This window comes from Lolium perenne, chromosome 4 (assembly GCF_019359855.2).
Source record: "Lolium perenne isolate Kyuss_39 chromosome 4, Kyuss_2.0, whole genome shotgun sequence".
Taxonomy (NCBI): domain Eukaryota; kingdom Viridiplantae; phylum Streptophyta; class Magnoliopsida; order Poales; family Poaceae; genus Lolium; species Lolium perenne.
The window spans coordinates 250558585-250630673 of NC_067247.2; the positions used below are offsets into that span (position 1 = coordinate 250558585).

A 72089-nucleotide genomic window follows, 5' to 3' on the forward strand; every position below is an offset into this window, starting at 1 on the left:
GAGGTGCCGTCGACTGAGGCGGTGATGCAGGCAGGGGAGGCGGCCGAGTCGCGCCATCCACCGCCTTCTACCTTGACCTTCACTGAGCTCCACACGGCGCTTGGTGAAGCACATGTGGTGAGTATCTTTGTATTCGCAGTCCAGTCACCCCCAGTCCCCGAGGGTCGACTTGGTCTGAAAGGGCGAGTCGAGTCTCCTTTTTCCTGTCTGGACTTTTTTATCGACCTTGGCATTGTTTTTGATTTTGTGCAGGCGGAGGTTAAGCGATTGACCGCACTCGTGGAGGAGGCGGCGCAAAAGAACCAGAAGCTTATTGCTCTGGGCAGTAAGTCATGCCCGCTCATCTTCCTCTCTCAGTAGTGCTGGCCTTGAAAGTACTTCTGTTCTCACCGCCCTCTTTTTTTGTAGCAGAGGCGCAGGGGAAGGCCCTTGCCGAGGCGCGGGAGGGTTTTGTCAAGGAATCCTTCTACCGCGAAGCCGAGTTCCGGGCGCAGCAGGCCGAAGAGGCCCGGAAAAGGGCGAAAGCGGAGGTGGCGGAATTGACGAAGGTCCTGGAGCAGAAGGGCCGGGAACTGGAAGACGTCATCGCCGAGTACAAAGTAAAGCTGGAGGCCGCAACTGATGCGCGGGACTCCGCGCGTGGGGCCGCCGCGTCTCTGCGGGAAGAGGTTGCGGCCTTGAAGCAGCAGCACGCCAAGGAGTTGGCTGCGGAAAAGGAGGCGTCCGAAGGCATCGTCCTGGCGGTGCAGGCCGAGAAGACCAACTTCGAGGCTTTCGTCCGTGAGATGTCGCGGCAGCTTCTTGGTAAGTTCTTGTCTTTTCGCTTGCTGTTTGATTGTCGGGGCTTCGAGTCCCCGAGCATGGCGAATCGGCTCCGGGGGCCAGTCCCCGGGCATGGCGAGTCGGCTTTGGGGGCCAGTCCCCGAGCATGGCGAGTCGGCTTCGGGGGCCAGTCCCCGAGCATGGCGAGTCGGCTTCGGGGGCCAGTCCCCGAGCATGGCGAGTCGGCGTTGGGGGCTAGTCCCCAAGCCAGGCGAGTCGACTTCGGGGGCCAACCCGAGCATGGCGAAGCGGCTTCGGGGGTCAGTCCCCGAGTATGGCGAGTCGATGTCGAGGGCGAGTTCTTATTTTCTTTTCCTTGTGTTATTGGTTGTAGGTACGAGCGACTTCACGGAGACGGCGACTCCGCGGGAATGCCTGTCGACTGCGACCGCGCATATCATTGCCTGTGCGGGGGAGATACTAGCTGCGCTCCAGTACCTGAGTCCGCGGGAGGTGATTCCGCGGGACACGCCGTCCGTCTTCAGGGCCGTGTCCAACATTCCGGCCGTCGTTGACTGGCTTCGCCGCTCCTCCTGCCGTGTTGGCATTACCATGGCTCTGAGCATGGTGCTGGCGCACTACTCCGAGGGGTTCGACGTGGAGGAGGTCACCGCTGGCTTCCCCTCGGAGACTGGCGAGTTCGACGTTGCCGAAGTGCTGCGCTTGATGGATGCGGTGCGCCCCTTTGCCGACCGGGTACTGGCGACTGCGGACTTGGAGACTCACATCTCCAGCCAAGCGGCGCCTGGGGACGCGGAGAAGGAGCCAGGCCCGGTGGACTACCCCGCGGAGCGCCTCTTCCATGCCGCGGCCACCGGCTCCTTGTCTACGTACCCGGTCGTTCTGTACACGCCGAAATTTCGTCACGGCGATGATGGCGCCGAACCTGTCGTAGAAGGGGCTCCGGGGCCGTCCTCGTAGGTTTCTAAGTCCCTGTGTAAGAAGTAACTTGAATTCCCGCGAGCGGGTGTCAGTTGTAAATAAAGTGGCAATTTTTTGCTTAACTATAATTCGATGGTTGCTTTTGAATTTATGTTATTGTAGCGGCGATGCTTTGGAGTTGGTTCCGACTCTCCATGGCCTTCAGGCCAGTCGCCTTGCGACCCCGATGAAGGCTATCGACTTGACTGTTTTCCTTGTCGAGCTGGGCGTCCCCAGTCGCAGTACGTAGTCCTTATAGTGCGAATAGCAGCCTCATGGGTGGAGTAGCGGTAAGTTTGTAGTTGCGCTGTTTATATGTAGCGCGCCACTCGTCGTGGCTCGGTGAGCCAGTCGCTAGGCGACTCCAAAGGGGGTCATTGCGGGCGTTTTTTCCTTGGCGAGCCGCGGGTCCGTTTTGCAGGGTCCCTAGTCGAAGTACTTAGCCGTGCAATTCGCCAGCCTAAGGTAGAGGAGGGCATTGGTGTGCTGTATAGCGTAGCACGAGACGGTCGCCGTGGCCCGTGGGGCTGGCCGAGCATGCGGCCCTGCTGTGGGTTCCAGTCGCCGTTTTCACCCGACGGCGTAAGGGGTGGTGGGTGACCGGACCTGGTGTTGCGTCCAGTCACGCCGCCATGCCCTTGTTAGCCCGGCTACTTGGCCGATCGTGGACTTCACTCTTCCAGCAGCGGCGACCGAAGGTCTCTCAGTACCGAGTCGCTTGTCGCGGCGACTGGGCCGGTATGTACCGGGATGAGAGATGGAGTTATTTAGCGGGTGAAGGAGAGGCAGTCGGAGTTGGAGATCAATGCGGTCGGCGATTTTTATTAACCTCTGAATTTGCGGGCTACATTCTGTCTTTAGGTGTAAAACCGCCGGAGGAGGTTCACGTTCCAGGGGCGCTCCACCTCTCCGGTGAGCGGTTCACCTTTGTCGTCCTTGCGGACGTCTGTGAGGTAGTAGGAGTCGTTGCCGAGTACGCGGCTGACGGCGAATGGTCCTTCCCAGGGCGGGGACAGCTTGTGCATGCCTTTCTTGTCTTGGATTAGCCGGAGTACGAGGTCTCCGACTTGGAAGGAGCGACTCCGAACGCGACGACTGTGGTAGCGTCGGAGATCCTGCTGGTAGATGGCGGTCCTGGAGAGTGCGAGGTCTCTGGCCTCGTCAAGGAGGTCGATGTCGTCTTGGCGAGCTCGCTCGTTGTCTTCTTCGGCGTAGTCGGCGACCCGAGGCGAGTCGTAGGCGATGTCCGTGGGCATAACGGCCTCGGCGCCATACACCAGGAAGAAAGGCGTGAAGCCAGTTGACCTGTTTGGTGTTGTGCGGATGCCCCACAGTACTGAAGAGAGCTCTTCTGCCCAGCAACCGGCTGCGCGCTCCAGGGGCACAACCAGGCGCGGCTTGAGTCCGTGTAGGATGCTCTGGTTTGCTCTTTCTGCTTGGCTGTTCGACTCGGGGAGCGCGACTGACGCGAGGTCAAGTCGGATGCCCTTCTCTTCGCAGAAGTCGGCCATCTCCCCTTTGGCGAAGTTGGTGCCATTGTCGGTTATGATGCTGTGAGGGTAGCCGTATCGATAGATAAGCTCGCGTAGGAACTTTGTGGCTGTCTTCCCGTCGCACTTCTTTATGGGTTTTGCTTCTACCCATTTGGTGAACTTGTCCACCGCAACCAGGAGGTGAGTGTATCCGCCGGGGGCCGTTTTGAATTTCCCTACCATGTCCATGCCCCAGACGGCGAAGGGCCAGGTAAGGGGAATGGTCTTCAATGCTGATCCTGGCATGTGCGACTGGCTTGCGTACTTTTGGCACCCGGCGCACGAACGGACGAGCGCGACTGCGTCCTCGTGGGCTGTTGGCCAATAGAAGCCGTGACGGAAGGCTTTGGCGACGATTGAACGCGCGCCTGCGTGGTGGCCGCAGTCCCCTGCGTGGATGTCGCGCAGAATGTTGCGCCCTTCTGCGGTAGCGACGCATCGTTGGAACACTCCCGAGACACTGCGCTTGTATAGTTCATTGTTGATGATGGTGAAGGACTTGCACCTGCGTACGATGGCCCGTGCTTTGGCTTCGTCCATTGGCAGTGTCTGGCGCTCGAGGTAGCTTATGTACGGCTCGGTCCAATCGATGATGTTGGCGGCGAGTGCGACTAGGGTGGAGTCGGGAGCAGGTGGCTCGGCAATGTCCAGCTCGCGGGGTGCGCGCACCGAGGGGTGGCTGAGGATATCCAGGACGACGCCCGGAGGAGGTTGGAGTCGCTTGGACCCGATTCTGGCTAGTGCATCGGCTTCTTCATTCTTGCGCCTGTCGACCCATTCGACGACGTGGCCGGCGAAGCTAGCGCCGGCTTGGTCGACGGCGCGCTTGTATGCGATCATGTTGGCGTCGGTGGCGTCGCAGGTGCCGGAAGTCTGGCTGGCGACCAGGTCGGAATCGCCGAGGCAGCGCAGCCGCGTTGCGCCCATCTCTTTTGCAACTCGCATACCGTGTAGAAGCGCCTCGTACTCGGCCATGTTGTTGGTGCAGGGCTCGAATCTGAGTTGCAGGACGTACTTCACTGTGTCGCCCTTTGGTGATGTGAGGACGACTCCCGCGCCTGCCCCCTCGAGGTTCTTAGAACCGTCGAAGTGCAGTGTCCAGTGTTTAAGGTCCGCGGGGGAGCTTGGCTGCTGGGCCTCTTCCCAGTCGGCGAGGAAGTCGGCGAGTGCCTGAGATTTGATGGCGTGGCGCGACTCGTAGGTGATGTTGTGGACGCCGAGCTCGACTGCCCACTTGGCGATCCGGCCAGTTGCGTCGCGGTTACGGATGATGTCGGCGAGTGGTGTTGAGGCGACTACCTTGATGGGGTGCTCGTGGAAGTAAGGGGCCAGTCGCCTCTGGGCCCTGAGGACTGCGTACACCAGCTTTTGGTAATGCGGGTACCGCTGCTTGGATTCGATTAGAGCTTCGCTGATGTAGTAGACCGGGCGTTGTACCAGTTGCTCCCTTCCCTCTTCCTTCCGTTCGACGACCATGACCGCGCTTATAGCGCGGTTCGACGCGGCGACGTATAGGAGCATAGTCTCTTTTGGCAGCGGGGCCGCGAGGATAGGGCGTTCGAAAGGGCGTGCTGGAGTTCTTCCAGGGCCCGCTGCGCCTCATCTGTCCACCTGAACGATTCCGACTTCTTGAGCAAGCGGTAGAGTGGCATGGCCTTGTCGCCGAGCCGGGGTATGAAGCGACTGAGGGCGGCGACTCGGCCGGCGAGTTTCTGCGCGTCGACTAGGCAGGTCGGCTGCTTGGTGCGCATGACCGCCAGTGTCTTCTCCGGGTTGGGCTCGATGCCTCGTTTGGAGACAACGTAGCCTAGCAGTTGTCCAGAAGGAACCCCGAAGGTGCACTTTAGAGGATTGAGCTTGATCTTGTATCGCCGTAAGTTGGCGAATGTTTCGGCGAGGTCATTGATGAGGTCGGTCTGGTGAGTCGACTTGACCACCACGTCGTCGATGTAGACGTGCACATTGCGGCCGATTTGGCTTTCCAGGCAGCTGTTCATGCACCGTTGGTACGTTGCTCCGGCGTTCTTGAGGCCGAAGGTCATGGACGTGTAGTAGTAGGCGCCCAGGGGCGTGATGAATGCTGTCTTCTCTTGGTCTTCCTTGGCCATCTTTATTTGATTGTATCCGGAGTACGCATCAAGGAAGCATAGCGACTCGGACCCGGCGACCGCATCGATAATTTGGTCGATTCGCGGCAGGACGAATGGGTCCTTGGGGCATGCGCTGTTGAGGCTTGTGTAATCGATACACATTCGCCATGTCTTGTTCTTCTTTAGCACCAGGACTGGGTTTGCCAGCCATTTGGGGTGTTTGATTTCGATGATGAAGCCGGCGGCGAGTAGCCGGTTTACTTCTTCGGCGATTGCGCGTCGCCGTTCTTCTCCTACAGGGCGCATTGCCTGCCTAACGGGTCGCGCGGAGGGATCGACGTGTAATTTGTGCTCAGCAAGTTCTCTCGGGACACCTGGCATGTCAGACGGTTTCCATGCAAAGATATCTCGATTCTCACGGAGGAACTTGATGAGCGCGCTTTCCTATTGGGCGGACAGGCCCGTCCTAATGGTAACTTGCTTACTTGGATCGTTTTCTACAAGATCTACTTGGCGAGTGCCTGTTGCAGGCTTGAAGGTTGCTGCGGACGAGTCGAGCTCGGTTGGCTTCTCCAGGATGGCGGGGTCGTTGCGATCTACTGGGTATTTGGCGAGCTCGGCGGAGTTGTCTTGTTCGTCGGCGATGACGGCGTCGGCGAGCTTGGCGCTGACGTCCTCGCATTCCAGTGCCATCTCCGGGTCACCGTGGACGGTGATGACGCCTCGAGGCCCTGGCATTTTCATCATGTTGTATGCGTAGTGGGGTGTCGCCATGAAGCGGGCGAATGCCTGTCGGCCGAGCACGCAGTGGTAGGAGCTGCGGAAGTTCACCACCTCGAACGTTATCCGCTCGGTACGGTAATTCAGGGGCGTACCGAAGGTGACTGGCAGTGTAACCTTGCCGATCGGGAAGGCCTTCCGCCCAGGGACGATGCCGTGGAACGTAACCTTGGTGTTCTTGAGGCGTGAGTCTGGTAAACCGAGTCGCTGGAAGGTTTCGTAGTACATAATGTTGATGGAGCTTCCCCCGTCCATCAGGGTTTTTGGTAGCCAGTAGTCGGCGACCTTGGGCCTGACGACTAGTGCCACTCGGCCGGGGTACTCGATGCGGGGAGCGTGGTCTTCGCGGCTCCAGGTAATGCTTTGCTCGGACCAGTTAAGCCACCGGGGCACGTCAGAAAGGATGACTGCGTGTACCGCCACTGCCCTTGCGAGGACCTTCCTGTCCCGCCGGTCGCCGACCCCGGTGAAGGTGTGGAGCGAGCCGGCGCTGCGACCGAAGCCTTCTCCCTTGTGCTGGTCTTGGTCTTTGGCGCGGTCTTTGTGCTGATTACCGCCGTCGTTTTCCTTGGCGCGGCGGGCCCTTTCTATCTGCTTCAGGGAGTAGCATTTTCCCGTCGTGTGATTGGCGGGTTTGCCCTCCTTGCTGTGATAGATGCATGGTGCATCTAGGAGGCTGCGGGCGTCGAAGCGCTTGGGCTGAGGCCGATCCTCCCGTGGTGCGCGAGTGTCGCGCCGGAACGATTTTGGCTCGCGCTGCTCATAGTCGGTGGTGGCGACCAGCTCGTTGTGTCCTCCCTCTCCGCGGCGCTTGCCGTTGTTAGACCGGCCGGCGAATCGGTAGTCGCCACGCCGGGGCTCCGTGTGCGCGGGGCGGCGATTGCGTCACTGGCCGTACTCGTCGTCCGAGTCGACTGTAGGGTCTTCGTCGGCATAGCGGGTGGCGATGTCGAAGAGCTCGGAGATTGAGATGTTGTCCCTGCTGACGCGACGGAGCTTGGCGCTTAGCGGTTCGTACCGGCAGCAGCGTCGGAAGCAATAGATTGCCGTGTCCGTGCTGATGCCGCTGGAGGTCGTCCACATGTCCTGCCAGCGCTGCACCCGCCGGCGGGTCGACTCGCGCGGGCCTTGGACGCAGCGATCCAGGTCTTCTATGGTTGTAGCACGAGTGTACGCGCTGGCGAAGTGCTGGATAAATGCGGCGCGGGCCTCTTCCCAAGAGTCAATGCTGTTGACGGTGAGGGTGTTGAACCAGTGGCGATTGACGCCGTCCATCATGAGAGGCAGGTAACGTGCTGCGAGTAACTCGGAGTGGCCTTGGATCCCCATTGCCATGGCGTACGAGTCGATCCAGACCGTAGGGTCGATATGTGTGCCGTACTTCTCAATGTCACGTGGTCCTTTGAACCCAACGGGGTACGGCTCGCCTCTGATCATTGGCCCGAAGCAAGCAGGGCCGATCCGAGTGAACGCGCTCTGGCGCGGGGCTTCATCGGCGTGGCGGTCGTTCAGCCGATTTCGCGCCCGCCATTCTTGGTCGTTGACGATGTGGGTCCGTGCGTCGACTGGCTGTCCATTGGCGGCGACCATCACCCGCGCGGGGCGCGGCTCGATTCGGTTGTTAGACGAGTGGGCCGCGCGTGGTGCTGGCGGCGGGCCGTTGTTGGCGTTGATGATTGCGCGGTTTGCCGCGTCCGACGACGCCGCGCGACTGGCGGATGTGCGCGAATAGAGTCGCCCTTGCGAGTCGGCTGCGGCGTGCTGTTGCTCCAATGCCTTGGCTACCAAAGCCTTGGCGTGCTGGACAAGGATTGCACCGTCTCCCGTTTCGGGGATTCTTGCGAGGACGGCCTGTGCAGCTGCAACGTTGTCGGCTGGAGATGAGTGCAATGGTAGGCCGTTGGCGTCAACTTCCGCCCGAGGAACTTCGGGTGGTGGCGGTGGGGGTGGCGGAGGTGCTCCGTGCGCCGCTCTATCGGCAGCAGCCCGACTTCCTTCCGGGATGTCAGGGTTCTGGATTCGGGCGACCCAGATTTCTCCATCTGGGTCGTCGAAGTTAAGGCGCGCGCTGGGGAAGTCATTTGCGCGGGCGCGCTCCATGCGCCGGCGGTTTCGCTGCTGACGATAATGAGATACGGCTCTCACTTCATCTTGCTCGAGTCGAAATTTCTGCCTTTCGGCGAGCTCCTTTTTCCTCTGCTCTTCGAGGGCCGCCCGGTGCGCCTCGATCTCGGTTGCGGTGGCGGTTGCAGGGAGGGGGGTGGTGAAGGCGTCGACCGGAAGCTCTTCCTCGCCCCCTTCCATGAAGACTGCGGTCGGGTAGCGGTAGCGTGGGGCCTCGACAGAGTCCAGGTCGGAGTCGCTGCCGAAGAGGGAGAGGATGGAGTCGTCCTCGAAGCCATCTTCGAAGTCGCTTGGGTGAGAGACCAAGGAGATAGAGTCCTTGGCCGACGCCGTGGCGACAGAGCGGGCAGTCGGGGACGCAGCGGTGGACCCGGCAACCGATGTTATAGCGATGATGTCGGTGAAGTCGGCGTCGATCGCGGCGATAACGGAGTCGATGGCTGGGACGGTGTCGGCGGAGTCGGCGGCTGTCGAGGCAACGATGGAGTTGGCGGTCGGCGCCACGACCGCCGAATCGGCATCGTCTTCCAGGGCCGTCTCAGCCTCTGCGTATACCTCGCCGGTGACCGGGCGAGTAGCAGTGAGGAGCTGTCCCGGCGCGAAGGGGTCGTGCGACCGACCGGGGCGAGGCTCGGCGGGGTCGCTGACGCCGGCGAGCCCAACGAAGAGGTTGATGGAGCCGATCGGCACCATCCAGGCGTGCTTGAGAGGTGACGAGGCGGGCCGGTAGGTGCTTGGCTGGATGTGGAAGAAATTGCCGGTGGCGATCATCCTGCCGGAAGCGACCGGCCGCCGCACTGGCGAATAGGGCCTCGCCGTAGCTCGGAGGCTTGATGTCCCATGCCCCACGGTGGGCGCCACTGTCGTGGATGTGACCACGGCAGATGCTACAGGGGGTAACACTTCGTTGATGCGAGGGGAAGGGAACATCGCCATCTACGGGTCGAGGTGCAAGAGACGCAAGGGTTTTACCCAGGTTCAGCCCCTCCGGAGAGTAAAAGGCCTACGTCCTGCTAGATCTTTATTGCTCAGTGGAGAATTACAATGGGGGGGGGCTCAGTCGGCGAGAAGCCAAGAGCTTACAATGGGGAGATTGGATCTCAGACCATGTGTCCTTCTAGGGTTTAGCCCGGGGGTTTATATATCCACCCCCGGCCTAGGGTTATAGAGGGATAACTCCGAATCATCTCAGTTACTACAAATCCGGGATACCGCACCCTTCCTCAAGTAATCTCTATCTCGAACCGTGCAAATCACCTCTTCAAGACTTCGGCCCAGTCGCCTTCGGGCCCAGTCGGTTAGGCGACTGACGATCCTTCTTGGGCCTTCGTCCTCGTGGCGAGTGGGACTGGCGACCCACCCCCTATGGGCATATCCCCATCAATTACCTATGTGTTGTTTATGATCTTGCATGCTCTCCGTTATTAGTAGAGGCTCTGGCCAAGTTTTTACTCTTAACTCCAAGAGGGAGTATTTATGCTCGATAGTGGGTTCATGCCTCCATTAAATCTGGGACAGTGACAGAAAGTTCTAAGGTTGTGGATGTGCTGTTGCCACTAGGGATAAAACATTGATGCTATGTCCGAGGATGTAGTTATTAATTACATTACGCACCATACTTAATGCAATTGTCTGTTGTTTGCAACTTAATACTGGAAGGGGTTCGGATGATAACCTGAAGGTGGACTTTTTAGGCATAGATGCATGCTGGATAGCGGTCTATGTACTTTGTCGTAATGCCCAATTAAATCTCACTATACTCATCATATCATGTATGTGCATGGTCATGCCCTCTCTATTTGTCAATTTCCCAACTGTAATTTGTTCACCCAACATGCTATTTATCTTATGGGAGAGACACCTCTAGTGAACTGTGGACCCCGGTCCTATTCTTTTACATCGAATACAATCTACTGCAATACTTGTTCTACTGTTTTCTGCAAACAATCATCATCCACACTATACATCTAATCCTTTGTTATAGCAAGCCGGTGAGATTGACAACCTCACTGTTACGTTGGGGCAAAGTACTTTGGTTGTGTTGTGCAGGTTCCACGTTGGCGCCGGAATCCCTGGTGTTGCGTCGCACTACATCCCGCCGCCATCAACCTTCGACGTGCTTCTTGGCTCCTCCAGGTTCGATAAACCTTGGTTTCTTTCTGAGGGAAAACTTGCTACTGTACGCATCACACCTTCCTCTTGGGGTTCCCAACGGACGTGTCGACTGCACACATCAAGCTACTTTTCTGGCGCCGTTGCCGGGGAGATCAAGACACGCTGCAAGGGGAGTCTCCACAATCCAATCTCTTTACTTTGTTTTTGTCTTGCTTTATTTTATTTACTACTTTGTTTGCTGCATTATATCAAAACACAAAAAAATTAGTTGCTAGCTTTACTTTATTTACTGTCTTGCACTCTATATCAAAAATACAAAAAAAATTAGTTACTTGCATTTACTTTATTTAGTTTGCTTTATTTACTACTGTTAAAATGGGTACTCCTGAAAATACTAAGTTGTGTGACTTCACAACCACAAATAATAATGATTTCTTATGCACACCTATTGCTCCACCTGCTACTACAGCAGAATTCTTTGAAATTAAACCTGCTTTACTGAATCTTGTTATGCGAGAGCAATTTTCTGGTGTTAGTTCTGATGATGCTGCTGCCCATCTCAATAATTTTGTTGAATTGTGTGAAATGCAAAAATATAAAGATGTAGATGGTGACATTATAAAATTAAAATTGTTTCCTTTCTCATTAAGAGGAAGAGCTAAAGATTGGTTGCTATCTCTGCCTAGAAATAGTATTGATTCTTGGACTAAATGCAAGGATGCTTTTATTGGTAGATACTATCCCCCTGCTAAAATTATATCTTTGAGGAGTAGTATAATGAACTTTAAACAATTGGATAATGAGCATGTTGCACAAGCTTGGGAAAGAATGAAATCTTTGGTTAAAAATTGCCCAACCCATGGACTGACTACTTGGATGATCATCCAAACCTTTTATGCAGGACTGAACTTTTCTTCGCGGAACCTATTGGATTCAGCTGCTGGAGGTACCTTTATGTCCATCACTCTTGGTGAAGCAACAAAGCTTCTCGATAATATGATGATTAATTACTCTGAATGGCACACGGAAAGAGCTCCACAAGGTAAGAAGGTAAATTCTGTCGAAGAAACCTCTTCCTTGAGTGATAAGATTGATGCTATTATGTCTATGCTTGTGAATGATAGGACTAATGTTGATCCTAATAATGTTCCGTTAGCTTCATTGGTTGCCCAAGAAGAACATGTTGATGTAAACTTCATTAAAAATAATAATTTCAACAACAATGCTTATCGGAACAATTCTAGTAACAACTATAGGCCATATCCTTATAATAATGGTAATAGTTATGGTAATTCTTATGGGAATTCTTACAACAATAATAGGAACACACCCCCTGGACTTGAAGCTATGCTTAAAGAATTTATTAGTACACAAACTGCTTTTAACAAATCTGCTGAAGAAAAGCTTGGGAAAATTGATATACTTGCTTCTAAAGTCGATAGTCTTGCTGCTGATGTTGATCTTTTGAAATCGAAAGTTATGCCTAATGAAAATCATAATAATAAAATTGTTACTACAGCAAATGCCATCCAAGTTCGAATTAATGAGAATATTAGATTGATGGCCGAATTGCATGCTAGGTGGGAAAGAGAAGAAAATGAAAAACTAGCTAAAGAGAATAATGTAGCTAAAGTTTGGACTATTACCACCACTAGTAATACTAATGCTCCACATGTTGCTGCACCTCCTACTAATAATGGTAAAAGAATTGGTGTTGGCAATGTTTCCACTTCTAATGCAAAGCCTGCAAAACTGCCGGAACTGCTAAAACTGCTGAAATTGCCTGTGATAAAACTGCTGAAATTTTTTCCAACATTGGGGATGATGATCCCATTGCTTTAGATTATAATGGTTTGGATTTTGATGATTTCCACATCTCTGAAGTTATAAAGTTCTTACAAAAACTTGCTAAGAGTCCTAATGCTAGTGCTATAAACTTGGCTTTCACAAAACATATTACAAATGCTCTCATAAAAGCTAGAGAAGAGAAACTAGAACATGAAGCTTCTATTCCTAGGAAGCTAGAGGATGGTTGGGAGCCCATCATTAAGATGAAGGCCAATGACTTTGATTGTACTGCTTTATGTGATCTTGGTGCAAGTATTTCCGTTATGCCTAAGAAAATTTATGATATGCTTGACTTGCCACCATTGAAGAATTGTTATTTGGATGTTAATCTTGTTGATAATGCTACAAAGAAACCTTTGGGGAGAGTTGATAATGTTCGCATTACCGTTAACAATAACCTTGTCCCCGTTGATTTTGTTGTCTTGGATATTGAATGCAATGCATCTTGTCCCATTATATTGGGAAGACCTTTTCTTCGAACTGTTGAAGCTATCATTGATATGAAGGAAGGTAATATTAAATATCAATTTCCTCTCAAGAAAGGTATGGAACACTTCCCTAGAAAGAGAATGAAGTTACCTTTTGATTCTATTATTAGAACAAATTATGATGTTGATACTTCGTCTCTTGATAACACTTGATACACACTTTCTGCGCCTAGCTGAAAGGCGTTAAAGAAAAGCGCTTATGGGAGACAACCCATGTTTTTACTACAGTACTTTTATTTTATATTTGAGTCTTGGAAGTTGTTACTACTGTAGCAACCTCTCCTTATCTTAGTTTTGTGCATTGTTGTGCCAAGTAAAGTCGTTGATAGTAAGGTTCATACTAGATTTGGATTACTGCGCAGAAACAGATTTCTTTGCTGTCACTAATCTGGGCCTAATTCTCTGTAGGTAGCTCAGAAAATTATGTCAATTTACGTGAGTGATCCTAAGATATGTACGCAACTTTCATTCAATTTGAGCATTTTCATCTGAGCAAGTCTGGTGCCTCAATAAAATTCGTCTTTACGAACTGTTCTGTTTTGACAGATTCTGCCTTTTATTTCGCATTGCCTGTTTTGCTATGCTTGATGGATTTTTCTATTCCATTGACTTTCAGTAGCTTTGTGCAATGTCCAGAAGTGTTAAGAATGATTATGTCACCCCTGAACATGTAAATTTTGATTGTGCACTAACCCTCTAATGAGTTGTTTTGAGTTTGGTGTGGAGGAAGTTTTCAAGGATCAAGAGAGGGAGATGATACAATATGATCAAGGAGAGTGAAAGCTCTAAGCTTGGGGATGCCCCGGTGGTTCACCCCTGCATATTTTAAGAAGAATCAAGCGTCTAAGCTTGGGGATGCCCAAGGCATCCCCTTCTTCATCGACAACATTATCAAGTTCCTCCCCTGAAACTATATTTTTATTCCATCACATCTTATGTGCTTTGCTTGGAGCGTCGGTTTGTTTTTGTTTTTTGTTTTGTTTGAATAAAATGGATCCTAGCATTCATTGTGTGGGAGAGAGACACGCTCCGCTGTTGCATATGGACAAATATGTCCTTAGGCTTTACTCATAGTATTCATGGCGAAGATTGAATCTTCTTCGTTAAATTGTTATGTGGTTGGAATCGGAAATGCTACATGTAGTAATTCTAAAATGTCTTGAATAATTTGATACTTGGCAATTGTTGTGCTCATGTTTAAGCTCTTGCATCCTATACTTTGCACCCATTAATGAAGAAATACATAGAGCTTGCTAAAATTTGGTTTGCATAATTGGTCTCTCTAAAGTCTAGATAATTTCTAGTATTGAGTTTGAACAACAAGGAAGACGGTGTAGAGTCTTATAATGTTTAGAATGTGTCTTTTATGTGAGTTTTGCTGCACCGGTTCATCCTTGTGTTTGTTTCAAATAACCTTGCTAGCCTAAACCTTGTATCGAGAGGGAATACTTCTCATGCATCCAAAATCCTTGAGCCAACCACTATGCCATTTGTGTCCACCATACCTACCTACTACATGGTACTTCTCCGCCATTCCAAAGTAAATTGCTTGAGTGCTACCTTTAAAATTTCCATTCTTTACCTCTGCAATATATACCTCATGGGACAAATAGCCTAAAAACTATTGTGGTATTGAATATGTACTTATGCACTTTATCTCTTATTGAGTTGCTTGTTGTGCGATAACCATGTTCCTGGGGACGCCATCAACTACTCTTTGTTGAATATCATGTGAGTTGCTATGCATGTCCGTCTTGTCTGAAGTAAGGGAGATTTACCACTCGTTTAATGGTTAGAGCATGCATAATGTTAGAGAAGAACATTGGGCCGCTAACTAAAGCCATGATCCATGGTGGAAGTTTCAGTTTTGGACATATATCCTCAATCTCATATGAGAACATTAATTGTTGCTACATGCTTATGCATTAAAGAGGAGTCCATTATCTGTTGTCTATGTTGTCCCGGTATGGATGTCTAAGTTGAGAATAATCAAAAGCGAGAAATCCAATGCGGGCTTTCTCCTTAGACCTTTGTACAGGCGGCATAGAGGTACCCCTTTGTGACACTTGGTTAAAACATGTGTATTGCGATGATAATCCCGGTAATCCGAGCTAATTAGGACAAGGTGCGGGCACTATTAGTATACTATGCATGAGGCTTGCAACTTGTAAGATATAATTTACATAACACATGTGCTTTATTACTACCGTTGACAAAATTGTTTCTTGTTTTCAAAACCAAAGCTCTAGCACAAATATGGCAATCAATGCTTCCCTCTGCGAAGGGCCTTTCTTTTACTTTTATGTTGAGTCAGTTCACCTATTTCTCTCCACCTCAAGAAGCAAACACTTGTGTGAACTGTGCATTGATTCCTACATACTTGCATATTGCACTTGTTATATTACTTTACATTGACAATATCCATGAGATATACATGTTATAAGTTGAAAGCAACCGCTGAAACTTAATCTTCCTTTGTGTTGCTTCAATACCTTTACTTTGATTTATTGCTTTATGAGTTAACTCTTATGCAAGACTTATTGATGTTTGTCTTGAAAGTACTATTCATGAAAAGTCTTTGCTTTATGATTCATTTGTTTACTCATGTCATTACCATTGTTTTGATCGCTGCATTCATTACATATGCTTACAATAGTATGATCAAGGTTATGATGGCATGTCACTTCAGAAATTATCTTTGTTATCGTTTACCTGCTCGGGACGAGCAGGAACTAAGCTTGGGGATGCTGATACGTCTCCGACGTATCGATAATTTCTTATGTTCCATGCCACACTATTGATGACATCTACATGTTTTATGCATACTTTATGTCATATTTATGCATTTTCCGGCACTAACCTATTAACGAGATGCCGAAGAGCCAGTTGCTGTTTTCTGCTGTTTTTGGTTTCAGAAGTCCTAGTAAAGAAATATTCTCGGAATTGGACGAAATCAACGCCCAGGGGCCTATTTTTCCACGAAGCTTCCAGAAGACCGGAGGACTTACGAAGTGGGGCCACGAGGTGGCGCCACACTAGGGCGGCGCGGCCTGGGCCTTGGCCGCGCCGGCCTGTTGTGTGGGGCCCTCGTGTGGCCCCCTGACTTGCCCTTCCGCCTACATATAGTCTTCGTCGCGAAACCCCCAGTACCGAGAGCCACGATGCGGAAAACCTTCCAGAGGCGCCGCCGCCGCCAATCCCATCTCGGGGGATTCAGGAGATCGCCTCCGGCACCCTGCCGGAGAGGGGAATCATCTCCCGGAGGACTCTTCACCGCCATGGTCGCCTCCGGAGTGATGAGTGAGTAGTTCACCCCTGGACTATGGGTCCATAGCAGTAGCTAGATGGTCGTCTTCTCCTTATGTGCTTCATTGTCGGATCTTGTGAGCTGCCTAACATGATCAAGATCATCTATCTGTAATGCTATATGTTGTGTTTGTTGGGATCCGATGGATAGAGAATATTATGTTATGTTGATTATCAATATATTACCTATGTGTTGTTTATGATCTTGCATGCTCTCCGTTATTAGTAGAGGCTCTGGCCAAGTTTTTACTCTTAACTCCAAGAGGGAGTATTTATGCTCGATAGTGGGTTCATGCCTCCATTAAATCTGGGACAGTGATAGAAAGTTCTAAGGTTGTGGATGTGCTGTTGCCACTAGGGATAAAACATTGATGCTATGTCCGAGGATGTAGTTATTGATTACATTACGCATCATACTTAATGCAATTGTCTGTTGTTTGCAACTTAATACTGGAAGGGGTTCGGATGATAACCTGAAGGTGGACTTCTTAGGCATAGATGCATGCTGGATAGCGGTCTATGTACTTTGTCGTAATGCCCAATTAAATCTCACTATACTCATCATATCATGTATGTGCATGGTCATGCCCTCTCTATTTGTCAATTGCCCAACTGTAATTTGTTCACCCAACATGCTATTTATCTTATGGGAGAGACACCTCTAGTGAACTATGGACCCCGGTCCTATTCTTTTACATCAAATACAATCTACTGCAATACTTGTTCTATTGTTTTCTGCAAACAATCATCATCCACACTATACATCTAATCCCTTGTTACAGCAAGCCGGTGAGATTGACAACCTCACTGTTACGTTGGGGCAAAGTACTTTGGTTGTGTTGTGCAGGTTCCACGTTGGCGCCAGAATCCCTGGTGTTGCGCCGCACTACATCCCGCCGCCATCAACCTTCGACGTGCTTCTTGGCTCCTCCTGGTTCGATAAACCTTGGTTTCTTTCTGAGGGAAAACTTGCTACTGTACGCATCACACCTTCCTCTTGGGGTTCCCAACGGACGTGTCGACTGCACACATCAATGACTCAGCTCGTCTGTTCTGAGATGGGAGAGGCCCTAGACGCTTGAAAACTGAAACTTCTCATGCGTCCTTCTTCTGTTGTCTACACTCCGGGCAGTTGTCGATTGTAGGCAATCGGCTCATTCCTGAATCCCAGCAGTGCTTAAAGAAAGGACAGTCCCAGTGTCTATCCATGTCCTCCTGCTCTCTTGATTTCCCTTTAGCGCGGTGCTCATATCCTTCGTCGTCTCTATCATACCAACGATATCTTCCATTGTCTACGTCAGACCGACGATATATTTCGTCTTCTCTGTCGTACCGCCGACGTCGGTCATACTGACGCTCATACTTGTTAAGGAGATGCGCGGAGAGTGGTCGTTGATATCGCACGCTTCTCACTTGTTCCTCGGTGAGGTACCGTCTGTCATCATATCGGGGCCGGTCGCGTGGGCTGGCCTCCTCCTTTTCCTTGCCACGGGAGTGACTGCTTTCTTCTTTATCCTTGCCATGGTGGTATACAGGCCCTGCCATGTTAACATGAAATGAGAAACCTGGCTGATGCCTCGTGGAGTGATTGATTCCCACCATGTTGACGCCATGGAACGGATGTGTGTCCACTTTCATGGCAAATTGGCCGAGGATCAAACGGCCTTGTTCTATCGCCGTTTGGATCTGTCGACGCAGCTCTTTGCAGTCATTGGTGATATGGGTGAACGAATGATGCCACTTGCAGTATGGTCTCCCGTTCATTTCTTGCACCGTAGGGATTTTATGGCCTTCGGGTAACTTCAGCTGTTTTTCCTTAAGCAATAAATCGAATATCTGCTCAGCCTTGCTCACATCGAAGTCAAACCCTTTTGCAGGCCCTTGTGGTTTCACCCATTTGCAGGACACGGGAACTGCCCCCCGAGTCATTCAGCCACGGCCACTTCCTGGTCTCCTGTAGAATCCTCAACTTCTTCTGTCTCGACCAGGCCTATCGGACGCTTGAACTTGTCTTGGTACAGTTCTGGGTGGCGCTGCTCATACAATGTTAATTTCTGGACCATGTGCGCCAACGAACTGTAATCTACCTGGAAAGCCAGATCCTTGATCGGTGCTGCGAGGCCCAATGCTGCCAGATCGACTACTTCTTTCTCAGTTAAACGAGCCGAATAATATCGGTTCCTGACAGTCCTGAAACGCTGAATGTACTCTGACACCATTTCTCCCCGTTTCTGCCGCACCTGTGCTAGATCGGCAATGCCAGCCTCGGTAGCTTCTGAGTGATATTGAACATGAAACTGCTCTTCCAGTTGCTTCCACGTCCGGACTGAGTTTGGTGGCAACGAGGTGTACCACCCAAAAGCTGATCCAGTGAGAGATTGCGCAAAAAAACCTTACACGTAACAGGTCTGATGCTGAAATCATGCCCAACTGTGCCAAATATCGGCTCACATGCTCAATTGAGCTAGACCCTTCTGATCCATTGAATTTTGAGAATTCAGGGAGCCGATACTTGGGTGGCAGCGGGATCAAATCATTCTCGTCAGGGTACGGCTTGGAATAGCCGATTGTTTTCCTATTCGGCAGGATGCCGAACTGGTCTCTCAAGATGGTACTGATTTGTTCCATGGTATGAGCTGCAGGGGCTGAGCTTTCATGACTAGTTCCGGTGGCATATTTAGCTAGCCACGCCTGTTTATCGGCATCCGCTCCAGAAATCCCTCCTGCTGCAATCTGGTTCGTGCGTGCCAGGCTATTGCAGTCCGGCACGTATGTGCACACGTATCCATGTGGGATTTCTTTAGGTGGCTCATACAGGAATTGGCAATCGCCAGGATCGCCTCCAACCTTGTAGACGACGTAGGCCGGTGAACCCTGCGGCTCTGGAGCTGCAAACGCGAATGGCAACGCCGGTCTGGTCTGGAACGGTATTTCTCCCTGGTGCGTCCCCAGGGCAGGCCCTGACGGAGAGTACTGATGCTTCATGATTTCCTGAACCACGCGAACCGCAATGCGCTCGAAATAGTTCACCAGGCTCTCAGAATGACGGTGTATAGAATGAGCCACCATGTAATTGACTTCCTAGCGCAGAGCTCTGGTGCGTTCCTCTGAAGGGGTAGATAGATCTACTTTGTCGAGAGCGCCTTCGGGTGAGAACCCTTTCCACCTAATGCCACGTGAGCGGGTCTTCGCGAAAGAGCCGATGAGATCGGATTCAAAGACGGCTTTAATCTCATCATATTTCTTCTTGTGCTCCTAAGGCAGATCTTCGTACGTGACTGGTTCGTCCGCCATCTCAGCTGCAGATTTTGACATAGTTGCTGTAGAAGGTCCCACCGGGCGTGCCAGAATGTGTTGCCGGCCAAAACCCACCGGCGAGCAGCGACGGGCAACACGGAGAGCCGGGAGGCTCCCAGGACTGCTGGTGGGCCCTGGTCCCTCGGGCGACGGCCCGCAATGCTCCGGCACACGTCCTGGCTAATGCAAGGGCATGCCACCTGACCTATACCTGGTCAGGAAGGTGATGGATTGCTTCAGTTAGTTTCCTGCATGTCAGACACGTAAACATTAAATACGAGCCCGATCGGCTCTCAGGTTACCCTGTGAATCGGCTCAAAGAGCCGATTACCCCATGGTTCACGTTGGATTTATGATAACATGGGGATCCTGCTTTATCAATATAAAGTTAAATCAATCTACGACAGTCTAGGGTTTTCACCGCATAACCGGAACATCCTACGCGTAGTTGAGCCTGGCAGATACGAAAGATAATAGAAAACTAGTCCTAAAGAGGCCTAAAAACCAACACAAAGTCGATTCCCGAAACAATCCCTCTAGGATCAGCAAACCATACCTTACGCACTACTGAATCGTTCAACCCGTTTGCAAGGTCTAACCATGCGGATATCAAACCAATCCTTGGAGAACAAGGAACAACTATAACAGATCAGATCTACTAAATAAAGAACAAGCAAGATGCTGCCCTTACACCCAAGATAGGTGCAAAGGCAGCTAGATATTGAGGGGTAGCATAGCCAAGCAAGCATATCATAAAAGTATCGACGTCAGCCCCAAAACATCTATGATAAGGGTGTTGCTCGCCATCAAAAAGGCTTCAGTACGAGCAACACCAACAACGAATAAACTGATACTGCCTAGATCGCAAGAGGCAGCATGTTGCTTACCCGGAAGAAACCCTCGAAACAAGGGGTGGCGATGCGCCTAGATTGGTTTGTTGTGAACGTGATCGTCCTCCTTTCTCAATAACCCTATGTACATATTTATAGTCCGTAGACTTTCTATCTTTGGAATAAACCTAGCTGTGTACGACTAAACTTTATCTCTTAATTCTAAACATAAAACGTAATCTACCATAAAATACAGATACACGGGCAATCTAGCCCAAACTCTCGCACAAGGCCGATTCAGAGACACTTTATATGCATGTCCTCTAATCCCATCTCAATCATGGCCCATCTCCTGCTCTGGCTAAATTCTGGTGATAACATATGGGGAGGGTATAGTTTTGCATGATCATTTTAAAATTTGAAAGGAGAGCACATACATTACCATATTACTCAGACTGTTGATAAGAACCAGCCTTCCACACCCATATGGGCCATATAGAGGAGCTTCCTCATACCGTATTATGCATACCTCCTCGTAGACAAGGTCTATGTGATCCTACAAAAGGGACAAACCAAAACTTAAAGTTCCAAAATACTTCCTTTTTGTTTCTATTTTCAGATGAATTCATTTCCAATTTTGGGTTCGCTCCTGACTACAATGGTACACACATATGGACATGGCATGAGAGTTCAAGATGCATTTTCTTCTACCACTTTTTTTTTGCGAATTTTTTTCTCTACCACTGGATGCCTAAGACCCCCAACTAGCTAGCTAGTCAGTCTGATTAGTCCCTCCCCTTGCATGTCGTGAGGAAACGTAAGTAAAGTAAGGCCGGTGAAAGCAAAGGCTAGCTCGAATTGGCAAAGATAAGTGACCAAGAAAATGTGCTTGTTTCGTTTGTTTCCCTCAACAAAATACTGGGACCCAGGCAACATTCAGAACCGTCGAAAAGGCGATAGACGGGTCACGATCATAGGCGCTCATAGCCTGTGACGAAGATTGACTCTTCACGACTTTGGTGCTAACTAACGTGTCCATCGTATAATTTGGGTGATCCGACAACGCGGAGATGTACGTCAACTTGATTTGTGGCCTCGCTGTCACAAAGACAACTGGGATATCCAAATCGATTAATTTGCTCCCTGTAACTACACAATGCAAGATAAATCTGACGGATTCAAGTCGATGAGGGGTGCACATGTGATGATGTGAAGCCTTGTTTTGGACAGCGTTGAAATGGCGCCGTGCCGCCGTGGACCGACACTGCCAAGGTGCATTAAAATCGGTAGTGGCCAGAGTGAAAACAGTGCATGCCCAATTGATCCTCGCTTCAAGATGAAGAGGGAAAAAAACAGCCACGTATATATGATCAGAGCCCTAGATCAATACGACACTAGTAGAAAAAAATCTACCGCTCGCGTGCAAATTTAGCCTGTTCGCGAAGTGGTATCATTTACTAGTCGCGTGTAGGCTCGGCACCCGACTGATAGCTAGGTAGAGTACTAGCATGGAAGGTAGAGTACTAGCATGGAAGGGAGTACAATTGATCATCTTATTTGATACAGAGGGAGTGTTACTTAAGTGCACATTCTAGAACATGGAAGGGTGAACCTGAAAGTCCGCAATTTAATTGCGCTAAGTGCCTAAGCGATACTTCCTCCGAGTGCATATTAGAATAATTATAGTATCATTTATGAGTCGCAAATCAGAATACTATATCGTTTAAAAACTTTTGTTTGGATGTCAATTCAATGTTATAAATTATGCGGCACATAAGCCACATTTTATTTTGGTCGAGCTGATGGCCAAACTTAAGTCTCGTAAAACATGTGCACCAACTTTGGAATAATTAGTTCAGCTGATCTATGAAGGGAATTGCAAACCCAAATAGTTAGAAGTTGTTCTAAAAGATAAATTGCCTAAAATTTTAAAACTCAAATATCGATACTCCATCCATATCGGTTTATTAGGTCTACTAGAATATGCTCTGCAGCCAAGGCAAGTGATGATAGGTGAAAGAATAGATCTAAATCCATCCTTTTTCTATCGTTAGTTGTGATGGTTCATTAGCAAAGGTCAAAGAGTTTGCGCGCAAACGCATATATAGATCCCTGATTTAATAAGAAGGAGGTGCTGATTTCTAGAAATTAATTCACCATATTAGATATCAAATTATGCTTAATTTTGAACTTTTTCTAAAACTAATTAGAGGCCGAATAAACTGGTATGAAATGAGTAACTTAAATATATAGATGCTGCCAACAATCTAGGCTGATCTGCCACTGCCACAATATTTATGCGGAATTGCTAGTTTTCTATAGACGGAGAATGAAGCTTGTGCTCAGTAGACACCTACACTTTCGGATTTGCATGTATTGCAATTTGGATTGCAATTGAGATTTTTTAGTTACACTACGAAAAACGCACCCAAACCAATAGATTTGCTTCGTGCTCTCTACTAAGTTAGTTCTCAATTAGTCCCAATTTAGGTCCTTCGCGTTGGTTTTTATAAGTACTCATACATCGGCACAAATAAATTGATTAATTCGCTGTCACGTTGATGGTTAACTTTGCACATGCATGCAGATATAGTATTCATACATCTCCCCGTTTTACACGGCTCAGAAGTACTATAGACATACTAGTACTACTGCAAGTAGAAAAGCGTTACTCTAGTTGATGACAGCTTGAGATTTCAGAAAGGATAATTACGGAGCAGACCCTCCCGTGCAGGCAGCTGCTCGGTGCTGTCGTCCAGCAGCAGCCACGACTCGATCGCCGACAGCGGCATCTCCACACCCTCCGCCGCGGCCTTGCTCTCCGGCCCGATCAGAGACGACCAGAGCGCCGGCGCGGCGGAGTAGGACACGCTGGAGCCGGAGCACTCGGTGAGTTCCGACGAGGACGCAGACGCGCTGTCGGTCGCACCCGGGTTGCTGATGCCGGCGCTGGCAGCCTTCACCGGTGCCCATCCGTCCAGCATCCTAGAGATGTTCTGTGTGCTCAGCGCGTAAGCTGTGGAATCGGTGAACACCGCAGGGCTGGTGCTCGTGGTGGTGCCGCTGTCGACGGTGAGTGCCTCGCGCAGGGCGCTCCTGGCGAGGTTGATGTCCGTCTGCAGCCTCCTCTCCCACTGCCCCTTGTAGGCCGACTCCGTCTGCGCGGCCGCCGGCGTCGTGGCGGTGCAGGTTGTGCGCAGCAGCTTCTTCTTGAGGTGCGTGTTCCAGTAGTTCTTGATGTCGTTGTCAGTCCTTTCCGGTAGGTAGGAGGCTATGGCGGCCCAGCGGTTGCCGAGGAGCGCCTGGAGGTGGACGATGAGCTTCTCCTCCCGGTCGGAGAAGTTGCCGCGCCTGATCCCCGGCCGGAGGTAGTTTGTCCACCGCAGCCGGCAGCTCTTACTGCACCGCATCAGACCTGCACCAAACTGATCGGTCAAGAAGCCACTCTCGCCCGGTAGCTCAATTACCAGAACTTGGTTAGCGTGTAGCCTACCTGTCTTGGCCGGGACGGCGCGCCAGTTGCCGGGGCCGTGGTCCTGGACGTAGGAGACGAGGATGATGTCCTCCTCCGGCGTCCACGGCCCCTTCTTCACGCCCTCCTTGTCGCAGCACGGCGGGCGCCCCATCGATCACGAACTGAACGGATCGAGAGCTAGCGGCCGGTAGCTAGGGGTAGGCGATCAGCAGCGTTGCGCTGTGTGAGATGAGATAGCTGTGTGAGCTGATGATGGCTAAAGGATGGATAAGATGAGCTAGGATCCAAGGGGTTTATTTATACACACACGGAGAGTACTCTACGTAGCGCTGACTGGCCTTTATTTAGGAGAGACCATGAGTCCACTCCATTGTAGGCGAGGCCAAGCTATACTAGTTGTAACAGTAGACAGCTAGCGCACACTAGATAGAGTCACTATGTCAACGTAACATTACTTCGTTACTGTCAGCATTCTTTTGACCTGTCATTTCCATAAGCTTGAGCATTCATGAAGCATAACGAGAAGACTATTTTTCGGGTTGAAATAGAATTAAGTTGATTCTGAATCAGATGATATCATCCAATTTCCTGTAGTATAATTTATGGCCATTTAGAAAATTTTGTTTGCAGTGGCATACTCATGTGCAATTTTGAGATGCACAAATCACGCTGCATATCCAACGATCCAATAGTTGATCACGTTCTAGCTAACGAGCCCTCCTTGAGTGCTCCCCTAACCAAAGTTGAGGGGTTATAGTCAGTTTTTTTTAGGTCCGCCGAAATCTATATCCAGCTCATGTATACCCGTCTATATATATATGATATCTATACGTTGTGTTAGAAAAAAAATAGGTCACGTGACTAGGTAATCATCCCAGTTGTCGTGCATGCTAGGTTTTGAAACCTGTCGGCTGCATTTTGTTGGGATCCGATGATAGCGTCGTCGAATGACGGAATCGCTACGCCGAAAGAGATCCTCCTAATCCAAATTAATTAGCTGGACGAGACGCACACGATCCTTTTATATGTCCTGCTTTTTGTACACATTATGTCACACGCGCACGTGACCGTAGTAGTACACCATACGTACAGAAATTACTCATACAAGATAATTCCGGTCATACGAACCACTACAGGATTGTAGATACATGTCAGATTTTTAAATTTTACGATCATATCCCCGCTTACGAAGGGGGTATGGAAAGATCTCCACCGTCCTTGTATTTTAGGTGGCCACAGTTTTGCTAGGGGGAGCACCGGAGCAGAAGTGCTAACTTAATTCTCGGTCGATCTCCACGAAAACAAAAACAAAGAAATGGTACGGTGAGATTATGAGAAGGCGACATTCTGAAGTGACACTTGCTAGCACGTTTAACATTCCGTTGGACTTTTTGCGAAACACAGTAGAAGCTAAAACAATACGTATATATACACACCTTATCAACACACACACGTACATCCTACCATTATGAACACTTTTGATAGACCGAGTTCAAAAAACTCCATCTTTATAATACACAAAATTGTTAAATCAGCGGTTTGATCCTTGGTGGCATGGTGGTACCGCTGGCCTCCTAACCTCCTCCAAGCATAGATTGGGAGATTGGCCGGTTCTCACATTATGTTGGACTCAACGATTATGTTATCCCACTTTACAAATCACCACAACTATAATTTGATCCACTTCTCACAAATGCAGGCCCAAAACACACATGATGTTTCTTATGAACAAAGGTCAACTACACTTATGACTTACATGCCGGAATATCAGCAAATTTATGAGTACTTATTTATACACCCACACTAATACGCACCTTGGTACTCTACACTCAATGTTCACGCAACCCCTACAGTACCCAGTACCCACACCCACCTAAACAAAACAATTGGGAAGGAACAGGCCCAGAAGGTCAACCTTAGGAATAAATGGAAGTGACAAAAGAGTCAACACTCTGGATCCACACTAGTACAGGGGTCAACTAGCACACCAAGGATATTGATAATTTTGCATTTCCAACTAATAAAAATAAGAAGATACCGGTGCACGCCAGCTACACTTTTTAATATTAATTCCAGAAATAATAGTCGTTTTTGGCAAATTTCAGAAATAATACACCGTCGGGGTCCGCTAACCCGAAATAGAGAAATCGGGTTTGTTGAAACCGAAGTGGAGGGAATCTGGTGGGGATGGCCAAAGTCGGGGTCAGTGCGCCCGAAGCGATGCTGTCGGCCACGCCTGGCCGTTGTCGGTCTGTCTCCTGCGCAGGAGCAGCCGGTGTCGGGGTGCGCCATCCCGAGGCGCAAGATTCGGCGCCCCTGACCCCGAGTCGGGTTGGCCGCGCCCGAAACGGTGGCGTTTTTAATTCGGCCGACGCGCGCTCCTGCTGGCCGACGCACCTCTCTTCTTCCTCCTGCTGCTCTCTCAGTTCATCTCAGCTCTCTCTCTCGTTTGCTCTCAGACCAGCAGCGTTTTCTCTCATTTCTGAGCGATTTATCCAGCCATTTGTTGTAGTTTGACCACCAAATGCTGTAGAATCAGCTGATCTATATATGGGTTAGTTTTTGAGGCGTTTTGGTGGTGGTGGAGGTGGTGGTGGTGGAGGTGGTGGTGGTGGTGGAGCTAGTGGTGGTGGTGCTGCTGCGTGGTGGTGGAGCTGCTGCGGGGTGGAGAAGCTGAGCTGCTGACAGAGGTGTTTGGCACGCTTCAAGGGTAAACCCTAATTCCTGGTATTACATGGTGTAATCATAATGCATGTTGCGTTCGTTAGCTTCGCACATTAGTTAGTGTAATATGTACCGGTAGATAGTATTTATTTAGGACTGCAGGTGCTAGATTTGTATTTATTTTAGAGTGTAGGTGCTAGATTTTTTTGACGAGTCTGTAATTTGTATAGGTGAGCAGATATGTCAGATAGAGTAAAATTCGTTGTTTACTTCGGTCATGGCACGGTCCGAACAACTCCGATGGGAGCTGATCTCAGCGAGTTTCAGTGTGAGGATTTGCATCTGACAAACCCAAAAATATGGCGAGTTAGTCAGTTGAAGGAGTGGTTGACCGTGAATTTCGGGCTTAATCCCGAAGCATACACTGTTGGTGTGCATGCTTTGTGGAGCAGCTCAAGTACCCAGATTTTCTGGCGGTTGAAGCCGATTGAGCGGACCTCTCAGTGGGTGCACTGGTTGGAAGCGTGCGAGCGCAGGGGAACTCACCCCATCGCCTTAATGCTTCCCGAGGCGAAGGTGGTGAATTCCCAGGAAGGCGAGGGTGAGTTCCATCCAGGGCAGAGCAGTCAAAGTTCTGATGCTGGCGGCAGCAGTTTCCAATCCGGGCAGAGTAGCCATGCAGCAGGTGGTCATGACGGTAGTGTCGAGCTTGAAAGTGAAGGAGATATGCCCTAGAGGCAATAATAAAGTGGTTATTATTTATATCTTTATGTTTATGATAAATGTTTATATATCATGCTAGAATTGTATTAACCGAAACATTAGTACATGTGTGATATGTAGACAAACAAGAAGTCCCTAGTATGCCTCTTAAACTAGCTTGTTGATTAATGGATGATTAGTTTCATAATCATGAACATTGGATGTTATTAATAACAAGGTTATGTCATTGTGTGAATGATGTAATGGACACACCCAATTAAGCGTAGCATAAGATCTCGTCATTAAGTTATTTGCTATAAGCTTTCGATACATAGTTACCTAGTCCTTATGACCATGAGATCATGTAAATCACTTATACCGGAAAGGTACTTTGATTACACCAAACACCACTGCGTAAATGGGTGGCTATAAAGGTGGGATTAAGTATCCGGAAAGTATGAGTTGAGGCATATGGATCAACAGTGGGATTTGTCCATCCCGATGACGGATAGATATACTCTGGGCCCTCTCGGTGGAATGTCGTCTAATGTCTTGCAAGCATATGAATGAGTTCATAAGAGACCACATACCACGGTACGAGTAAAGAGTACTTGTCAGGAGACGAGGTTGAACAAGGTATAGAGTGATACTGAAGATCAAACCTCGGACAAGTAAAATATCGCGAGACAAAGGGAATTGGTAATGTATGTGAATGGTTCATTCGATCACTAAAGTCATCGTTGAATATGTGGGAGCCATTATGGATCTCCAGATCCCGCTATTGGTTATTGGTCGGAGTGAGTACTCAACCATGTCCACATAGTTCTCGAACCGTAGGGTGACACACTTAAAGTTGGATGTTGAAATGGTAGTACTTGAATTATGGAATGGAGTTCGAATATTTGTTCGGAGTCCCGGATGAGATCCCGGACATCACGAGGAGTTCCGGAATGGTGGGAGAATAAGATTCATATATAGGATGTCATTTTATGTGAAATAAAATGTCGCGGAAGGTTCTATGGAAGGTTCTAGAAGGTTCTAGAAAAGTCCGGAAGAAACCACCAAGGAAGGTGGAGTCCACAAGGGACTCCACCTCCATGGCCGGCCAGCCCTAGTGGGGGTGGAGTCCCAAGTGGACTCCACCATAGGGGGCCGGCCACCCCCCACATGGGAGGTGGGAATCCCACCTTTGGGTGGGAGTCCCTAGTTGGGCTAGGTTTCCCCCTCCTATGGAAGGTTTTGGTTTCGGGTCTTATTCGAAGACTTGGACACCAACACTTGGGATCCACCTATATAATGAGGGGCCAAGGGAGGGGCCGGCCACCCCAAGACCATAGCTTGGCCGCCCCTTGAGTGGCGGCCACCCTCCCAAACCCTAGCTTTGCTCCTCCACTTCATATTTCCCGCGTAGCTTAGCGAAGCTCCGCCGGACTTCTACACCGCCACCGACACCACGCCGTCGTGCTGTCGGATTCAAGAGGAGCTACTACTTCCGCTGCCCGCTGGAACGGGGAGGTGGACGTCGTCTTCATCAACAACCGAACGTGTGACCGAGTACGGAGGTGCTGCCCGTTCGTGGCGCCGGAACCGATCGTGATCAAGATCTTCTTCGCGCTTTTGCAAGCGGCAAGTGATCGTCTACCGCAGCAACAAGAGCCTCATCTTGTAGGCTTTGGAATCTCTTCAAGGGTGAGACTCGATACCCCCTCGTTGCTACCGTCTTCTAGATTGCATCTTGGCTTGGATTGCGTGTTCGCCGTAGGAAAATTTTTGTTTTCTATGCAACGTTATCCTACAAAGTGGTATCGAGCCGTGTCTATGCATAGATGGTTGCACGAGTAGAACACAATGGTTTGTGGGCGTTGATGCTCTTGTTATCTTTAGTTTGAGTACTTTGCATCTTTATGGCATAGTGGGATGAAGCGGCTCGGACTAACTTTACATGACCGCGTTCATGAGACTTGTTCCTCGTTCGACATGCAACTTGTATTGCATAAGAGGCTTTGCGGGTGTCTGTCTCTCCTACTATAGTAAAGATTCAATTTACTCTTCTATTGAAAACATTAGTATCAACGTTGTGGTTCATGTTCGTAGGTAGATTAGATCTCTCTCGAAAACCCTAAACCACGTAAAATATGCAAACCAAATTAGAGACGTCTAACTTGTTTTTGCAGGGTTTGGTGATGTGATATGGCCATAATGTGATGATGAATATGTATGAGATGATCATTATTGTATTGTGGCAACTGCAGAGCCTTATGGTTGTCTTTAAATTTCATGTTGAGTAGTATTTCAAAGTAGTTGTAATAGTTGCTACATGGAGGACAATCATGAAGACGGCGCCTTGACGCTACGCCGACGATGATGGAGATCATGCCCGAAGATGATGGAGATCATATCCGTGCTTTGGAGATGAAGATCAAAGGCGCAAGAACAAAAGGGCCATATCATATCACATATGAACTGCATGTGATGTTAATCCTTTTTATGCATCTTATTTTGCTTAGATCGCGACGGTAGCATTATAAGATGATCCCTCACTAAAATCTCAAGATAATAAAGTGTTCATCCTTAGTAGCACCGTTGCCAAGTCTTGTCGTTTCGAAGCACCTCGTGATGATCGGGTGTGATAGATTCAATAAGTACATATGACGGGTGCAAGACAGTTTTGCACATGCAGATACTAAGGTGGCCTTGACGAGCCTAGCATGTACAGACATGGTCTCGGAACACGTGATACCGAAAGGTAGAGCATGAATCATATGGTTGATATGATGAACACTTTGAGTGTTCGCCATTGAAATCACACCTTTTCTCGTGATGATCGGGTTTAGGTGCGGTGGATTTGGTTCGTGTGATCACTAAGACAATGCGAGGGATATTGTTTTGAGTGGGAGTTCACTTAGGTTTTTAATTATGTTGAATTAAAATTTGAACTCAATTTGTCATAAACTTAGTCTAAACTATTGCAAATATATGTTGTAGAGATGGCGTCCCCAATCAATTTTAATCAGTTCCTAGAGAAAGAGAAACTTAAGAGCAACGGTAGCAACTTCACCGACTGGTTCCGTCATGTGAGGATCTTCCTCTCTGGCGGAAATCTGCAATTTGTGCTTGATGCACCGCTAGGTGACCCTCCTGCAGAAGATGAATCCGATGAAGTAAAAGCTGTTTACGCGACTCGGAAAACTCGGTACTCTCAAGTTCAGTGTGCCATCCCGTGCGATCTGGAATCCGATCTTCAAAAACGTTTTGAGCACCATGATCCTCATGAGTTGATGAATGAGCTGAAAGCTATATTCGAGACTCATGCGGCCGTGGAATGCTATGAAGCATCGAAACATTTCTTCAGCTGTATGATGGAAGAAGGCAGCTCCGTTAGTGAGCACATGCTCGCCATGACCGGGCATGCGAAGAAACTCGATGACTTGGGAATAGTGATTCCTAATGCATCGGGATTAATCGTGTCCTTCAATCACCGCCACCAAGTTACAAGAACTTTGTGATGAACTACACTATGCAGAACATGAACAAGGAGTTACCTGAACTTTTTGGCATGCTAAAAGCTGCTGAGATTGAGATCATGATAGAGCACGGAGTGTTGTTGGTCAACACGCCCACCAGTTCAAGAAACAGGGCAAGTCTAAGGGAAAATTCAAGAAGGGTGGCAAGAAAGCTGCCACGCCTCCTATGAAACCTAAGAACGGCCCTAAGCCTGATGCTGAGTGCTATTACTGCAAGGAGAAGGGACACTGGAAGCGTAATTGCTCCAAGTATCTGGCTGATCTGAAGAGCGGCCTTGTCAAGAAGAAGAAAGAAGGTATATTTGATATACATGTTATAGATGTTCATTTCTTGGTTCTCGTTCTAGTACCTGGTATTTGATACCGGTTAGGTTGCTCATATTTGTAACTCGAAACAGAACTAAAGAATAAACGACAACTGCTGAAAGATGAAGTGACGATGCGCGTTGGAAACGGATCCAAGGTCAATGTGATCGCGGTCGGCACACTTCCTCTACATCTACCTTCGGGATTAGTTTTAAGCCTAAATAATTGCTATTATGTACTGCGTTGAGCATGAACATTATATCTGGATCTTGCTTAATGCAAGACGGTGATTCATTCAACACCGAGAATAATGGTTGTTCGATTTTTATGAATAATAACTTTTAGGGTCGAGCACCACAAAAGAATGGCTTATTTCTCGTTAGATCTCGATAGTAGTGATACGCACATACATAACATTGATGCTAAGCGAATTAAACTTAATGATAATTCTACTTATATGTGGCACTGCTGCCTTGGTCATATTGGAGTGAAACGCATGAAGAAACTCCATCTTGATGGATTACTTGAATCACTTGACTTTGAGTCACTTGATAGATGCGAAGCATGTCTAATGGGAAAAATGACAAAGACTCCATTTTCTGGTATGATGGAGCGAGCTACTGACTTATTGGAAATCATACATACCGATGTATGTGGACCAATGAGCGTAGCATCGCGCGGTGGTTATCGTTATGTTCTAACCTTCACGATGATCTGAGTAGATATGGGTATATCTATTTCATGAAACATAAATCCGAAACTTTCGAGAAGTTTAAGGAATTTCAAAGTGAAGTAGAAAATCAACGTAACAAGAAGATCAAATTTCTACGATCTGATCGTGGAGGTGAATATCTGAGTTATGAGTTTGGCATGCATTTAAAGAAATGCGGAATACTTTCACAATTGACACCGCCGGGAACACCTCAACGAAACGGTGTGTCCGAACGTCGTAATCGAACTCTCTTAGATATGGTTCGTAGTATGATGTCTCTTACTGATTTGCCGTTATCATTTTGGAGTTATGCATTAGAGACAGCCGCATTCACTTTAAATAGAGCACCATCAAAATCCGTAGAAACGACACCGTATGAATTGTGGTTTAATAAGAAACCTAAGCTGTCGTTCCTGAAAGTTTGGGGTTGCGAAGCCTATGTAAAGAAGTTACAACCGGACAAGCTAGAACCCAAAGCGGAGAAATGCGTCTTCATAGGTTACCCTAAGGAAACTATAGGGTACACTTTCTATCACAGATCCGAAGGCAAAATCTTTGTTGCTAAGAACGGAACCTTTCTTGAGAAAGAATTTCTCACTAAAGACGTGATTGGAAGAAAAGTAGAACTCGATGAGATTGATGAATCTATACTTGTTGATCAGAGTAGCGCAAAGATCGGAAGTTGTACCTGTACCGCCTACACCGGCAACAAGAGGAAGCTAATGATAATGATCATGAAACTTCGAACGAGGAAACTATCGAACCTCGCAGATCGACAAGGGAACGTGCCACTCCTGATTGGTATGATCCTTGTCTAAATGTCATGATTGTAGATAACAATGATGAGGACCCTGCGACGTATGAAGAAGCGATGATGAGCCCAGATTCCAACAAATGGCAAGAAGCCATGAAATCCGAAATGGGATCCATGTATGATAACAAAGTATGGACTTTGGTAGACTTACCTGATAGCCGAAAGGCTGTCGAGAATAAATGGATCTTCAAGAGAAAACAGATGCCGATGGTAATATTTCTGTCTATAAAGCTCGACTTGTCGCAAAGGGTTTCCGACAAATTCAAGGAGTTGACTACGATGAGACTTTCTCACCGTAGCGAAGCTAAAATCTGTGAGGATTTTGTTAGCAATAGCTGCATTTTTCGATTATGAGATTTGGCAGATGGATGTCAAAACGGCGTTCCTTAATGGAGACATTGAGGAAGAGTTGTATATGGTACAACCCAAAGGTTTTGCCGATCCTAAAAATGCTGACAAAGTATGCAAACTTCAGCGTTCAATTTATGGACTGAAGCAAGCATCAAGAAGTTGGAACCGACGCTTTGATAAGGTGATCAAAGACTTCGGGTTTATACTGATGTCATGGAGAGGCCTGTATTTACAAGAAAGTGAGTGGGAGCTCGTAGCATTCCCGATATTATATGTAGATGACATATTATTGATCGGGAATGATATAGAACTATTAAGCAGTGTTAAGGGATATTTGAATAATAGTTTTTCAATGAAAGACCTTGGTGAAGCATCATATATATTAGGCATCAAGATTTATAGAGATAGATCAAGACGCCTAATAGGGCTATCACAGAGTACATATCTGGACAAGATTCTAAAGAAGTTTAGAATGGACGAAAGTAAGAAAGGGTTCTTACCTATGTTACCAGCAAGGTATTGAGTAAAACTCAAGGACCGGCTACGGCAGAAGAAAGAGAAAGGATGAGTAACATCCCCTATGCTTCGCAAAGTAGGCTCTATTATGTATGCCATGCTATGTACAAGACCGGATATAGCACATGCTGTTAGTTTGACTAGCAGATATCAAAGTGATCCAGGAATGGAACACTGGACAGCGGTCAAGAATATCCTGAAGTACTTGAAAAGAACTAAGGATATGTTTCTTTGTTATGGAGGTGACCAAGAGCTCGTTGTAACAAGTTACACCGATGCAAGTTGGAACACTGATCCTGATGACTCTAAGTCACAATCTAGGTACGTGTTTATATTGAATGGTGCTGCAGTAAGCTGGGCAAGCTCGAAGCAGTGCACGGTGGCGAAGTCTTCAACAGAATCAGAGTACATAGCGGCTTCAGAGGCTTCATAGAAGCGGTATGGATGAAGAGGTTCATTGTAGAGCTCGGTGTGGTTCCTAGTGCATTGGACCCATTAATCATTTACTGTGATAACATGGGTGCCATCGCCAATGCACAAGAGCCAAGGTCACACAAGAGGCTGAAGCATATCAAGCTGCGTTACCACTCGATTCGCGAGTACATCGAAGATGGAGAAGTAAAGATTTGCAAAGTACACACTGATCTGAATGTAGCAGATCCGTTGACTAAAGCTCTCCCTAGGGCAAAGCATGACCAACACCAAAATGCCATGGGTGTTAGGTATATTACAATGTAATCTAGATTATTGACTCTAGTGCAAGTGGGAGACTGAAGGAGATATGCCCTAGAGGCAATAATAAAGTGGTTATTATTTATATCTTTATGTTTATGATAAATGTTTATATATCATGCTAGAATTGTATTAACCGAAACATTAGTACATGTGTGATATGTAGACAAACAAGAAGTCCCTAGTATGCCTCTTAAACTAGCTTGTTGATTAATGGATGATTAGTTTCATAATCATGAACATTGGATGTTATTAATAACAAGGTTATGTCATTGTGTGAATGATGTAATGGACACACCCAATTAAGCGTAGCATAAGATCTCGTCATTAAGTTATTTGCTATAAGCTTTCGATACATAGTTACCTAGTCCTTATGACCATGAGATCATGTAAATCACTTATACCGGAAAGGTACTTTGATTACACCAAACACCACTGCGTAAATGGGTGGCTATAAAGGTGGGATTAAGTATCCGGAAAGTATGAGTTGAGGCATATGGATCAACAAAGGTGGGATTTGTCCATCCCGATGACAGATAGATATACTCCGGGGCCCTCTCGGTGGAATGTCGTCTAATGTCTTGCAAGCATATGAATGAGTTCATAAGAGACCACATACCACGGTACGAGTAAAGAGTACTTGTCGAGACGAGGTTGAACAAGGTATAGAGTGATACTTGAAGATCAAACCTCGGACAAGTAAAATATCGCGAGACCAAGGGAATTGGTAATGTATGTGAATGGTTCATTCGATCACGAAAGTCATCGTTGAAGATGTGGGAGCCATTATGGATCTCCGGATCCCGCTATTGGTTATTGGTCGGAGTGAGTACTCAACCATGTCCACATAGTTCTCGAACCGTAGGGTGACACACTTAAAGTTGGATGTTGAAATGGTAGTACTTGAATTATGGAATGGAGTTCGAATATTTGTTCGGAGTCCCGGATGAGATCCCGGACATCACGAGGAGTTCCGGAATGGTCCGGAGAATAAGATTCATATATAGGATGTCATTTTATGTGAAATAAAATGTCGCGGAAGGTTCTATGGAAGGTTCTAGAAGGTTCTAGAAAAGTCCGGAAGAAACCACCAAGGAAGGTGGAGTCCACAAGGGACTCCACCTCCATGGCCGGCCAGCCCTAGTGGGGGTGGAGTCCCAAGTGGACTCCACCATAGGGGGCCGGCCACCCCCCACATGGGAGGTGGGAATCCCACCTTTGGGTGGGAGTCCTAGTTGGGCTAGGTTTCCCCCTCCTATGGAAGGTTTTGGTTTCGGGTCTTATTCGAAGACTTGGACACCAACACTTGGGATCCACCTATATAATGAGGGGCCAAGGGAGGGGGCCGGCCACCCCAAGACCATAGCTTGGCCGCCCCCCTTGAGTGGCCGGCCACCCCCTCCCAAACCCTAGCTTTGCTCCTCCACTTCATATTTCCCGCGTAGCTTAGCGAAGCTCCGCCGGACTTCTACACCGCCACCGACACCACGCCGTCGTGCTGTCGGATTCAAGAGGAGCTACTACTTCCGCTGCCCGCTGGAACGGGGAGGTGGACGTCGTCTTCATCAACAACCGAACGTGTGACCGAGTACGGAGGTGCTGCCCGTTCGTGGCGCCGGAACCGATCGTGATCAAGATCTTCTTCGCGCTTTTGCAAGCGGCAAGTGATCGTCTACCGCAGCAACAAGAGCCTCATCTTGTAGGCTTTGGAATCTCTTCAAGGGTGAGACTCGATACCCCCTCGTTGCTACCGTCTTCTAGATTGCATCTTGGCTTGGATTGCGTGTTCGCCGTAGGAAAATTTTTGTTTTCTATGCAACGTTATCCTACAGAAAGCGAGGATGAAGAAGAAGAGCAGATGCAGAATATGATGGACGAGGAAGACGAGGATGGAGTGGACTATGATCTTGACTCAGATGAATCAAGTGGATCCGATACTTCAGATGATAACGAAGAGGAGGATCCGATCCCCTCTTCTTGAAACCATGATTTGTCGGATGCAATGATAGTCGATGATCGGCACGATTCTGCCTGGGAGTACAGCATGAACACCATCTCAGTTGGTGCTAAATATGCTGACAAGAGACATCTGCAGGAAGCAATCACCCAGTGGGCAATGAACACGCAAAGGGTATTCAGAACCACCGTTTCAAGTCAGAAATTCTTGACAGTGGTCTGCAGCGATGCTAGATGTCCAGCAAGGGTGCATGGGTACTGTCCGAAGTATGACACAACATGGGTGGTGAGCAACTGCGTGCCGCACACCTGTGTCCTTACGAGTATGCTGAAGGATCACCGAAACCTTACATCCACTCTGCTTGCTCGCCTGTTCTACAAGGAGATTGTAGAGAATACAGCGATGGGGGTTAAAGCAATCCAGAGAAGAGTTCACCTTCAATATAAGTATGAAATTGAATATGGCAAGGCATGGAGGGCTAAACAGACGGCACTGGAGAACAGATTCGGAACCTTCTTTGATGCTTATGACGGTGTCGTCCGTCTTTTGCAGACATTGAAGGACCGGAATCCGGGCACCCATGTGGACATACAAGACTTTGTGATACCTGAGTTCCCTAATGTCAGGGTTCTGCACAGGGTGTTTTTCGCATTCAGCATTTGCATCGAGGCTTTCATGCACTGTCGTCCGGTGATGTGTGTAGATGGAACTTTTCTGACTGGGAGGTACAAGGGACAGATTCTGACAGCAATTGGAGTGGATGGCAACAATCGAATTGTGCCTCTCGCATTTGCATTTGTTGAGAGCGAGAACACTGCTAGCTGGTTATGGTTCTTCAGGCAGTTAAAAAAATCGATAGTGAAAGATCACCCAAATGTGTGCGTGCTCCATGACAGGCATGCAGGTATACTTGCGGCTATCAAGACGCTGAAAGAAGCCGGACCTGATGAAGAGACGCCATGGCAGGATATGCAGAGTAGGTGGTGCATGCGCCACCTGGGGGCCAATTTCTTCTCGCAGTTTAGGAGCAAGAGTCTTATGAATCTGTTCAAGAAGTTGTGCAAGCAGAATCAAGAATGTAAGTACACTTTTCTCCGCGGCAAGCTAGATGAGTTCACTAAGGACCATGTGCGGCACAGGTTAGCCGCGCGAGCTGCATTAGCAGCAGCTCATGCAGCAGCTGTGGCACAGGGTACACAGGTTCCAGTAGCCCCCGAGCCAGATCCTATTGGGCTATGTGACCTGCCTGGATTTGACCCACCCAATACTAGAAGGAGGCCTGGACGACGGATTAAAAATTTTGCAGAGTGGATAGAGCACGAGCCATTAGAAAGGTGGTCTTTGCTGCATGACACACATGGAGCTAGGTATGGTGTGATGACTACCAACCTAGCTGAATCATACAACTTCGTGCTTAGGGGAAATAGGGCATTGCCTTTGACAGCCCTTGTGGAGGGTATTTTATATGGCACTATGAATTATTTCAAAGAGAGACGACAGTTGGCTGTGAGTCATATGCTGGAAAATCCAAACACTCCGTACTGTCAGGCCATTATGGAATATATGGATGTGAAGATGAAGAAGGGTATGTCACACACTGTTCTGGGCATCGGTAATCAGGAAAGGAGGTTCGAGGTGCGCTTACCAACCGACAAGTTTGGTTGTGTGAATGTGGTGAGAACACATGAGGTGAGAATTGGAAATGAACAATGGCCATCGTGTGAGTGCACATGCAACAAACCGAAGTTGCTTCACCTTCCATGCTCCCATGTGCTGGCAGCTACCAGACAACTAGGGATGGACTCAATTTCTTTCGTCTCTCCGTATTACATGAAAGAGGCTGTGATGAACACCTGGACCGGTGAGATGTTAGGATATAGAGTTGTGGGAAATTTTACTACGGTGATACCAAATGAAAGGCGGTACATCCCTGACCCAAGGTTATTGCGTACAAACAGAGGTCGACGGGAGACAAGGCGCATTAGAAATGATATGGACGAAGCAGAAGCGGGTGGTCCAACTAGGCAATGTTTTCTCTGCAACCAATTTGGACACAGGGACCCCCTATGTCCCACTTTCTACCCAGCGGCTGCAGCGGTGGCGGCTAACCGAGGAAGGCGAGGCAACCGAGGAAGGCGTGGGAGGGGAAGAACTAGAGGGAGACAGTAGAAAATTTGTAATATTTATAAACTATGCTTAAGTTGTAGTACGTGTGAACCATATTAGTCTGAACAATGGTACAATTTGTAATATTTCTGAACTATGTTTTAATTTGAATTTTTTATGAACTATGCTTTAATTTGTAAACTTTGTGATCAATGGTTTAATTTGTATCATCTTTGAACAATGCAACAATTTTTGATATCTTTCTGCAGATATGGCGGCCCGCCCGTTGCTCGATCCAGTGATTGATCAGAAACATCGTGCATCGCACTTGGAGTCCGACCCGCAGAGCATCGACCCACTGCAGACCCGTACTCCAAAGAAGAACTGGATGATACACCCTCAGTGGGAAGACAGGTAGGTGTTTTAGCTTTAATTTGAAATTTACCTTCGAATTGGACCTTGCTTTACCTTTTTCATCATTTGTTTTGCAGGTTGAAGTGGGCTGGACTACTACCTTTCGCTCGATTAGTCGAGGCCCGAGAGAACGTTTCGCGTCTGAACTACGATGCTGCTTTGATCACCTGCTTAGTGGATCGGTGGAGGCCCGAGACCCACACCTTCCACTTTCGCTGGGGTGAGATGGCTCCTACTCTAGAGGACGTGTCTATGTTGCTGGGCCTTCCGTTGGCTGGTGAGCCCATCGGCCCATTGGAGGAACCCGTGGGATGGATGCACAGCATGGATGCACGTTTCGTTGGTGTTCGCGAGGGCGTTGGGCCTATCTCTTTTGAGGCTCACGGCCCTCGTCAGGCGTGGCTTCACGAGTTCCAGGTTCGTAACAGTTTCATTTATTTTATCAAGCCTTAATTACCGCGTAATATGTAGTCCTAACATTGAATATTTCTTGACAGATCGAGCAGTTCGGATACCCCGATGTACCGATGACTGCGGCCCAGATCACTCGCAGCTTGGAGGCGTACCTCATGTGGCTACTCGGGAAGACGATGTTCACGGACAATCACGGGAACACGATCAGTGCGCGGTACAACCCTATAGCTCAGGAGATAGCAGAGGCCACAGAAGCAGAGCACATCACACAGAGGAGCTGGGGTTCTGCGGTCTTAGCCGCTACGTACCGAGGTATGTGTAAGGGTTGCCAGCTCACCTCGCATGGTTCTGGAATCGTTGGTTGCCCCCTCCTATTGCAGCTCTGGTCCTGGACGAGGTTTCCCGTCGGCCGCCCTGAGATTGGTGGTGGGTCTTGGCCGCCAGACGAGTTGTATGACGCGGATCGCATCGACATGCCGACGTTTGGTTCTATATGGACATCGCGGAAGGTATACACACCTTGTTTATATTGTTATATAAAATGCAACACTAACATACTTATGTTATGTTATGCAGAGACATTTTGGGCATAATCAGCTGCGGAATTGCTACCCAGCATTCACAGAGCAGTTTGACCTACTACTGGAGAGCGATGTTAGTTGGGAGCCATACAGTGAGGACCACCGCAACGCGGCATACCCAGGCGGTATATCGTTGATGTGTACCAGAGATTGGGCCTACTGGATGACGAAGGCGAAGATCATCTTCGATATCTTCGTGGAGGAGATGTCGCAGCAGAGGGTCATGAGACAGTTTGGAATGCGTCAGTTGATCGAGCCACCACCTCCCACAGTTCCACTACCACCACGCGTCCACGCGTGAGTACAATTTAATTTTACCATCAGTTATTACATCAATTGGACAATCATTGACGGATGGGTACAATTTAATTTTCAGGTACAACAGAAAAGGAGCGAACAAGACTGCTGTCGGATGGGTACAGCTCTTGGGTCCATACCTCGCTGGTTGGGCCAATGCGCCGGCCGTGTCATGGGCCACTAGGGAGCCGTTTGATCTTCAGGAATTTCAGCAGTACTTGCGAGCGTACATGCCTAGGACACGACTTCGGCTGAGCCAGGCGTGTGACCCAGTTGAGATGGCTCCCTCGACACAGTGGGACACCTACCCTCGCCACTCCACTTCAGGCACTCGGCATCACGCAGTAAGTCAACAATATTTTTTCTACATTATGCCAACACTTTACTAATTTGAGCTCACAATTGTAGGCCGTGTTGACGGCGGAGCTGCAAGATGACGCCGCCCAGTATGAACGGTCGCTCTCGGCCGGCCCACTTCTTGGACGGTATGAGCACCACGCCTCGTTCACACAGCGGCTTCAGGAGAAACTACGTCGTATCTACGCGACTATCACATGCACCCGATCTTCGGATGTTGTCGAGTACCGAGCAGCACAGCGGCCACCTCGTCCCTCCTTGCAGCTGCATCAGCCGCGGCACGGACCGCGCCCACGTATGGAGGTACCGCCGAGCCCGAGGCCACCATCTCCTAACCAGGCAGGAGGTTCTGGTTGGCAGAACCAGCAGCAGCAGGAGCCTACTTACGAGTACTGGCAGCGTGGCGGTTTCGGCATGGAGCAGCAAACTCCCATGCCTAACTTGGGGTGGCGTCCCCGTATGGATGAGCCAGAGGGTATGCAATTCATCACTATCCATATTAATTGTGCACCATTTGTGAATTTCCTCATGACTAACGTTTTTTTATCCAATCAAAGGTGATGCACATACGTCGTCTATGTCCGCATCACGATCCTTCTGGTCCAGTGCTCAGGATCAGGAAGAAACACAGCAGATGTACCAAGACTGGATGTCTAGTCAACATCACACTCCACCTCCAGATCCCACACAGCCCACGCAGTACAGTCAGCACGAGCAGGGGTATATGCTTCCTCCACGACAGCGGCAGCCACCTATCAGAGGGTACTCGCCCTCACCTTTTCAGGCTGGACCACCACTGAGGCGTCGAGGAAGGGGGCGTGGTCAGTGAGATGACACTCACTGAGTCATCTGTACGCATGAGACTTATTACTACTACTATTTCCTTCATCTAGTGTATGAGTACTATTTGTATGCACCATGTATGACTACTATTTGTATGGACCATGTATGAGTACTATTTCTGTTCAACAAACATTTCAAATTCAACAAACATTTCAAATTCAACATGAAGTGATAATTAAGATACAACTTACCACTACAACATACCTCTCTTCTAACAAATTAAACGGTACAACAACACTACAACATACTGCAAGATCCATGAGACTACTGATAACTAGAACACTAAGAACGCAGCACACCCTTTCCCTTGCCCTTCGATGATGCAGCTTTCATGGCCTTGGTGCTAGGCTCGAAGTCGTCGTCCGAGTCGACGACCGGCGGTGCAGCACTCTTGCCCTTCGAGGACTTGTCACTCTTGCCCTTCGACGATGCAGCCTTCTTCGCCTTCGTGCTAGGCTCGAAGTCGTCGTCCGAGTCGACGACCGGTGGTGCAGCACTCTTCCCCTTTGAGGACTTGGCACTCTTGCCCTTCGACGATGCAGCTTTCTTCGCCTTGCTGCTAGGCTCAAAGATATCATCGTCGTCCTCACTCTCAACCGTCCACAGCCATGGAAAGTTGAAATCTCTTTCCCTATCTCGTTCATTCTTCCAAGTTAGTGACTTCCACTTCTCATTCAACCTGATAAGCTCACACCTTATCTCCCGTGGGCTGCGAGCAGGCATCTTCTTCAATGGCCACCCATAAGAATATTTCTCAAACTCCCTACCCACCTTACGGAGCAAGGCGTCGCTACTGATGAACTCCTCAAATGTGTCTACCTTACTCTCCCTCATCACTTTGCGGGCCTCATCTAGAAGAGGTTTGGCCATGGATTCGGTGAAAAGATGGGGAGGATTCTTATATGGGGGATCCATCTTGCTGAGAGAATACACTGAAACAGAAGGAAACACTGGAGGGTTTTTATAGGCTAGAAGGGGTGACTTTCGGCGGGAAAAGGTGAGCGGGAAAAACTGGCGGGAGATTAGGGCGGGAGTAAAAGGCGGGAAAAAATTGAGCGGGAACAATTGGCGGGAGATTACGGCGGGGGTAAAAGGCGGGAAAAACTGAGCGGGAAAAATTAGGCGGGACACAATAATACTAAAACTGAAATGAAGATACATTGCAGCTCAAATAAAAATAGGGTTTATCACTACAACGGAATTTAAGATACAACGACACTACAACGAAATTTAAGATACAACTGAAATTAAGATACATAGCCAATACGACACATCACACTACTTTCCCTGCGTCCATCGTGGCCATTTTCCAGACTTGTCGCCACGTTCTTCCGCCGCTTGCGCTTCAGCAGCTCTTTCCCTTAGTCTCTTCCTCTCCGCTGCACGAGCCTCCCTGCGCACCTCTTTCTCTGCAAACCTACGTGCAGCCTCATCATCCATCCTCTTCTGATTCACCTCTCGATTACGAGCTTGTTCCGCCCTTAGTTTCTGTATCTGCCTCTCTCGCTCGGCTTTCTCATTAGCACGGACCTTTTCCCAACGCTCCTCCTCAAAGAACGTTGCCCACGCACGACGCTGTTTCTCCTCAACCTCCTCGCGTGCCCAATCCGGCTGCTCCGTGTCTATCCAGTGAAACCATTTGCATAGGGGCGGGGGAGACTACAACACAAACAGTAACATTAAATCAAATTCACAAACAAATTTAAGCCAACATAAAATTATGTCGAAACATACCGGCGGCCTGGTGGACGACGAAGCTGAACTACGGGGTGGATCATGCTCATAGCTCGCACACATGAAAAATTTCATGCCGAACTGGTCGGAGAAATCCTCCACCTGCTTAACCTTAGCAACACGGCCGCACCAACAACGCTCCGCAGTCACACCCGGGGGTAAACTTGCAGCCTTCGCCTTTACCGGCCTAAACTCCGGGTCAGAGCACGGCACACTCATGATGGCTAACAGTGAGCAAACAGCACAAAGATAGAGATACAAGAACTTGTGCAATCCAGAGTAGCGCTGCCTGCTTTTATAGGCTAAAATTCGACACCAGGGCGGGAGATGGTGGCGGGAAAAACTGGCGGGATAAAATTGGCGGGAGATGGTGGCGGCAACGATTGGCGGGAAGGGTGCCGGGAAGGAGTGGCGGCAAGGGTGGCGGCAAGGGCGGGCGGGAAACTGTGTGAACGCAAAAAGGCGGGAAAAATCGGTGCTCGGGTTGAACAATCCCGATTTATTGGAATCGGGTTCACCTGGCCCGATTAGCTAAAATCGGGTTTACCTACCCCGATTAATTGAAATCGGGTTCCACTACCCGAGTTATATTTTATTTTTCCGCCGCAGCAGAGCTATTCTAGAAATCGGGTTCCACTGCCCCGACTCTGCTATTTCGGGTTCGCCGACCCCGATTTTGTAAATTCGGGTTAGCGGACCCCGACGGTGTATTATTTCTGAAATTTGCCAAAAACGAATATTATTTCTGGAATTAATATTAAAAAGTGTATTATTTAAAAAAAATTCGCCAGTAGATCATCATCAATATGGAAGAGATGGAAAGAAAGAAGGAAGCTGCTCCTACGAGCCAAGTCAGAGGACGAGGAGGCGAGGAAGACGACCCGGTCAAGGCGACGAGCTCTCGCGGTCGACACGATTGAATGCGGTGTACCTGCGCAACGCCGCTGTTTGTCATCAACTTGGCCCGTTGCGCTGTGATCATCAATCAACACGACAGGCAAGCTGCTTCGCCGAAGTTTCATATACTACCGCTACTGTCCTCTAGTTAAGGCATTGCTCCGCAATAACGATCCTGCCTGCTTGTACTTTTACTGACCCTGAGAAAAATTAGGGTTCTGTACTTTCCCTACTTTCACATCCTAGTAACAAACTGTACCCAGATGTCCTGTGCCAGTATAGGCTCTTTTCCACCAACACTTCGTACGATTTAACCGATGTTGTATAGAATACGTAGAAAACAAACAATGTTTGTATAGAATACGTAGAAAACAAACAATGTGGTGTCAGGACATGTCCAGCTACGCGACCCATTTTATTATCCGCGCCCGCGCCCGTCCGTTTGTGTCGCGCCGCGGACGCTAAAATGACCGTTTTTGTTCGCGCGTCAGGGGTGGCTCCAGCGGGGCGACGCATTTTTTACTTGTTTTTTTTTCTCTTCTCCATTTAAACATAGTTTCAAATATTACATATTGGAATATTATTTTACACAAACTAATACATAGTTTTAAACATGGTTTACACAAAGTAATACATAGTTTGAACAATGGTTGACACAAATAAAAACATTTAAAAAAACCAGTTGTGTTGATTTCCGTATGTTCGCTGCCAAGAAAGAACATTCGAGGGCACACCCACTCACCCAACCTGGAAAATCCAGCTGGTGACGGTGGCCCTGTTGGTTCTTCCGAGGAAGGACAACTAGAAACCTTCACTACTGGCTTCAACTGGACGGTAGCCATATTCGCTGCAAAGAAAAGAACACTCTAAGTTCTAACTATCGGTGTTTAAGCCGGATTCACCGGTGTGGTAGTGTCTGCGACAGGCTGTGTCGTCGAACACCTTGACGATCATCTCGCCGTCCCCCTCGTAGAGGAAGGTGAGATGGAAGCCGGGCTCGAGTGCGAGGTCGCGGACGAACTTGTCCCACCCCGTGTGTAGGTACATCTTGCCCCGCTCGTCGAACAAGACCTCGACTGCCCACCGGCAGAAGTTGCAGCTGGCCTCCCGTAATTGCAAGTGTGCCGGCTCGACGCCATCGACGAACTCGGCGAACATGTCCGGGAGCCGCTTGATGCCGAGTGGATCATCGTCGATGTAGAGGAGGAACTCGAAACAGCTGTCGTCCTGCAAAGACGAGGAGGGCGCAGGCGACGGTGAGCGTGGGGCCGTAGCTGCTCCACCACGACGGCCCCTGACCGGCCCCGGGGGCGCCCAGGCCCGCTGCCTCGACCGCCTCGCCGGCCACCAGGATCCGCCATGGACTTCCTCGCGAGCCTGGCTGCATCGCAGGAAGAGCTAGACGGCGCTACGGTGGAGCTTGCGGCGGCTAGGGTTTGTTTGGAGGAGTGGATGAGGAAGAAGAACGCGCACCCTCTTTATATAGGCCGGAGGCAGGCAATGGCCGCGAGACGCGTGGCGTCGCCATTACCGTGGTTGGCGGAGGTTGGCGGCGGCCGCTCGGCAACCGAGACATCACCATTAACGTGGCGCAAACTGCCAAAGCGACGCAGCGGCGCCAATCGCTGGCGCGCATGAGAAGACGCATCGAGCAAGGTCGCTGCCAGGCGGGCGCGTCTGCGCAGCGTCCGTAGAGAGACGCATCCGAGGCGCATATTTGGGACAGGTTTGCGTCGCCGTGGACGGCCCGATCACTTTGCGTCGCCCCGCTAGAGGTGGTACCAGACGCATTTTCAGGCCCGGCAGACGCAAACGGTCGCTCAGCGTCCGTTTGCATCGCGCCGCTGGAGATGCCCTCAAGGAAAACCCGGCTCTTGACAAGTTATGGATTGGCAGACATGAAGGACTCCTTTGATTCATAGGGTAGGAAAATCATATAAATAAGAAAGTATAAGATTAAAATGTCATGGTTACTTAAATCCTACGATAAGATGAAGTGTGTTTGATTGTGGCAAAAAAAATCCATGAGATGCGACCTCATGTTTTTTTCTATAGGATTTACACTGCAAGATTTCTATAGGCTTTGTTCCTAAACGATATGTTCCTATAAATCAAACAACATATCTAGAAAAAAATTCTGTAGGATTTAAATTCTACATAAATCCTATGAAATTCATATGAATCAAAAGAGCTCGAATTGAGTGCTAAAATAGCAATCGGCGATAGCATATCCAACGGCGCGTCCAAATTTCAATAGACCTATAGATATATAGAGATGCTTGGCTAAAAAAAAGCTTCCAACGGTCGCTCCTAAAAATAACCGGCATATTTTGAAACTCAATAAAATAGCCGGCAATTCCACGTCAGCCCCAACCCGCAAGAGCCGGGCTGGGAGCGTCTACACTACAGCCTGCACAGGATTTCTCCGGCGGGACCTTAATGGAAGCCACACGCAGCCATTCTACACCCCCTCCACCCAGTGGCGAAGCTGTAACAAAAATTCTGGACGGGCCAGGCTGCAGGAAAATGCTTATTTTTTCCATAAACGTGATTAACGAAGGATGGACCAAATGCTGGGCAGGCCATGGCCCAGGACGGCCCCAACGTAGCTCCGCCCTTCCTCCACCCCTCCCGATCCACCACCCCACTAGTTTGTTATCGCCGCCGCCGTAGTCATACCGAAGAGTGTAGTGTGATATTTGAAACTGTGGCATGTGACCTCCGGATTTGTCACCCTTTTTTTTTGGCATGACAAGGACTTCATAATGATATCAACGCGTTGCAGCGTTATCCGATGTTTGCAGGACTAGCTAACGAACATGATCTTGCCGTCAACTACGAGATCAATGGTCGCACATACAATAAGGGGTATTATCTAGCCGATGATATCTATCCACCGTACGCTACATTTGTTAAGACAATCCCTGATCCTGCTACAGAGTAGACATCTTATTTTGCTCAATGCTAGGAGACATGTCAGAAGATGTTGAGCGGGCTTTTGGTGTGCTCAAGTAACGTTTTGCTACTATTGGGTACCCTGCTTTTACCTAGTTATAGTCTCGGATATGGGAGGTGCTGAATTGTTGTGTGATCATGCACAACATAATATTGCGAGTGAGTGTGAAGAACTGGTGGACGATGACAATCTGTTCAATCATCACGGACCTTTTGCCAAACTTGATCAGGTACTAGCTGAGTTTGTTGCTTCCTCGTACTACATCAATAAATCTCAGATACACAAGTTCATACTTGAATACAGAATGATCTAATTAAGTATTTGTTGGAGATGAGAATAAACACGCATAATGTTTGAACAAATTGAATTGCAATTTATTTGAATTCTTGTACTGTATGAATAATTCAATTTGTATGTTTGGATTATTGTGTGAAACTATTTGTGTGTTTGAACATTGTAATATTGTTTGAATTATTGTGTGAAACTATACAAAATATTATAATTTGATTTTTAAAAAAAAATCAAAAAATTAGGGGGCAGTTGTATTGGCTTCATCGGTGTGGGATGACCTTCTCTAGTGTCGACGCACCAACAACAATATACAGGCGTTGATGCCGGCGCCTATTTAGAACGGCGCCAGTGAGCAATTATATCCATCTCCTCTCCGTGGATACCGGCGGCTAGCCGGAGGAGGCCGAGTCGTACCGCTGCCGGCTTCTTAACCTGTCGAAGAGTACATCCCGTACATAGCTTGATTACAAGTGCGTACACGGCTCCCTTAATTTGTCAGTAATCCCCATCGACCACTAAATGCTCCTGCTATCGCAAGTACATACGGGACCATCTTCTGGAAGACTGTAGTAAAGAGCCTAGCTAGAGAGTGTACGATCTGGTGCAATTCGTCTAGGTACCGAAAGATTTGCTGTTTTCCCACATGTGTGATAGTGATACTGATGGGAGCTTCTGGCCAAGTGGCCGATGAGTCGAAACGTCGACCCTAGGTAGTACCTACATGTTTTGGACCGATATTTCGAGCGATCGCCAATCTAAAATCAGGGAACTGACAGGCAAAATAAACTCAGACCATCTACTACAGCGGAACCTTTATTTTCTTTGACAAAAAACTATAGCGGGACAATGTAAGCATTTAGAACAACTTTTGTGTTTGTTTCAATGTCCCAGCATGCTCTGTGATTAAAATCCATTCTTTAGTTGGCTTTCCTTGAATCAGATTCTGCTTTCTTCACTGGTTTTGCAGTATGCTCTACCTGTGCTTGGATATGTATCCAATATGTTCCAACGGACAGTGTATAATCGGCGAAGTTGATAAACTGAACTAGTAGAACAATCACCAGCCGGACAGTCAGAAAGAAACAGGACAACTCCGAGACAGGCAATGTGATTGTCAGCCAGTTAAGTCCACCGCACATATCAGCACATGCTTCAAACGAGCCCCGCCAAAGTGAACAGTCACCAATACTACTATATGCTTCAAACGAGCCACGCCAAAATGCACAATCGATTGGTTAAGTCTACCGCACATAGCAGCATGTGGTTCTCACATTAGTGCTGAGTGCACATCTAATGTAGAAAGCTCAATTCGATATGAGGAAAGCAATCTAAGCACTTGATTTAATCTACTATTTGACTGACGGGCAACGACAGAAGGTTAGGCTACTCTGGCTCGAACTGCATGGTGAAGCTCACAATTTTGTGAAAAATGATGCAACGACCAAGTAGTAGGTCAAACACAAACACACATACACAAAGTAAATTGACACAATGAGATGCAGAACTAGGGATGGTGCTCTTTCCCTTCATTAGATTGGATCTCAGTAGACTCACACGTGAACGGCAGAGGCCACCTCATCTATATATAGACGGCCTGCATGGATGTAGTTATGATCTTACAGATATTGACCACGTATAGGTTTCACATGGAATGCAAGGAAACTTGAGCACAGCTCTTGGGAAGTGCTTTCATGTAGTCAAAATGTTAGAAATTGGAATCAGAATATAGACACATAAGTCTACAGCACACAGGAAAAACTAATTAGGTTAGCAACTTGGCTTTATGCCAAAAGTAAGCTACCTTGCTGAAAAACTAATCAATACAATACAAAGTACCAAGTATATCCACAATTCACCAAAATTTCATCCTAACACCACAAAACTGAGCAAGACCAACAATCATGCAAAGCATAGAGGTATATACTGACAATATAATGAAGGCAGTGAGGGAAGAGGCAGCAAGTGTGTCAACTGATAGATTTACTAGACCAGTAAGGATATTTGCCTGTAAGAGATGTAGATGTCAGTTCCTTTGTACTGACTGTTTAAGTAAATTATATTTCCCCTAGAGATACATATTTTAGCTCCGCTAGTCGGACATTTCCATTATGGCATTACTAATAAGAAAAACAAAGAGATGATCTTACCAGAAGGAATGAACCAAGCATATTTTGATTAAACGCGTCTTCAAGAATCAAGTTCTTGTCATATGAGGTATATCCCGCTAGTGTGAGAATTGATATAACCTGATCATTAGTAGTATTCATCATTAATGTGGAACCTGAACCAGCTATATAAAACAACGTATACCTAGTAACACTACAATCATAGAGGTTAGCCATTGTCCTTAACACCTTAGGAAACATATCAATTAGTCCGAGTGTAATCATATAACGGGCATATGAGTTGTGAAATTGTGTATATTGCAAATTCCCCTGATTCTGATATCAGATTCCAATCATCATCAAATTATTAAAAGTAGCTGTCAAATCTAAAGGGTAAAACTGAATTTTTAACCCCGTTGTGGACGTTATTCTAAGTTAAAAAAATTATGTCATCCTCATCTGGGAAGATAACAAAAACTATCCTTGCCCTTTTGGGGGGCCATTAATAAATGATTTGAAGATAGTATATTATTTAAATTACAAATTATTCTTGTGTTCTTGACTCATGATATGACCGATCTATTAATCACTGATGCACATATAAAGAGTATCAACCGAATGGTATAGAAGAGCTAATTTGACTACTTTGGATATTCTAATCTGACAATGAATGCACATTATAAGTTCATAATGTTTTTTTAGGGGAATAAGTTCATAATGTAGAGAAAGGGAATAGCAATACCTGAAAATTCTGGCCAAACACAAGCATAACATAAGCGAAATTGCACTGAAAAATGAAATGGTCAAATCAGTGTTACTCTTGAAAGTAAAAGAGGGAAATTAAGTTCTTGGCTTTGTCAGTTTAGAGTGTAAAAACTGCATTAAGTACAGATTTCAGAAGCAGCATACAACAAGTTATCGGTATCTAATGAATCAAATCATGCATACAATGAGCGTGCTTCATTTGTGAACTTAGGACACGGAAGTACCTGTTGCAGCACAAGATCACAAAGAAAACCCTAAACTTCTCAAGAAGCATACATATCAGTGAAGCTAAGCTCTGTTTGCACACATTATATGAAGATAATTCTTGGAAGATAATTGTTTAAATTTCGTTCATGTTGGAAGAATCTGATTGCATGACTGGAATGTTTACATCTCAACACGCAACAAATGTTCTTACTTCAGATTTACCTACTCTGAACCTAAATGTTATTGATGTTTTATGCCATACTACTCCATTTAATCATTTAACGTGTTCCTTAACCAGCATAGCACGTCCATTAAGATATTACAAGCACACTAATGTGTTCCATATAACATACATCTGCTACTACATTGCGTAACTACCATAATCTTCTTCGAAGATGAATTTGCGTTTTTTTATGCCAGAGTATAAGATAAAGCCAAGCGCCTAGCTAATTAGTGCCCTACCATTCGTCGAGATATTCTTTCAACATAGCCGTCAAGAATGATCGTCAAAATCCTATGAACATGCCATGAGAGAAAATGTTAACAAACAGGAGACATTAGAACTCTTTAATCATAGATGCTTCTGTAACTGTCGTTTCCTACCAAAAAGATGCCGCAAGAACCCAGACTTTTACCACTTGAGTACTCCTACTCTTTAATTTTGGACTAGTGTCAAAGAATACATAGTAACCTAGAGAAACACCAATAAGGTACATACCCCAGTATCCTGTCAAAGGAGGAATCTGATTAGATTGTATAATGAGGTGCATGCAAATCTGTGATATTGAGAATTCAGATACAAAAAATTACTCAATAGCTCAGGTTATCAGCATACTAAGAATCAGAAAAGCAATAAAAAAGGATAGACTGATTGCCCAACTGGCATACTTTAGTGATATCATGCACCCAGGTGCTTCTTCTCCAGCACGTTTCCACGCTGTACTCTGCACCCACCGATTCGTCATGACCTCCACCACCACCCCCCTGTGGTGCCTTGCCACACCACTCACCCTAAGCTCTCTCTTCTGCTTCAACCCCACTGAACCTAAAAACTCTCCAATCCTCATGCCAGACCAGCCAGTGCCTGGATCGCCCTCTACAACCAGGATGGTGGGAAAGGTGGAGCAATCCGTAACCCAAGAACCCCTAACTTCTGTTGTCGCCAGAAGAGTGCTTGGGAACCGGTGAAGAAAAGCACAGGACAAGGATAGTGATGGGAGAGCCCCAGAAAATGGCGATGGGCAGAAGCCTGTTAAGTCTACTTGAATAAAGATGTGCAAGTAGGACATGTATGCAAAACATAGACAAGTGCCTGCATGTGCGTGCCAACAAGCTTGGAGACAAGAGCAAAAATTCAAGCAATTTTGATTTTTGATTTTTTTTCCCATTGAGGCGGTCAGATAAAATTAATAGCAATTTATGGTGTTTGTTGGGCTTTGTGGCTTAGCCACAGGGATTAGATCTCAAAAAACAAGCTAAGCTGGTCTCTTGCCCATGTATACTTCAAATTTATACCCTGTGTTCAGCACTGGAAGCAATTGGCAATGTGGGACAACAGAGAAGAACTGGATAGTGCTGTGCACTACCATTCTGCAGAATCTTCAAGCACAACATCTGGATATTGCAAGAAGTACAGGTGTGGGCTGATCGATATAGATGTATGTTTTGGTACTTAGCGGCAGTGTTATGTATGGATCTTTTTATCCTGGTTCTAAGTTGACTGTAATGTCATTTACACAGCGTCCATTGTTTGTGGCTTCTCACTCATGGCGTGATTAGTTTGGCTGTAATCATGAGCTGGTAACCCAGCATATCACCTGTATCGGCAATGGTCTATTGTCCAACAAACAAAAAACAAGCTTGGAAGGATCTATATTTCTCACAACCTTTAGCAAACAATTAACAAAGAAATCATCACATAAAAATATTTTTACCAAATATGCTATACACGCCTTCCTTATTCTGGCTGATGATATCACCACTTCTCTCATTGGAAATGAGGTATTCATTCAACCCAAAACTTAGCCATACTTGGTATCCTGTAAGAATAACTAAAGCAATTAACTTTTGAAAAGGAGAATCATAACACTTTTAAGCCCTTGCAACCAAACTATCAAACTAGAACTGTTACTACCTGCAAGAACAAGCAGACCAACAACCCCACAATATTTAGGATGAATCCTGATAATGGATGTAAGGATGGAAATTGCTGCTAGGGTAAAAAAGAAGTTCCAGTGGACACCGTATTCTCCTACATGAACCTACAAGGTAACAAAGAAGATGCATCTTCAGGAAGACAGCAGTGTAATATGGAAAAGCTGCTAAATAACTTTGCATTAAGCGCTGCAAACTGAAACCTAATCACTCCACTCCCATTATGAAATTTGGATTATGCCTACAGATTGAAATCAAATCACCCCACTTCCATGATTACACAGGGCTAAACATGCTATAGGTAATTGCTGTATCTGTCTGTTATGGTGCTGCTAGAGGGATGGCGCGAGAGGGCTGGCCGGGGGCCTTGCCCACGGCCGGTGGCAAGAGGGAAGGGATTTCCTTCTTAATTTTTGCTTGATTAAATTGATACGTCTCCTCTCCTTATATAGAGAGGTTTACTTGACCCCTAAGCAAGCGACCCTTATCTCTAATTAACCCTAAGACTAATGGGCGTACTCTAACACTGTCTATCTGAAAACAAGGAAATTCGGATACTATAATTGACAGGGACTGGAAAAGACAACAAAAAGTCAAGAACGTCACATAAATGGCATCATGTAACAATGTTTCATTGCACTGTAGATGAAATTAGGACCAATGCGTAATTCAGGTAAGAGAAGAAAAGTACCTGATAATCAACGCCTGATGTGGAGATAAGACGAGCAAAGCCAAGAAATACTAGAGGACTTATGGACCTCAGGGATGCCTTCCATCTCCTAAGAAACAGGTCTACCGTAAGATAAAGAATACTTCTGTGGTAGAATAGTGTCTATTACTAGATCTGAGAATCAGAAACTAGAACAATCTTCCAAACAAAAGTAAAAAATCAAACAGCAGGGTCTGTCATAATTGTGTACTTCCAGGTGATAATATTTGACAAACACGGGATATTTTGTTAGAACGTTAATAAGTAAGTTTCACCTATATGATAAATTATACTAAGTTTGAATTCTATTTGGAGAAAGGACAACCTAACAAGATGCGCTTAACAAAGGGGCAGGTGTTAGAGTACGTCATGGGCCTTGCTTAGGGGTCAAGTAAGCCTTGCTTGGGAGTCAAGTAAACCTCTCTATATATGGAGAGGAGATGTATCAATCTAATGAAGCAAGAATTAAGAAGGAAATCCCTTCCCTCTTGCCATCGGCCGTGGGCAAGGCCCCCGGCCGGCCCTCTCGCGCCCTCGCAGCCCTCTCTCTCCCTCCCGAACCCTAGCAGCCACATAACAGCAGGAGAGATGACATAGTCGTCTTATCTTGAATGTTATTGATTTTCTTCAGTTATCAATGAACCGAGAAAACAGATTTTGCATGCAGAATTGAAATGCTTTATCTCAGTTTGAATAAGAAAAAACTCAGCACGCCATACTAAAATGGGAGACTTACACATTTACCATTCATCCGAAGCCTAATTCAGCTTTTGCGACTACTTTTTCGATGTTACCGATAATCCACAGTGCTGATATGGAAAGAAGTGATAGGAAAGCTGAGCCAGGCTTTGGACTAATGGCAAAGGTGTAAATGACACTATTTAGGGAAATAAATAACTCTAAAGTAGTCAAGTTTAACCAGAGCTTCTAGGTTCCTGCAAGCCCCTCTATCCAGTGGACAGTCAAAATAAAGAAACGTTATCTATAGTGCACAACTTACGTGGTGATAATATTAGTTTTGTCATAAAGCCTGTACAGGACGATATTATCTAACCCTATGAATAATGTTTAGCATAAAAGTATACGATTCACTTCTGCAGAACACGGAATCTACTTTCTCGCACTGGGTTTGCCCTTTAGCTTCAGTATTCATGTGACTTACTATCATGGAAACCAAAAGACTGGAAACTGGAGGCAATATAAAGCAAGTATTTGATACTAGAATGGCAGAAGAATCAGATGTGTGGTGCGTCATGTTGAGTCCAAAGATCTATTTACTGAGTCATAAATAGTTTTTTGGTAAGTCAAATGATATCATTTAAGGACTTACGTCGCGGTTATGTTCCGTGCTTCTCTAGATACCAGTGCATTAGCCACTACAAAAGAACCTACTCCAAGATCCATCTGTTAGACCATGAGTCAACATATTAATCATTAAATTGAGAAGAGGCGCAGCTTTCAAAAATAATGCAGATGGTTAGTCAGAATAAATGGCAGACACATTCGAAATTACACGAAGGGAATACGGATTGACAACCTATCATTAATAAGTAATAAATAAAACCTTGGTTAATGAAAAAAAAAAGCAATATATGTAATCAAGAGGCTTGATTTAATTCCAGAAGAACAAAAATAAGCGATGATGAACAGTGCTGCAGGACCTAAACATACAGGGGAAAGGCACTGTCAACGGACTATATCTCCGTGACTGACTGTGGACTCATTTAAGCAATTGAGTGAAGCCATAAATCATTAGCAATAAAAATAAGGTAATATCTAAATGCTCATTTTGCAGCTGCTTCAGTTTTTGCACAGCCAATTAATGACTACGTGCAATACTTGATGATGATGATTATAAAACTAAGAATTAACCAAGAAAATTTCCAGAAGATACAACTTACAATGCCACTACCATATGTTTCAGCCTTGGCATACCGTCTAGGGAAGATTTTGAAATCCACCGCCAATATGGACAAGCATGTCATTAGAATCTACAAAGAGCATTCACCCTTAATACCTCAATAATATGCTACGTTTCTAATATTTATTATAACCAGTATTTATTTACATACCACTGACACCCGGTAAGAAGATATATCTGTCCTAAGTGAAGGCAGGTTATGTTGGGGAGCCTTGAGATGAAACTGGGATCTGAAATTGGAGATTACATAACTCCAGGTCAGTGTGGGTTATGTGTCACCAAAAGGAAATCACCAACTAAACAGGAGTATAATTACTAATACCAAATACCTTTTATAGATGGTGCAGATAGATATCACAATTACAAGAGAAAATGCACAAATATAGGCCCATTCAGCTAAGACCTGCAACAAACCAAAGGAATAACCATCGGTTGACTTTACTTTGAGTCAAAATTGTTGAAGCTCATCCACCGATTTGTAAAAAACAACTGAATAGTTCAGTTTCACTGATTTTGGCTGTTCAACAACTTCATCATGTAAGCATATGAAAATGCAGTGAAGAGGGTACTTGCCGTGAAAATCATAAGTATTGGCAATACAACCGTGAGATAGTCTGCAGCCAGCGATGAAAAGTAATGCACCCAATCTTCATGACCGCGAGGAGCATCATCATTTTTCTTCACTGAATCCCTCCTAATATTATCTAAAAAAATTGAAGATAAAAGTAAGTAAGTGGCAAGCTCTGCCAGACCTACTCCATACATTAAAACTAAAGGAGTTTGTGTTATGATGAATAAATTGAAATTTCCATCAGAGTACAGAAAAACATTGAAGAGCTGAAGAGGGTGCCATGGAATAGCTAGCATCAGATTGGCCAGCATAATTAGGAAGTAGATGACATGCTAGCTTGCAATGGTCAGGTAAAAACGTGTCTATGTAGATGCTGGTGCATGGAAGGATTTCCGCTAGATAGTTGGATCTCGCAACGGATCAATACTGTAAATGTGCGCACTAAGATTCTATACTTTGCACTAAAGGGTAAGGAAGGGTTAAGAAAAGAAAAAATAAAGTCTCCAATCAACTGACCTCCGCTGCTCCATTTCCTTAAAACCACCACTGCCTGCGCCCCAGAAAAAACCCAAATCAGATCACAATCATGTGCACAAATACATACATACCGATAGACATATTGGGGAAATCTAAGGAAGAGGAACTAAATGAGCCACCGGCACGATAGTGGAGAGAGCCGCGATCTCCAGCAGGGACGACCCCGTCAGGTTGCTGACGAATCTGCGTGATGAAGGAGGGGAATACCAAGTTAGTGAAGAACAAGTGTACGGGAGGGAGTAAGGTAGTGGCGGCAATCGCGAGCTGGATTTGGACTTTGGACTCACTGCTCCTTGAGGAGCTTGTTCGGGTTCAGGGGCTTGTCGAGCAGACCCTCCATTGTTGACTCCGAGAGACGGCTCCGGTTGCCCCGCACCGTCGTGCGTGGGGGGAGATGGAAGACGGCGAACCTCAACGACCGCAATTGCTTCTTCAGTGGCAGCGACTACTGATGATCCGAGGTAGGATCGAGCGGCGAGGCGGAGAAGTTGTCGGCGGCCGCAGTTGGTGGAAGGGGGATGCGGGAGGCAGCAGCGGAACCGTCTGGGGCTGGCAGGGGGCTCGCCTCGCCGTCGCCGGGCGTGGTCGGAGTACAGGGAGGCTGAGTGGGGGAGAGGAACGAAGGAGGAGCCGGCTCCTCCAACGGGCTGCCGTTCCTCCTTCGATTCTTCCAACAACGAGTTAGCGCAGTGGGCCGTGAGCCCGTGAAGCCTTCTCGCTCGAACCTTAACGTATTATTACAGTGCTTCTAAAAAAAACCTTACTTCACCCTCAATTTAAAAATGTAACAGCTACTATCCCGAAAAGTGCTATTGACACACGAGCAGCAGTGCTCCCGTCCATGTGGAGTTTCCTGCAGCGTCCATTTAACCTATCTGTCCATCCAGCTGGTTGCATTCTGACTGTACACGAACATTGTGTGTGATGTATATCTCAAGGGAACCACTAGCAGTCGGATCCCGATTGTTGCTTCCACTCTCCAACCTTTCCTCCCTAGCCCTACCTTTCTCACATGAAGAAATCACAAACTCCTTTTTCCAGATGAACTCTTTTGCTAGCCCTGGACCTGACGGTTTTGGCCCAAGCTTCTACAAAAAATACTGGCAATCTATTAAATCGGATGTCTTCTAGCTCTTCACTCATTTCCACAACCAGACTGCTGACCTGTCCAGTATAAACCGAGCCCTTGTTGTCTTATTACCAAAAAATGAGGCTGCCAACACACCTGATGCTTTTAGACCAATATCCCTTCAGAACTGCCCCATGAAAGCTATAGCCAAAGTGCTCACAAACCGACTACAACCTCTCATCCCAACAATTATACACGTTGATCAAACTGGTTTTGTTCGAGGACGATCCATAGCAGAAAATTTTAACTATGCAGCCGACCTCCTCAATTGTTGCCACAAGAGGAAAGCACCCACCATGCTCATCAAATTGGATTTCAGAAAAGCCTTCGATTCAGTGTCCTGGGCTGCTCTACTCTCTCTTCTAATCCATAGAGGCTTTCCACCCATATTCTGCTCCTGGATTCAAACTATCCTGCTCTCAGGCGGATCTGCAATTCTTCTCAATGGAGTTCCTGGCCCCTGGATTCAATGTAACAAAGGCCTTAGACAGGGAGACCCAATCTCCCCCTACCTTTTCATTATCTTCTCAGATATCCTCCAACAGCTCATCCTACAAGCATTCACACAAAATGACATGGTACACCCTATCAGAGATGACCTACCACATGCAACTATCCAATATGCTGATGACACACTCATACTAGCAAGAGCTTCCACACAAGCTGCACAAAAACTTAAATCTATCCTACAGCTTTTCCAAGAAGCAACTGACCTTCACATAAATTTTCAGAAAACCACCCTAATCACTCTAAACACCCAGCCATCTGAGGAGCAACACATTGCCAATGCCCTTGACACTACAATCAGCTCCTTCCCTCAAACGTACCTTGGATTGCCTCTATCACCTTCTAAACTCCCCCCTTCAGCATTTCAGCCACTGATTGATAGAGTGGACAAATACTTAGCAGGCTGGTGTGCCGCTCTCTTATCCAAAGGAGGAAGACTAACACTGCTGTCTGCTGTTTTGGACAGTCTACCAACCCATTTCATGGCTTCTTTGCTCATCCCTCTCCTCATCATTGAAAAAATTGACAAACGAAGAAGAGCTTTCTTCTGGGCAGGGGAGGATTCTGTTTCTGGTTCTCAATGTCTAGTTGCTTGGTCTAGAGCTTGTCTTCCCAAAAAATGGCTGGTATAGGCATCAAAAATCAACATTTGCAAAATGTTTGTCTACTTCTGAAGTTTTGTTTCAGAACTCTGCAAAAGGAAAACACTCCATGGAGAATATGGATTTCACAATTGTCACCCTACCCACTGACCCTTGGATCTAATAGCTCCTCCTTTGGTAGGATCATCCACAAAAATCTAGACACTCTCAGAGCCATCACACAATGCCAAGTTAACAGTGGACAAAACACCTTTTTTGGCTTGATAGATGGCTACTTCCCGAACCCCTAGCCACCACATACCCAACCATATTCTCCCACCACTTAAACCCCAATGCTTTTGTCTGTGAAATCTTGGAACAAGGCCTAGGCTAAGGGCTCAGGAATAGGCTAACCAATGTGGCTGCTGAAGAGCTAGCTACTCTCTCACTTTTGTTGCAGGGTATTCATTTAACCCAACACAATGATCGACGCTCCATGCTAGACGGCTCCTCCTTCTCAACCAAAGCAGCTTACAATTCGTTGCATGATCACCAAGCTGATGACATAACCGCCTGCATCTGGGCTTCCTGGGTCCCAAACAAGGTCAAGATCTTCGGATGGCTTTTCCACCTCGACAAACTAAATACAAGATCAAATCTACACCGCAAGACAATCATCGACTCTCCTTCATGCCCAAGATGTCCCAACACAGTTGAAGACCGTCAACACCTCTTCTTCGACTGTCCTGCCGCACGAATCATCTGGCAGAGGGCACAACTACAACACCTCTTGCTTCGCTACCCCAACTCTTGGAATTTACAGTCGCAGTCTCACCTCCCAGCCTCGGTCTGGCCAGACATTTTTCTCTCTACACTATGGCGCATCTGGGACGTCAGGAACTCACTAATATTCAGAGATGTAATAGTTTCCCCCTCCTCAGCTCTCTCTAATGTAATTGATGACCTATCTATTTGGTTGCATAGGTTCAAAAACCCTACGCACCAACAACATGTCTTGGTCTGGCGTGACCACCTCTCAGCTTGTAATTCTCAGGACTAAAACGTCCTTTTTTCAATGAAATTCAGGTGGGGACTCTCTCCCCCCCGGTGACAATTTCAAAAAAAAATTGCTCATCCACACTGCAATCTTTTTAGAACGTTATGCAGTGCAAATTTAAAGAGAACCATTTGTATTTTCTTTGTGGAATTTTTCCATGAACCTACTGTTTATTTTATTTCTATCAAATTTAATTTGTTTAAATTTGGGATACTCATTGACTGGCCAAGAAAATTATTGTTTTTTTCTTGATAGGATTTACATGATTTGGTTTGTGAACTGAAATTTGTACTCCGTAAATAGAAAGTGGAGATGTAGTGCACACTGCACAGGGAGGTACTTCATTGTGACCTGCCAAGAACGAGGTTACCATTGAGTGAGTAAATGGTGGCCTGACACATGAAGAGCATGTGCCACGCATAGTTATCATTGCGGTTACTCACCTACCTGCTGCAGAGCCACTGTACTGCATACAAAACCTTTTGGTATTTCTCATTTTCCAGCATAATGTATTCAATGAAACTTACGTTGGCACAGGTCTCCATACCAAAACGAGTGGCTCACAAAACACCACATGGCAGGATCACTGATGCTCGGGTGCAAGAAATCTCTATCCATCGGTTTCTTATTACATACGTGGGCCTACAGCTTCCAAACAAACGGTCTAGATCAAACAAATCGAACGGCAAAAAATTGGTCCGATAGGAAGCAACAATCGGGATCCGACTGCTAGTGGTTCCCTTGAGATATACATCACACACAATGTTCGTGTACAGTCAGAATGCAACCAGCTGGATGGACAGATAGGTTAAACGGACGCTGCAGGAAACTCCACATGGACGGGAGCATTGCTGCTCGTGTGTCAATAGCACTTTTCGGAAACCGATGTGTAGCTTCCTTATTTAATTCGGCCGTGATTCCATTGCTGCAAAAATGGCGCGGCCGTTAATGTCGCTCTCCTCCTGATACGTTCGCGCACTTCTGGTAGAAAGAGAGGCTGCCGTCAATTGCTTCCAGCCTCGTCCTTGCGGGAAAAGATGGCGCACCTGACGGACAACATCGAGTATCCACCGTATACAAATCCCTTTTTCCGGCGTGCTTCATGCGTGATCGATCCTCAACTGAGGGAGAAGTTGGGTGCAGCTGCAACAGATGGAAACACTGTCAGTAGTCAAGATGTCGGGAATCCCCCTATTGTCAACCATGGAGGTGGAGAGGTACAGTTAGATTGATCCATTTGATGTCTTATGCATGTTGTGGCTTGATCTCCCTGTCCGTTCGAAGCCTGTGTATTTGGTTAGTTGTGTTGTATAGGGTAAAATACTCTACAGAAGCTTTATTTTCTAGTCATAGAAGCTTTATTTTCTAGTCATGGAAGCTTATAATATCAATGGTCTGAATCATTATGTGTGTTAGTTAAAACCTTTAGAACACGGAAGCTATGTTTGATGAAGGTAGAAGCTAATTTATGATGCAGTGGTATCTTTGATACTTTTATGATATATGTAATGAAATATTTGATTTTGTGGTACTGTCAGCCTTGAAATAACGAAGCATTCTTTTGGAAAAGTAGAAGATGCTTGATTAAACTTATGAAGTTATGAAGCTATGATATTTCATTGATATACTGAAATATAGAATTTGAACGATTCCATCTTAGAAGCTTCATATATCTGAGGGTAGAGGTGAATATGACTGTAAAACACTTTGAAGCATTGTTTTATATTCCCAGATGCTTTTAATTAAACAGTCAGAAGCAAAAGTTGTAAATGTTAAAAGCTTTTGAAAAACGTTCCTATGAGAGGATATTTAGTGAATTATAAGTAGCATTCTCCTTGTTTTGTAGGAGTAAACTGTAATCTATGAGTTAGTGGTACTGTCAGCTTAAGAACAACCAAGGATTGTTTCATAAATTACTAGAAGAAGCATGATGAATATTAAGAAGCTTCAGACTATGTTATTCTGTATTTATTTGATTTAGATATAGTCGAAGGTTTTTGAAATTTATGTATTGGTGAAGCACAGTGGGATGTAGATGAAAAGCAGTAGCATAGTTTGAATGTTCATGCAAAAAGCTAAAATATTTGTACTGAAATATTTGATTTTTGTGGTAGTGTCAGCCTTGAAATAACGAAGCATTATTTTGGAAAAGTAGAAGCTGCTTGATTAAACTTATGAAGTTATGAAGCTATGATATTTCATTGATATACTGAAATATAGAATTTGAACGATTCCATCTTAGAAGCTTCAGAACCTGTGTGTTTTATATCTGAGGGTAGAGGTGAATATGACTGTAAAACACTTTGAAGCATTGTTTTATATTTCCCGATGCTTTTAATTAAACAGTCAGAAGCAAAAGTCGTAAATGTTAAAAGCTTTTGAACATCGTTTCTATGAGAGGATATTTAGTGAATTATAAGTAGCATTCTCGTTGTTTTGTAGGAGTAAACTGTAATCTATGAGTTAGTGGTACTGTCAGCTTAAGAACAACCAAGGATTGTTTCATAAATTACTAGAAGAAGCATGATGAATATTAAGAAGCTTCAGACTATGTTATTCTGTATTTATTTGATTTAGATATAGTCGAAGGTTTTTGAAATGGGATTTCTATTTTCGTGCCCCCGCTTCGTTAGTTGTACTCAGTTTTCCCCAGCCCCTTAGTTTTTCCTCAGTTTTCCCCAAGCCTATGTCTGAAACCCGCAGAAGGAGCTCAGACGGAAGGAATCCGTCTATTTGGACGTTCTGTGCTGACGTGTTGCGCCGCGTCGTCTGTGGGGCCGCATGGGCCGCGTCGCGTGGGGCTGGTAGAAAGGGACCGCGTGGGACAGGACGAGAAGCGTTTGGTTGCACGTGAGCAGGAGCTGGGTTTTGTCTCTCTCGGTCCAAATTGGCATTTTTAAGAGCACCTTTTCCCCTCTTTCTCTCTCTGTCTTTTTCACCAAATTAGTATCAAATCTAGAGAAGCTTATATTTCTGTCTTTCTTCAATATGGCAGTAAATCTAGTAGCAAATCTCTGGGATTATTTATGCCTTTTGGCCCTCGTTTTTTGCCCAATATGGCAGCAAATCTAGAAGCTAGAATATGATAAATTCACAACAGCATAATCAGAAAACTAAGTATAATACATAAACTGCATACAACAGCCAAAAGCAGCCAATAACGTTGTTAATGTTCACGACAAACTAAGCTAAAAAATATACAAGACGTACGCAATGTATGGACAACAAGAAGATTAGGATACCCCAGGATGAATGAATTTGTTCTTCATTCCTCCTCATATATTTCTTCGTCGCTCCATTCGTGCATTACCCCAAGGAAATATTGGTTGAACTCGTTCCGTCTGCAGTGTGCGGCCAATACATCCTCCAGACGGTATGGCCTGTATTCATTTTTCATACCGTAGTTTCCTATTCTATCCACACGTAGTGGCCACTCATCCCATGCCTTTGTATCATGAGAGTACTCTCTGATATAACCCAAATCCGTGTAGTAGATGCAGCCAGGTCGAAGTGTCGGGTGCACTCTAGTGTCGACGGAGATAGACCGGATATGATTCACGAAGAAGGCATTACTGCCAATGTTACTGACCGGATGGAGAGAGCGGCTCTGAGTGTCCACACGGTACACCAATGGTTTGCCCGCCAAAGCCCGGTTGACCAACAACACAAGCAGCAGATCGCCATCCGACTTCACAAGGTAGAACTTCTGACGTCCAAGTTCTGGAAATGAAATTAGTGTCTCCATCTTGACAGTGCTCGCGCGCTGCTGCAACTGTACATTGGTTCACACTATTCTTCCGATCTCAAAATTGTCCGCAGCTACTGCATACAGTTCACCATTGAATGGGGTAATGCAACGCAGACAATGGTTCTCGATCGAAAATCTTTCTTCTCCCCAATCTTCATATATATCCTTAGTTGGAGTGCTCTCATCGACCCAACCAATTTCCGGTGGGAATTGTGCGGCAACGAAGACCATAGTCGGGGATTTGATTACAGCGACTGAATCCAGAAAAACAGATGGCATCTGCGCCTCAAACATAGTGTTCGATGCCTTTGTGAGTGGGTTCAGAAGCCGTATCTTGTGCGGCGGGTTCTTCTGGGCAAGCACGATGACGCCACGGCAAAAGCCGACGAAGTAGTATCTAAAATATATAGATGAAGATAACATTCAGCACTAAGATGTTTAAGATTGAAAATAAAAAGGTAGATATGGAGGAATTTGAACCTTGTATGAACTTCCGATAGATCTATGGTGACGGAGCGTGATGTGCCGACTTGGAGGAAGGTGAACTCAGCGACGCGTGGAAGGGCGTGGTCTAGCATGATCCATTCGTCCAGGTGCACGTCGGGCTCAGGCAAACCTGAGCGCCAATTTCTACAGACTTGCCTCATAGCAGAGTAGGTGTCGGCGTACTCCTCGTTCGCCAGTAAGCATTCGCCGATCTTGTGAAGTGGTCCATCAGCCGAGAGAGAGAGGCCCAGTTCACGGAGGAGCCGCGCTTGGATGCGCCGCCCTCGGCGGCGACGCGCTCGGCGGCGACGGGCTCGGCGGCGACGGGCGCGGAGGCGACGGGCTCGGAGGCGACGGCCGCCGGCGCATTCTTCTTCTCCATCGCCGGCAGGGTAGCGTGCGTAGGGCGGTTGGGGTTTTTCCGATTTGGAGAAGTTGATGGGACGTGAGAGGGGTGGTTTCGTGCGTGAGCGAGAATGAGACGACTGTGTGCAGAGGGAGGGAAGGAGGGGCTTACGCGTCCTAAATGCGACCCGCGTCCTACGCGTCCACTATTTGCACGTCTGCACCGCGACACGCGTCAACAATGGCACGTATTCCACTTCTGCACCGCAACACGCGTCCTCGGGTCTAACCCTGGAAATTTAGATATACTCAGGTATACCCTCGAGTCATATACTAGCATTTTTTGTGTGCTCAGTTTTCCCCTTGGGTGCTAATACTGGCTAGTGCAATATACTCAGTTTTACCCTCAAGTGGCTGGTCAACAGAGAGTCAACAAATGGGATTAACCAGTTAAATGAGTTATTTAATGTGAAAAAAATTACGAAAAAGAGTGGCACTTACTCATGGAGTCTTTACCACAAGTTGCCACTTCTCAAATCATAGATAAATCATAGATAAATCAAGTTTTACCACAAATTGCCACTTCTCAAATCACCTAGTAGCTATGAAGGTGCATGGTTTTCCACAATAAGCCCTACCCAAAACAGCTTTTCCCAAAACATACTTTGTCTGAATGAGGCCATAATTTTCACACTCATGTATATTTGTATTGCAAATAGTTTGAGGTAGGCCAAGATGGGTTTCATTGTACAAAACATGCATTTTCCATTTTTTAAATCTCATATTTGAATCCCTTAGTCTGTTTACTACTCACTTGCCCTTGGTTTCTTGATACTACTCAGTTTTGCCCTCTCCCTTCACAAACTCTCACAGACGCCCAACATTGCCCTGATTGGTCTAGCCCATGTCACGCGGATCGTGTCCGCCGACCGTTGATCGTATGATCTAACGGGCAAGATAACCCCTATCTCTCTCTGGTCGGGGCCACCACCCTCTCTCTCTCTGTCGTCGGTTAGCTTCACGCAAAGTTTGGTTTTCTGCATTATTTTTTACGAGCTAAATTATAAACTCTTTTTAGGCATTACGTTTCACGCAAAAAATGATAAACCATCACCGATTTGTTGTAGCCATTACTTTTCACGCAAAAAAATGATACACCATCACCGATTTGTTGTAGCCATTACTTTTCACGCAAAAAATGACAAACCATCACCGATTTTGTTGTAGCCATTACTTTTCACGCAAAATGATACACCATCACCCATTTCTTGTAGCCATTACTTTTCACGCAAAAAAACGATAAACCATCACCGATTTTGTTGTAGACATTACTTTTCACGCAAAAAATGATACACCGTCACCCATTTCTTGTAGCCATTACTTTTCACGCAAAAAACGATAAACCATCACCGATTTTGTTGTAGCCATTACTTTTCACGCAAAAAATGATACACCATCACCCATTTCTTGTAGCCATTACTTTTCACATAAAAAATGATAAACCATCAACGATTTGTTGTAGCTATTACGGTAAATGATAAACTATCACGAATTATCATTTCTTTTAGGCATTACTTTTCACGGTAAAATGATAAACTATATCACGAAGTTCCATTTCCGTCAAGATAGTCCGCATTACTTTTTTGTTGAGATATATACCCCCACAACGGTCGTCTCCTCCTTAATTTATTGTGTAAACCCCCACAACGGTCATCTCCTCCTTAATTTATTGTGTAAACCCCCACCAACATTCACCTCCTCCTTATTTTATTGTGTAAACCCCTACAACGGTCATCTCTCCCTTATAAACACCCACACGGCCATCTCTTGTGTCAATAGGTTCTGCCTCTCTCTTCTTCGTTCACATACACTTGATCCATTGCCATGGCTTCCACGTCTCGGACGCGGACCGGAAGGGGAAGGGGAAGGGGAAGTGGATCATCATCATTGCCACCACCACCGTCAACACTGCCATTGATCATAGAGGAGTTCTTCATCGCCGTCTATGAAGACCCTTTGGTCAAGAAGGTACGTACGCGTTCCCACATATATGATGCATGTGATTAATTATGGGCATGTTCTAAAAAACCTTTAATTTCAAACGATCGGCGCTCGATCTCTTTGCAGGCTCTCCCAAAAAAGTTTGCGGACTATCTTGACGGCCAGGAGCCAGCTAAGGTGTATCTACGAGCAGCTGACTGTGGTCCTCGTCTCTGGACCGTGGAGGTCCTATTTGATGGTCAAGGCCGGATGTACCTCGACAAGGGCTGGGAGAAATTCGCCATCGCGCACGGTGTGGATTTCGGCTGCTTCGTACACTTCAAATATGAAGGCGATGATGTGCTCACAGTGAAGGTGTTCGACGGAACAATGTGCAGGAAGTACTACTACTCGGACGACGAAGATACTGACGATGAAAGCGACGACGACGTGAAGCCATGCATCCATCCCCTTTAGATAAGGGGATTATAACCAAGAATATATATGTAGCTTCATATGCATCGATTTAGAGATCTAACTATTTTCTATATATTATGCATGTAAAAGATAATATCGTATTTCCACTATTATTCGAGCACCACATCCTCCAAACGATGCCGATGCCGATGCCGATATCGGCATGGTCAGAACGGCTATGCTCGCCGCCACTGCTAGGTCAACGTCGAGATGCACAATGTTTAGCATAAGAGTCACTTTAGATTAAGCTGCGAAAATAGTCACCTGCCACAGCGGTCATTGGCTGCGGAGGCCCCACAGAGCGGCAATATAATTTTCTATAAATAAATAGACGACCCACTGGTCATTGGCTGCGGCAGCCCCATAGAGCGGCCCCATTTGTCATTGGCAGCACCGCGTATACAATCAGGAAATAAAACGGCCCACGCGTCAGCGGTAGATGGATAGTATAGGGCATCTTCTCAATTGCCGTTGGTAGGGAGTGAAGCGCTATTGGTAAGTGGAATTGGTAAGGGAAACTTTTACTGTTTGTGCTGATTTTATTTCTGCCTGCTGCCATAATTCATTATGGAGAGATCTTCTCTTGAGTTTTTATTTGGAAAATCTGCTACTACTGCAAAGGTAGTGATGAGGCGCCAGGTGAGGAAGAGATACCATACAAAATACCTATGAAAATTATTGAACGTGTAGTGGATAACCGTTATACAGGTGATGGAACTGTCCATCCTGAAGATCATTTACTGTTCTTACATGAATTATGCGGCTTATTCAAGTGTGCAGGTATTGCTATGGATGAAGTGAGGAAGAAACTATTCTCTATATCGCTGTCTGGTATAGCGGCGCATTGGTATAAATTATTGGATAATGGGGATTCTCTTGAATGGAATGATATTGTGCCCCGATTTTATTCTAAGTTCTATCCTCCAAGTGAAATTCACAAGGATTGGAACCGCATATATAATTTTTGGCCTCATGATGGAGAGAGTATTGCCCAAGCGTGGGGGAGATTGAAGTCTTTAATGCTCAAATGCCCCATTCATGAGCTTACTGGTAATATTATTATTGATAATTTCTATGCAAGACTTTCTTTTCAAGACAAGACCTTGCTGGATACCTCTTGTTCTGGATCATTTACACGCAACAAAGAAGAGTTTAAAAGGGACCTTCTTAATCGGATCCAGGAGAATACTGAAGGATGGGAGATCGACAAAGGTAGAGAGTCAGGTATAAATTATGATTATAAATGCATTGAAGCTTTTATGGATACTGATAAATTTCGTAATATTAGTGCTACCTATGGTCTTGATTCTCAAGTTGTTGCAAATCTTTATAAAGCCTTTGCCTCTCATTATGAACTGCCTAAGAAGAACTTTGATAAGTATCATGAACCGTATAAAGATAAAATTGATTCATCAATAAATAAATGTGTTGTAGTCGAAATTGTTGATCATGTTATTCCTGAAGCTGATATTGAAAAACTCCCTTCCCTACTAAAATGAAGGAGTACTCTGTTATAAACAGTGCGGTTAATAAAAATGAAGAGAAACCTGTAGAACCTGAAGAACAAATAAAAGTTGAACCTGCTGCTGCAATAGTTAAAGATCTTGTGACTGAAAATGTGGAGGATGGTCATATTATTTTTTGTGAAGATGCTTCTAATATTGTTTCACATCCTAATAATTCCAAGAAAACTAGTGTTCCTATGCTATCTGTTAGAATTGGTGATCATTGTTATTATGGTTTATGCGATATTGCTGCAAGTATTAGTGCTATTCCTTATGAGCTCTACACGGAGATTATGCACGAAATTGGTTCTTGTGAACTTGAAGATATTGATGTGGTTATTCGGCTGGCTAATAGAGAAACTATCTCTCCAATTGGTATTGTTCGAGATGTGGAAGTTCTATGTGGTAAGATTAAATATCCTGCTGACTTTTTGGTACTTGGTTCTGCTGCTAGTAAGTATTGTCCTATCATTTTTGGTAGACCTTTTCTAAATACTTGTGGAGCTGTTATAGATTGCAAGAAAGAGAAAATTTTGACTAAATTTGCTGGTGAGTCTTATGAGTTTAATTTCTCTAAATTTGCCAAAATTCCTTATAAAGCTGATTCGCCTAATAATGATTTTAGAGTTCAACAGTGTGCATCTATTGCTCTTGCTCCTAATAATCCTTTGCAGCAACATTTGGAGAATAGTGAGAGTGAAGATTTTAGGGAAGAAAGAAATGAGCTTGATGAAATTTTCCTTCGTCAACCTATTCTTAAACATGACTTGCCTGTAGAAGATCTAGGTACAACATTACCACCAAAAGAGGATCCTGTTTTTGATTTAAAACCATTGCCTGATAATCTTAAATATGCTCATATTGATGATAAGAAAATATATCCTGTTATTATTAGTTCTAAGCTTTCAGAGTTTGAAGAAGAAAGGTTATTGGAAAATATTGAAGAAGCACCGAGGAGCTATTGGCTACACTCTTGGTGATTTGAAGGGGATTTCTCCCTCTATTTGCCAACATGCCATTAATATGGAAGATGATGCAAAGCCTGTTGTTGAACATCAGCGTCGTCTAATTCCTAAGATGAAGGATGTGGTAAGAAATGAGGTATTAAAACTTCTTGAAGCTGGTATTATATATCCTATTGCTGATAGTAGATGGGTTAGTCCTGTGCATTGCGTTCCTAAGAAAGGAGGAATGACTGTTGTGCCTAATGATAATGATGAGCTCATCCCTCAAAGAGTAGTTGTAGGGTATAGAATGTGCATTGATTATCGGAAAGTTAATAAGGTTACTAAGAAAGATCATTACCCTTTACCTTTTATTGATCAAATGTTAGAAAGGTTATCTAAAAATACTCATTTTTGCTTTCTTGATGGTTATTCTGGGTTTTCACAAATTGCTGTTAAAACTAAGGATCAAGAGAAAACTACTTTCACTTGTCCCTATGGAACCTATGCTTATAGACGCATGCCTTTTGGTTTATGTAATGCTCCTGCTACTTTTCAAAGATGCATGTCTGCTATTTTTCATGGCTTTTGCGAGAATATTGTAGAGGTATTCATGGATGATTTTTCTATCTATGGGAATTCTTTTGATAATTGCTTGCGGAACCTTGATAAAGTTTTGCAGAGGTGTGAAGAAACTAACCTTGTTCTTAATTGGGAGAAATACCACTTTATGGTTAATGAAGGAATTGTATTGGGACATAAAATTTCCGAGAGAGGTATTGAAGTTGATAGAGCTAAAGTTGAAGCAATTGAGAAGATGCCCTATCCTAGGGATGTTAAAGGTATTCGTAGTGTTCTTGGTCATGCTGGGTTTTATAGGAGGTTTATCAAAGATTTCTCCAAGATTTCAAAGCCTCTTACTAATCTTCTTCAAAAAGATGTACCTTTTGTTTTTGATGATGATTGTAAGGAAGCCTTCGAAACTCTAAAGAAAGCCTTAACAACTGCACCTATAGTTGAACCTCCTGATTGGAACTTACCATTTGAAATTATGTGTGATGCTAGTGACTTTCTTTGTAGGCTATTGTTCTTGGACAGCGAGTAGATAAAAAGTTAAATGTTATTCATTATGCTAGTAAAACTCTTGATGCTGCTCAAAGAAATTATGCTACTACTGAAAAAGAATTGTTAGCTGTAGTCTTTGCTTGCGACAAGTTTAGATCTTATATTGTTGATTCAAAAGTTACAATTCATACTGATCATGCTGCAATCAGATACCTTATGCAAAAGAAAGATGCTAAGCCAAGGCTTATTAGATGGGTACTTCTGTTGCAAGAATTTGATTTGCATATTGTAGATAGGAAAGGTGCTGATAATCCTGTTGCTGATAATTTGTCTAGATTGGAAAATATTGCTTATGATCCTGTTCCTGTTGATGATAGTTTTCCAAATGAACAATTGGCTGTAATAAAGGTGAGCTCGCGAGATAGCCCTTTGTATGCTGATTATGCTAACTTTATTGTTTCCAAGTACTTGCCTCCAACCTTTTCAGCCCAGCAAAGGAGGAAATTCTTTTATGACTTAAGGCATTATTTCTGGGATGACCCACACTTATATAAAGAAGGAGTGGATGGTATTCTGCGAAGATGTGTTCCCGAATATGAACAACAAGAGATATTGAGTAAATGTCATGGTAGTGCTTATGGAGGACATCACGCCGGAGATAGAACCGCGCAAAAGGTTCTACAATCAGGTTTTTATTGGCCAACTCTCTTCAAAGATGCAAGGAAGTTTATTTTATCTTGTGATGAATGTCAAAGGGTTGGTAATATCTCCAGACGCAATGAAATGCCTATGAATTATACTCTCGTTATTGAACCATTTGATTGTTGGGGATTTGACTTCATGGGACCTTTTCCCTCTTCAGAAGGTAACACTCATATACTTGTTGCTGTTGATTATGTTACTAAATGGGTGGAAGCCATACCTACAAAAAGTGCTGATGGTGAGACCTCTTTAAGAATGCTTTTAGATATTATTTTTCCTCGATTTGGAGTTCCTAGATATATTATGACTGATGGAGGTTCTCATTTTATTCATGGTGGTTTTAGAAAAACTCTTGCTAAATATGGTATTAATCATAGAATTGCTTCTGCTTATCATCCTCAAACTAGTGGGCAAGTAGAACTATCAAATAGAGAGATTAAATCTATCTTGGAAAAGACTATTAATAAAACTAGAAAAAATTGGGCTAGTAAATTGAAGGAAGCACTATGGGCTTATAGAACTGCTTATAAAAATCCAATGGGAATGTCACCGTATAAGATGGTTTATGGAAAAGCTTGCCATTTACCTTTAGAACTAGAGCACAAAGCTTATTGGGCTGTAAGAGAACTAAATAAAGATCCTAAACTAGCCGGTAAGAAGAGGTTGCTGCAATTGAGTTCTCTAGATGAATGGAGGAGTGAAGCTTATGAAAATGCTAAACTCTTTAAAGAGAAAGTTAAGAAATGGCATGATAGAAGGATTATCAAAAGAGAATTTAATATTGGGGATAAAGTCCTATTGTATCGGTCTCATCTCAGATTCTTTGCAGGGAAATTACTCTCGAAATGGGAAGGACCATATGTCGTTGAGGAGGTATATCGCTTAGGGGCGATTAAAATTAGTTCTCTCCAAGGCGATGCCTCACAAGTGGTGAATGGACAAAGACTCAAGCATTATATCTCAGGTGATTCTTATAATGAAGATGTGGATGTTATTCGAGTGGAAACTCCGGAAGTTTTCATCAAAGGACAAATTGACAGTCCGGCAGAATTCGACTTTGAATAGGTAACAGTACTGGTAATAAAAAGTTCGTGTTTTACTTTCCGAACAATGTTTTTGCTGTTTTTGGCAAATATAAAAAATTACGAGATCGAAACGGAGTGGAGGAGACGCACAAGGGCGTGCCCCCATAGGCCGGCGCGGGCCCCAGCCTGGCCGCGCTGCCCTATGAGGTGGCCACCTCATCGCCCCTCTCCGACTCTGGTTCGACCTGGTACTTTCCTTTTGTCGTAAAAATTCCTGCTATATAATCCCCCAGACCCCTGGAGGTCCGTATATCGTTTTCTCGACGTGTTTTGTTTCGAGCTATTTCTGCCAGGATCTGTTTTCAATCTAGAAGCACCATGGTCTCCAACAACAAGGGCAAGGGGCTTTCGGATGAAGATATTCAAGATCCCGAGTGGAAAGAGGTGGACGAGAGCGTCAAGGAAGAAGATGAAGAAGAAGTGGAGGAAGACTCGCGCGCGTACCCACGTACTACCATCGCAAGCATCGAGGTGGTGGAAAACCCTGTCAGTGCTAGGAGGAGCGCAAGAATTCGCACCGGAGGAAGGGTTCCACATCACTACTTAGCTCCAAAGACATCTTCTCCAGGCACTTACCATCCCTTCTGCAATCTAATTTACAATAGTCAAATCGAAAGGACTCCCAAGGTGGCATTGCCTAGCAATTGGGATATAGATCGTTCTAACACTGCAGGAAGGATGAAGCCCGAAGCTGAAGAGTGGGGAAATAACTC

The 72089-nt window shown here is 46.0% G+C and overlaps 2 protein-coding genes across 2 annotated transcripts; both read right to left on the reverse strand.

Moving 5' to 3' along the window:
- Positions 1 to 22691: 22691 nt before the first annotated feature.
- LOC127332298 (myb-related protein 306) lies at positions 22692 to 23941 on the reverse strand. The gene is made up of 2 exons (XM_051358565.2): positions 23647 to 23941; positions 22692 to 23568 (listed from the first exon to the last, which is right to left on the reverse strand). Exons 1-2 carry the CDS (start codon positions 23777 to 23779, stop codon positions 22850 to 22852), a joined length of 852 nt encoding a protein of 283 aa, XP_051214525.1. The 5' UTR covers positions 23780 to 23941; the 3' UTR covers positions 22692 to 22849.
- Positions 23942 to 48454: 24513 nt separating this feature from the next.
- Positions 48455 to 56421, reverse strand: LOC127332297 (uncharacterized protein At4g17910). Its single transcript, XM_051358564.2, has 16 exons — positions 56053 to 56421; positions 55885 to 55948; positions 55745 to 55778; positions 55231 to 55361; positions 54987 to 55060; positions 54809 to 54887; positions 54638 to 54727; positions 54067 to 54140; positions 52719 to 52806; positions 52008 to 52134; positions 51808 to 51912; positions 50477 to 50600; positions 50336 to 50387; positions 49644 to 49688; positions 48944 to 49042; positions 48455 to 48801 (listed from the first exon to the last, which is right to left on the reverse strand). Exons 1-16 carry the CDS (start codon positions 56103 to 56105, stop codon positions 48649 to 48651), a joined length of 1392 nt encoding a protein of 463 aa, XP_051214524.1. The 5' UTR covers positions 56106 to 56421; the 3' UTR covers positions 48455 to 48648.
- Positions 56422 to 72089: the final 15668 nt, after the last annotated feature.

Coding starts and splice junctions, on each gene's coding strand:
- LOC127332298 (XM_051358565.2), bottom strand. CDS start 23,779: ATGGGGCGCCCGCCGTGCTGCGACAAGGAGGGCGTGAAGAAGGGGCCG. Junction 23,569..23,646: donor CGCCGTCCCGGCCAAGACAG/GTAGGCTACACG, acceptor AGTTTGGTGCAG/GTCTGATGCGGTGCAGTAAG.
- LOC127332297 (XM_051358564.2), bottom strand. CDS start 56,105: ATGGAGGGTCTGCTCGACAAGCCCCTGAACCCGAACAAGCTCCTCAAG. Junction 55,949..56,052: donor AACAAGCTCCTCAAGGAGCA/GTGAGTCCAAAG, acceptor TTCATCACGCAG/ATTCGTCAGCAACCTGACGG. Junction 55,061..55,230: donor CAATACTTATGATTTTCACG/GCAAGTACCCTC, acceptor GGTTTGTTGCAG/GTCTTAGCTGAATGGGCCTA.